The sequence below is a fragment of the Paramisgurnus dabryanus genome, chromosome 13, assembly GCF_030506205.2.
Source record: "Paramisgurnus dabryanus chromosome 13, PD_genome_1.1, whole genome shotgun sequence".
Lineage (NCBI taxonomy): Eukaryota > Metazoa > Chordata > Actinopteri > Cypriniformes > Cobitidae > Paramisgurnus > Paramisgurnus dabryanus.
In genome coordinates this window covers 34744039-34816127 of record NC_133349.1, presented here as the reverse complement: position 1 = coordinate 34816127, position 72089 = coordinate 34744039, and the positions used below count along the sequence as shown (strand labels likewise).

General features: G+C 38.7%; 1 protein-coding gene across 1 annotated transcript; it reads right to left on the bottom strand.

Annotated features, from left to right (window-relative positions):
* Positions 1-14128: 14128 nt before the first annotated feature.
* lyplal1 (lysophospholipase like 1) lies at positions 14129-29881 on the bottom strand. The gene is made up of 5 exons (XM_065246399.2): positions 29776-29881; positions 22498-22597; positions 22057-22226; positions 14735-14850; positions 14129-14653 (listed from the first exon to the last, which is right to left on the bottom strand). Exons 1-5 carry the CDS (start codon positions 29861-29863, stop codon positions 14432-14434), a joined length of 696 nt encoding a protein of 231 aa, XP_065102471.2. The 5' UTR covers positions 29864-29881; the 3' UTR covers positions 14129-14431.
* Positions 29882-72089: the final 42208 nt, after the last annotated feature.

Here is a 72089-nt window from a genome sequence, read left to right as displayed (position 1 = left end):
CAACAGCCGCCAAGAGCCGCCTCAGGAGGAGGGGGTACTGTCAGGATCATTAGTCCCCCCTCCCACTCGTTCCCTCTCACCTGAATTCTAATGACCTACACTTGTGTCCCATCACCATATCCCTTTATATATCTCTTTGCTCCCTTCACTCCTTGTCTGGTCTCATCACAAATGGACACCTAGACTCTGCTTCAGTGTGTGTTTCAATAAAGTACTATTATACTTAATTTCAGTCTACTTCCTGGATCTAAGTGTGACAGTCACAAAGCTCAAATCATCTTAGACTGGTTTCTTGAACATGACAATAAGTTCTCTGTACTCCAGTGGCCTCCAGTCACCAGATCTCAATCCAATAGAGCATCTTTGTGATGTGGTGGAACTGGAGATTCGCCAACAAACAAAAGTAATTTTTTTTTCATGTTATAAATAAAAGTTTAAGTTTTGTATATTGAAGGCTTTGTTTTTAATCTGTAATTTACAGCAATAATCACAAATTACACATTTTTTTGTTATTTTCATTGTCATTACAACTTTGATGTTCTATTTCTCATAAAACAGGTGGGGTCACATACACTCACTTAAAGGATTATTATGAACACCTGTTCAATTTCTCATTAATGCAATTATCTAATCAACCAATCACATGGCAGTTGCTTCAATGCATTTAGGGGTGTGGTCCTGGTCAAGTCAATCTCCTGAACCAGAATGGGAAAGAAAGGTGATTTAAGCAATTTTGAGCATGGCATGGTTGTTGGTGCCAGACGGGCCGGTCTGAGTATTTCACAATCTGCTCAGTTACTGGGATTTTCACGCACAACCATTTCTAGGGTTTACAAAGAATGGTGTGAAACGGGAAAACATCCAGTATGCGGCAATCCTGTGGGCGAAAATGCCTAGAGGTCAGAGGAGAATAGGTCGACTGATTCAAGCTGATAGAAGAGCAGCTTTGACTGAAATAACCACTCGTTACAACCGAGGTATGCAGCAAAGCATTTGTGAAGCCAAACCTTGAGGTGGATGGGCTACAACAGCAGAAGGCCCCTTAGTGCCAATTGGGCATCGTTTAAATGCCACAGCCTACCTGAGCATTGTTTTGGCCATGTCCATCCCTTTATGACCACCATGTAGCCATTCTCTGATGGCTACTTCCAGCAGGATAATGCACCATGTCACAAAGCTTGAATCATTTCAAATTGGTTCCTTGAACATGACAATGAGCTCACTGTACTAAAATGGCCCCCACAGTCTCCAGATCTCAACCCAAGAGAGCATCTTTGGGATGCGGTGGAATGAGAGCTTCGTGTCCTGGATGTGCATCCCTACAAATCTCCATCAACTGCAAGATGCTATCCTATCAATATGGGCCAACATTTTTAAGGAATGCTTTCAGCACCTTGTTGAATCAATGCCCGTAGAATTAAGGCAGTTCTGAAGGTAAAAGGGGGTCAAACACATTATTAGTATGGTGTTTCTAATAATCCTTTAGGTGAGTGTATATCTTATGCTTATATTTCTTACATAGTTTATTTGTAACCAAATCATTTAATGTGCCAGTAACTTAATTTAAAAGTTATTTCACCCTTGTGTAATTTTAATGTATTTAGCAACTTAGCAAATTGTAACTACTTTCTCTAAAGGGTTTTCCAATTGATCTATTTTGAATTTAAATTACAAGTGGCTTGTAGTTTCTTAAGATATGGTTTTAGAGACGCTTTCTTAAGACTGATCATTAAACTGATCACACATGACTTATTGGCAGCTTAGACAAATAACCACACTGTTGGACGACTACGTCCACATAATCTAACATGAGTCATCTGGTAATTCCCTCGACTTTGACAGCTGATGATGACATGTGCATTCATGTTCATACTTTCATTATTCAAAGGATTATATTCACAGTCTCCCAGTAAAATTCAGAAGCTCTTACACAGTGAGTGATTCACAAAACAGCAATGACATCATTGAGTCTGAAAATGCCAGTATGACTAATCTCTATGGACCCCAGTGCCATTGCCTGTGACATCATCATCGTAAGAGCAGTCTGATGTGTTGCAAGGTATTCACATCTTAATTCCAAAATTGTATACCATGTGGTGGCTGTCTCAAAGAGGGATGAGTGTTCTCTTGGCAAGTGCTAATATTTTCCAGATAAAACTTGCAGAAATACAGTGAAAAAGGATGAGCTAAAGAAAAACAGATAGACAGACAGACAGAACATGAGTCATTTTGTCGTGACATTACCACATATGAAATATATGTGCTGTGACTGGTAAAAAGAATGGCCTCAAGGTAAATTTAGGTGTGACATCATCATGTAAAGAACGTCTGCTATATCGCTGAAACGTTCCTAAGCTGTTTGGTCACCCAGAATCCATCCAGTAATAGCAGGAAACAGATCACATTATCTAGCAGTAAATGCTGCAAGTGAATTTTAATGATGTTTTTTATATTACTTTAAAGGTATTTAAACAATTCTGTTATATCACATTTTGGTCATTTGAAACTCTTTCAATTTTTCTTCTTTTCAAAAGGAAAAGCAAAATGTTGTTACTGTAGGTTAGATTATGTTGAAGCACACATGAGATAGCTTAAATATATCCCAACAAACATATGGACTACTTTTATGATACTTTATGGCATGTGTGTAGTTTCCAGGTGGGATTGGGGGAGGTTACTAAAAAATAATTAAAACTTTGTATTTATACAATCATTTATTCCATTTCCAATAGTGAAGTACACTTCAAACCTTATATCCACCCTTGCTTTATAGCGCTTTGCTTTTAAAATAAACTTTGGTAATGGTTAACATTTTTTGGTTGAACTTATTTTTTGAAGAGCTCCGATTCACGGTTTTACATTTGCTTTGGTGTGTTGGTGTGTATTAGTACATGTTAACAATATGCAAAAGGTACTTTCCCCCAAAGTAAACAATGACGCATGTTATCGTCTCCAAAGTAAATCTCTTTTCTTAGACTACAACAAATACAGATTGTCATTATCGTAATTCCTCCCGCTTTGACTCACAGCCTGTAAATGAACTCCTGTCAGCATTGCATTGTGAGCAAATCTTTTAAACATGGTAAGGAGCATCACATTTCCGGCTGACTTCAGAGGTATTCAGACCAATTACAACGTACAGATTAGCTGGCCAATTAAGGACACAGAGCTTTTCAAATATATGCGTTTTTAGGAAGATAGTATATGTGGAGCTACAAAAATATACAGTATGTGGAAAATAATGTGTTTTTTAACCATAAACCACGCAAACACATTGTATTACACCAAATACACAAAATAACGTTTTTCAGCAATGAAATAGGTGCACTTTAAAATCCAATGATTTGAATACATAATGGCACTTCGTTTTTAAGGCCCTGCAGTATGACTGCTCTTTATTGTAAGGGTATTGGTGGAGGTGCCTGGGGCATTGTGATGGAGATAAGCCTGTGTAGAAGTGCACTTTAGTGATAGGGAACTGAGAGTTAATGTATGTTTTCAGCACGTGCATACCCCAACATACTTTAAACAGATGCAACAGTGACAAACTGAAGTTGACCATTTAAAGCTTTGAGCTCATGGGTGGCCTTCTCGTTCCAGCTACAACTACATCACACAGCCTCCAATATGGGAAGTCCCATACTCCCAAAAAACGTCATACACTCGCTGTGTTGGCACTCAAGACTGTAATAGCGTGAAAATGGAAAAGCCATAATACATAGGAGGGCAAAGTCAGCAGTGGGGGTTTGGAGTGGATGGGATCATGGCAAGAGTAATTTGGGGTATGGGAACAGAATATCAGGTTACAGTCGAAGTGTGGTGGTACTAGAGTTTTTCTTTGATGTTTGCCTTCATGTCTGCCATTGTCAATAAGAACATTAAAGCATATTATATATTAGGGGAAAAGACATTTTTGGATACGGATGAGTTAGAATGGTTTTATACTAAACTATTACACATACAGTATACACAGTATAGGCACATCAAACAGATTTATAAACTGCAAAATTCCAAAGAGATATTGTCTTAGAGAAACATTTTGAAAAATAAAACGTAATTTTGCTCTGTTTTGGCAGATCAGTGGCATCATTTATAAAACTGTGCGTAGGATCCTTACTAAAAGTCTACATACGCACAAAAGCCAAAAATGGCCAAAAAATATTAAGACTTATAAAACAAAGCAATGTTCCTTTTCTAAATCACAGATCACCTGCAAGTGTGCGTACATGAATCAGATCCCACCCTGCAAGCCCATTTTCCAATTAAGTTTGTGTTTTTATAGATCACAACCTTTGCGTGGGAAGTGGCGTTCACACGTTTCCGGCCCCGTTTTGTGCGTACGCACAGTTTATAAAGGAGACCCCTGGACTAGTAATCAATTCTACTACATAAATGTTAATTTAAAGTCCCTTTATTGTAAGTAAACTCCCTTTTAAAATACCAGCCTGGTCTTACTGTTAATATGTAGTATTAATACACTTTTCAAAAACATATTTGCAACCTTTAATCGTAGCATTGTAATGTTTTGACAGCTACAAAACGTAAAACATTTACACATCTTTCATACCATAAAAAATTTCAAAAGCATTACCAAAAGTAATTAAAATGTTGATGTGCTGCAGCCGCGGTCCTCGCTGGAGTATATGACATACAGAGAAATATTAAAGTTATTTATCCACGAGAACATGAATCTAGCTTCTCTCTGTCAAAGCATGCTTTTCAAATAGCAAACATATAGACTGAAATATGCAAATGTCGCAAATCTGTGACATAGCACGCAAGAGTCAAGGAGCGTTTGATATCACTGCCGTAAAGCAATGTGTCGTAAAACTTTTTGAGGTGCAATAATTGGATTCAATACATAATGAATGCGAGATCAAGATTGTTGGATAAAGGGATGAATTTGCATCGGAATTTTTATCAGTGTAATTATGGAGAAAACACTTTTTTTTGCAAACAATCTAAATATTACAAAATAGGTAAAAGATTACCGAAATCTTATTAATTTTAAGGTTTTAAAGTGTAGTCTTGTTTAATATTGTGTAATATGTTAATACTAGGGCCGGGACTCGATTAAAAAAATTAATCTAATTAATTAGAGGCTTTGTAATTAATTAATCGAAATTAATATAAATATTTGACCTGAGAACATTGAGAAGTTATTTTTTCACATGGATTTTTAGTATACCATGAATAATGACTGAATACAAAAGCTTAAGCAACAAAATATTGTTTATTTTTGTTCAACCAAGTCGCTGTACCCGGAGTCGGGCTAACGTCCACGCTAGCTGCTATATGTTTTGCATTGAGATGATACTTGAGGCTCGATGTGCTGCGGGTGATATGTGAATTCCTTGTTGCATAGCTTACACACAATCATGCTCTTATCGACGCTTCCATCTGTTCGTTTTTTATAAAAAAAAATCCCATCCACGGGGCCAACCAAAGCGATCTCATCAGCTTCTTCGTTCATGTTTACTGTGGTTTGTTGTTGTCTGAAGTCATGAACACTAGTTGGTGCTCCAGTATAATCGGTCCGCCGAAACTCATCCAATGAGAAATGTTTGCGGTGCAAAAATAAGTGCGATTAAAATGCGTTAAAAATGTTTAACGCGTTATTTTTTGTGTAATTAATTCATCTTAATTAACGTGTTAAAGTCCCGGCCCTAGTTAATACATAAATAATTTAAATATTATTCCTGTCAATACATCAATGTTATATGTTTCCGTGTGTATCAAAAGGTAAGTAAATGTATGTGTGGTACAATCACACTTTATGTAAAAATACACACTTATTCTCATGAGATAACTTTGAAAATACATACTCCATTCTGTGCATTCTACTTAAAGGACAAGTTCGGTATTTTACACTTAAAGGAGCGGTGAATCAAATACTCAATTTTAACTTGATAATTTGTTATATAAGAGGTCATCATAGTTAAATGAACATCCTGCAAGTTTCAGAACTGAAAACGTCCGTGCTACTGAAATATAACAGTTTTTGGCACCAAGCCAGTAAAACAAGCCAGTGTGGAATTCGGAAATCTATGACGTCAAAGTAGAATTGAAGCACCGCCCCATAGCCAAATACAAGGATCACTTTTGTAGCCCCGCCCACAGCTTCGCGTGACACATGTGTACACACCCGAATATTCTCGGGCCAGCATCATATGTCAAAATTTCTGTCAAAACCGTTCTATTTCATCATAAACAATCTGAAAACAGGTGTAAAATACCGAACTTGTCCTTAAATAGGCCTGAATTTATATGACAATGATATATAGACTACAACCTTATTGTAAACAGTTATTGTTATAACTTTATGTAGTCCTACTTTGAGCATTACAATACACTTGTGAAAACCAGGCTAAACTCTCAAAATCAAATTCTTAGATAAGGAGAATCAAAGTTTGATTTCACTCATTAATTTCACACTGATTTCATTCTTTGCCATGACCTTACTCAGTCAATATTAAAGATATCAAAATCATATTTTCAAAGAATGGTCTTTACATTATGTAGGATGAGTTTATGTAGAAAACATTAAAGCTAAAAAAATGACTTTGGTTGGGTTTTCACAGGCAGGACTCTACAACAGTTTTTAAATAAATGAAGTGAATCAAGGAGATTAAAATAAATGTGTGTTAAATGAGCTTTATCTCTAATGGCAGCTCAGCTCCAGTAACCTTTCATTATGAATATACAGTGGGTTTTTGACAAATACTAATAAAATGTATAACCTGTAAGTAGTTTAAAGGCGAAATGCATGTACTGTATGTGGGTGCTTGTATATGGAGTTCACTACAGTGCAGATGTGGATGTTTGTTTTGTGTACATGTGTGAAGTTTCCATCCGTGAAGTGATTCACTAGAATCAGTTTGACTTTCCATCTCAACATATGAAAGGACCGTTTATAAATGTGTGTGTTAGTTTCTCACTTGCCTGTGAAGTATGTACAGTAAAATACAGCTTTGCATTTAGAAAGTAGATAGTATCAGGCTGCAACAAAATTGATAAGAAGTGAAGAGAGTCTGAATTAGAGGCCTTTACGAGTCCACTTAAATCCGAAAAGCTGAGGACCCGAGTCTTTATTTAAATCCATATCTTAAAACGTATCTTTTTCTTTGGCGTTTAACACCTGATGCTGACATTTTATTTATTTTATATTTTCTAACTATGTATTGATTTTATTCTTTGTTAAGCACTTTGGTCATCTTTGGTTGTTTTAAAGTGCTCTAGAAAGTTTGAGTTGATTTTGAGACCCGAGCTGGAAACTTTTTTGTTTCTAAAAGTTCAACGTGTGCCTCTGACACCGGTCGGGCATAATATTAGCAGCCTTGGGTCTCGGGTAATTTAAAATCAATGTGTTTTTGCCAAACTGATCCGCGAAGACCCGAAATATCTTGTGTGTAAATCAAGTCCTATTCCATTGTGTTGGGTCTTTCTTTAAAATATATATTTATGCATGTCAGATCTGGGTGAAAAAAGATTTAGGTCATTTTGGGTCGGGTAAAGTTTTTTTTGACCCGAGAAGACCTTTAGTCTGAATATTTGTTGAATACATTGTATGTGAATGTACTGTACATTTGCACTGGAAAACCTATTCTATTTTAACAGCTCAACTACTGAGAAACCGTAACAGGAGGTAAACTATATAATTATACAAATATAATTTTTTGATCATTACTATTTTTCACCTATCACATCAGGGCATTCATTTATGTAGCCAAATCTGTTTACATAAAAAAGAAATAGAAATAAGGCCCAAATGGTCAATAGATTAACATAAGCTTGTAAAGAAAACTGTTCACATGTGTTGGTTGCTTTGGTTACACCATAAATCCTTGACAAATTCCATCAGATTAGACAATTTACAGGCTTTATTATTCGTTTTATTCCGAGTTACAGGGAGGGACGGATTTTCCTCTCAATGCCGGAATTTCTGGCCCCGGTCATGGGTGAAAGTCTACATAACAAGACTCATCACATGAACCAAAACAAAGAGTTTTCCAGTGTGAAGATATGTAAACCTAGGTCTCGCACAGTGGGCATCTTCATTCACAAACTGAGATCCTAAAGTACGCTCTAGGTTGATGAACGAGAGACTCGATTATAAACAGCCTGACAGATGATTCGAATGAAATATAGTTTGGGTTTCAAAGCTCAGCCCAAGGTTACGGACAACACACTGTGTGCTTGTATTTCTTGTTAATGTGAGCTAGAGATCACGTAATGTACTCTTGGAAACTGTACAGGTATTGCTGGTTAAGGTGAAGCTAAGGTCAGTTGTCCAGCAGTGTCTTAACCCTTGCTGCGGGCGTGTTTAGAGAGGCGATCTGGGATCCGTCAACACCTCTGTTCCCAAAACTAACTTCTCCTGCCCGGAGCCTCTGGAGCGACACCACATGGAAAGTGCATAGTGGAAACTGGCTGCCAAAAACTCCAAGCTCCGTACCTCTTCCAGATTAGCATTCCTTCCATCTGACACATGTGCTGTGAAGCAGATTATCATCTAAGTGGACAAAGCACAGTTTTAAAGAAGGTGGATACCTCAAAGACCGGCTAAGGAGGTACCTTATAACAACATCATTCACGGTCGGTAATCGCACCATGGGAAAATGAGGCGGTTATGCGATTTGGGAAACGGTGACTGGGAGTTCGTGGAATGTAAATATTACACGTCATCCTAGCTGACACTGAGGTTAGGAACCAAGAACTGATTCTTATTCAGAACCGGTTCCCTTTTCAAAACGATTGATCGTCATGACATTTAGTGCTGTTAGTGGGTTTGGAATGTCCACACTGTTTTCGCCAATGTGTACAGAATGGCTTTCGAAAATATGACCCGCCTCATCCCTCTAGTTAGTATAAGAGATAACTCGTGACTATGTGTAAATAAATGTATTACTTTAAATTCCACTGTTGTCATGAGAATCAACCATTAATACCATGAGATATACATGTGCTATATTTTATATATTTGTTTCTGGTTCTGATCTGAGAGGGATACGAACTTGCAATCAAGTTGGCATGGGATTTAAGCCTACGAGCCCTACCATCTGTTACTAGTCATCAGGGAGTGAGGTTTACACACTGCACAGCTTTATCATACTAGCTGGCTTCTATTACACAATAAGACTATAAACCAATAATAATAGATACAGCAAAATAAGACATACATCACCATTCTAGCTCTAATCAAATGATCATGGTTTAGCTGGTTAGCATATGCTGGTTGGCTTCTGCTGGTGGATGAGAGCCAGCCATGATAGAGACCAAAAGATGCCTACAAAAACTGCCAATAGCTGTCATTGGCAGTAAATGCAGGAACGGTTTTCTGAATCGTTAATAAAGAGAATCATTAAAAAAATCAAAACCAGATTCAATAAACCTCTGTAGTTGGGACGGTGGGAATTTTTATTCCTGGTGATAAAAATTCTGATAATCCTCTGGCAAATAAGGGTCTTTAAGAAGGAATATTGCCATTTGTTCGTGTCTTCACCTGATGTTACCCCGTGAGGAGTAGACAGTGAGGAGCCGTCTTCATTACCATCATCTATCCCCGTAGTTAAATCATTAAATGCCTGAGCTGAGGTCTGATGAGGAGGATTGTGGGGGAGAGTGAGAGATGAGGTGAGGCGGGTGGTTGGGCGATGCTGCTGGACGCCCCACAGCATCATTATTATACACTGCTGGAAGTGAAAGAGACAGAAATAGTAAAAGAGAAAAAGTTCAAAAGAAAAGTATACTGAACGTGTGTAAAGCTAGATGACTAAGGAGACATTATCCTTACAGAAATCGTATGACCGTTTATCATTGAATATGGGAATATACTGTATTGAAAGACTTGGGTCCATATCTGATATTGTCAGAAGATGTCAAAAAAGTTTTGATGTATTTTCGTTATGATACTGGACAAAACCGTGCTTTGGAGGTATGAAAGCAGATTTCTTCATCATATGTTTTCTTCGATTTCTCAGTTTGTAAGTCACCACTTTATATGGTCTCACTGTTACATAGTATTAATACGTAACTTTAAAAAAAACAAAACATACTTTTTTGTATTTTTAAATAGATGCTGAAGCGTACAATGTACACTTATTTGCAACATTAAATCGTAGCACTGTTTTAAACAGTACGGGACCAACAGCAATCCTGCAAGTATCTGATTTCTTTTTAATGTTTGATGTGCTGATAAAGGTTTAGGGTGCAGTCTGGACTTCAACACAGCTGGATACCTTTAAAAAACTTCACGCATGCCACTAACAACCAAGTTTTCACAACATCAAGTCAAACTACAGATCCCGAGAGGATTTCTATTGCTATCACCAAAACAGTGCATGTCTGGTAATTGAAGTATTTTCTCTGTTATTTTAGTCCTGCTGTGTCTGTACAGGTTTTTCAGTATTAATACTCAACTTTGAAAAACACAAAACATACTTTTTTTGTATTTTGTTTAAATAAATGATGAAGCGTACAATGTAGACGTATTTGCGACATTTAATCCTAGCATTATTATGTTTTTACAACTGCGAAACGTAAAAGATTTACAAATATTTCCACCATAAAGATTGCTGTATAATTTCATTTTAACCATTTTATCAATGTTACCACCCTAAACCCAAATCATTTTAATACAATTTTTTTTTTTAAATACGCAATGTATTCTTTTTATATTACAGTATGCAACATGAGTGATAGAAATGTGTAGGAACATTTTTGTACGAATGTGAGATTTGCTGTTTTTGATGATGAAAATTTGGGTCTGTTCCTCACAAATGTGGATTACAGTGAATGAATAAAATGAACATATTTGTGAATTTATCTTGTGTTTTGGTTTAATTAGAATAGGAGACTGTAATGATTTTGAGGAAATAATAGAAATTCAATTACAGTCAAATGTAGTTAATCCAGCCTTACTTGATGGTAACTAAATGCAGATTTATTTGAGTGCAAATATTTATTAAATGGTCAAGCAAAGGGAAAACGAAAATCTTTGAAGCCTTCTGCAACATTCTCCATCTGTTTGGGACCAATAATGAATTTCCAACGAGATGCTGTCAAATTTTGTCGTCAGCTTATGTTGTGTTGCCAAATTAAAACAAATATGTTTGACACATTAGGTTGTTTTGGAGAGGACTGACTGTGCATAATCCGGCTGACAACTGCAAGCACAGAAATATCTTTGTAATGGTTCATGAATGCAAAGTCAGCATACTATAGTTTGGTCTTCCATCAGCATTGGCAGAATGACTGCAATCTACATTCATCGACGAAGACATAAAGTATATTTAGTAGCTTATTATTTGCTGAACTGTTCTGAATAAGAACCATTACATCATTTCAACCCCTTTACATGATATTTAATTGCAATAATGAGTCAGGATGTTTGATTGATTACTTTATATTTACATTTGTGCAACTGGCAGAATGCTTTTATCTGAAGCAACTTATAGTGCATTCAAGCTGTACATTTTATTAGTAAGTCTGTAATGAACCCTTTTGTGCTACTAATGCAATGTTCTGCCAGTTAGTCTCCATGTTTTTGTCTTTTATTTTTTTTAAGTTTGTCAGGTGTATCAGCATGTTTTGCACATCCCAAATGAATTGTTTGTTACCCAGTCACAATACAATCGAGGGCTTTGCAGATAAACTTATGGATGTTCATAGTTTATCGACAGCAAACCTGGAAGTATCTGATTTCTTTCTAATGTTTTATGTGCTGATAAAGGTTTAGGGTGCAGTCTGGACTTCAACACAGCTGGATACCTTTAAAAAACTTCATGCATGCCACTAATAATAACCATGTTTTCACAACATCAAGTCAAACTACTGATCCTGAGAGGATTTTTTTATTGCTCTCACCAAAACAGTAGATGTATTTTCTCTGTTATTTTAGTCCTGCTGTGTGTTTACTGGTTGAGATGTGTGTAGTGCTCATGCAGAATAATGTTGTGTTTTTGGTTATGAAGCTGATTCAGGAGCTGTGTCTCGTTTCACAGGTTGCTACCTCTAGAGGTCGTATTTAGCACAAAAATTGGTAAATTGGGTTATAGCAGGTAAATTTTAATAGTTGTAAATACTGCAGTTAGTGCATTTGTTGAGACGATATTTTTATAGGTGTTTTATTTGTATTTTGTACTGTGAGTGGACTTATTGGTAGAAATGTTTATTGTACACTGTATTAACTTGTTGTCACTTTGCCGCTGTCCAGGGACTACAGATGAAAATTAGCTTGAAGCTATTTCTGGTCTGTGCAACACATTTGTTGTGCAACGTCCCTGTCAAATAAACAATAAATAAATAAAAAAAGTATTCTACGTTTGCATACATCATTGAGGCTGTCTCATTTCAGAAATGTAAGTAGGACTTTTTGAAGGCGGCCTTCGAATGCGCTCTTCTTTCACAGGAATTCGGAGGATACATGAGGTGTATCCTTTGCTGCTGCAGATAGCCCACAATTCTTTGCGTTGACGTCAACATCTGTTGCAGATGTACATACAAACGAAGATGTGGTGTTTAAATGTAAGTAGTTCAAGCTTGCTTTTTTTAAAAAGTTGTATTTGCCTTAACTCCACAAGCATTACCCCAAGTACAAGCAAACACATTTTAGTGTGACATTTCTTTCCAAATTTATAAAAAAAAAAATTATTCACTCATTCATTTACAATGTAACGATGCTGCCGTGAACGTGTTGGCATAGCAACGTGATACTTCATGTTTCCTTTCCTGCCCGTGTGTCCTATGAAGGACGTCTTGTGTAATTCTGATAAAGGACTCTCTGTAGACCACATCCTTCAGAGGATGAGTCCTCGTGAGGATACAAACTTCGAATTTAAATGAAATGAGACACAGCTAGTATCACGTGTCTCTGTTATAAACATAATGCTGTACAGTATTTGCAGCTGCTATTAACTATACAGAGCTTTAGTGTTGATACTTGTTCATATGCAAATGTATTTTTATATGCCTATCCTGGAATTTACACTGAAGTCTTAAAAAAGCCACACAAAAACCAAGCATTTCATTTAGGTGGGCAGAAAATGTGGAAAGTAGTCATTTATTACTAATGAAAAATCTTTACTGATATTATTGACTGACTGCCTGCTGTATGCAAATAGTGGGAAATTTCAACCCGACTCTTAAAAATACTTGTGTCTGTTTCTGAGGTCAGCGGAATGTGGAATCTGGGAATTTTTTGTGTACTAAAAAACGTTTTCTTTCCGTTAAGCAGATGTGAATTTACTCATTGCCTGACTGCGGCTCACAACGATACTGCATGTGCCTATTCCAGAAGCATAGGTAAACCTGCGTTTATTAGATTCCAGAATTCTTGGAAAAGAATCAAATTCCAGGACATAACATCCCTGAGTGAAAACAATTCCAGTGCCTGAGCATCAAAGAACTGATTTTTTTACTGTATCTTTGATGTCTTTTTAAGGACTTTAGCACTGTTAGTAAATCCAACTTAATGCCCAGATGGTGCATATTGGTCTTGGCTGTAGCCCCAAAACGCAAACCAAGCAGAACATCTACACAACTGTGAACACAACACATCGAACTTACTAACCACTTCCTCCCAATAACCATTAATGAAGCGATTTGTGTTTCTCTTCGAGACTACCGAGCAAACCTCCAAACACATGTTCAGCAGATTTCACTACAGAACGCTAGTGATGCGGGGAGAGGGAGGGTAGAACGGGAGCGACTTTGCTCTATAGGAAAGGGGAGGGTGCCAAACAAACCGGATTCCGACTCCAGACCACAGAGCTGAGTGGCATTCCTTCTCTCCGGTGTGATAGCTCTACCTGCCGTTTTAGCCTGACCACAGGCAGTACGGGCCAAACCAGACTCCATGGAACAGTCATCACAGCCTGCAGAATGTGCCTCACTTAAGACTTTAAAGTGGTTAGCGCTACAGGCTATAAAATGTGCACATTAAGAGTCTTTGAGTTAAGAGTTAAACACATGCAAGGATTATACAGCTTACGCACATGAACGACAGCAAACAAAAAAAACCTGACTTTGCACAGTAAACAAACTGATACCAGCAGTACATACAATAATCAAACAAAGAACAAAGTATGAATCCAACACAATTATAGAAACAATACTAATAGTTTATTCGAAAACCATACAGTAGACAATGTATCAACATTGTGAGCATTTTCTATTTAATGAAATACTTTATTAGCACAAAAGCACTAATAAAGTAGTCTATATGTCTCCTTCACTTCAAGTCTTATTAAGCCACACAATAGCTTCACATAGAATATCTTTAGGGATATTCCTCAAAATTCATTTGTTCCCAAAAAACATATTATCAGTATGGGTTTTGGTATGACATTTGAGTACACAAGAAGTCATTTATGAGTCAACTACTCCGTTGGATGTTAGAAAGTAATGGTCATTGTCCAGCATTAATGAGGCTTTAAAGAGGAAGTTTCTTCAGGATCCAGGATCGTAGTAACTCCAGTTCCTGCTGACACAACTGATGGTTGAGGTCTGGGATGGAATGGAATTGCGTATTGAGGCCAGCTTTCTTCAACAGGGAGTTTGTCTCTTTACCCCAGCTATGGAAAACAAGCTCATCTGCTGTGCCGTGGCATTGGAAAAGCTCAGGTAGAGGTCGCTGTGCTACGCTCTCTACTGCCTTTAAAGGGTAAGATATACTTTACAGGCATGGGTTTTACCTTGATATTATATACTAGTACTAATAATACATAAAAACTACCTGATATACAACTGAGTCCGTGTTGAGAAAGCTGGACAGAGCGAAGACACCGGCAACATCCTGATGGTATCTGTAGACCAGATTTAGTGCCATGGCTCCACCCATAGAGAACCCACCTTGCAAAAAAGATATAGATAACAGACAAGGTTTCATTCACACTTAAATATAGACACATTTCTTCTGTCTATTAGGAATATACCACTGGGGTTAAAATTGATGCACAAACATGGAGACAGACAGATAACCTACAAGTGATCAAAGAAGTAGACATGATGTGGACAAAGGGATGACCATCAGAGGAATGTAGGAATATTACAGAATCCACTGAGAAGGCTTTACAAGGGCTGTAGATCAAGCAAAGTAACAAATTAGACATCATTTAAAGGATAACTCCACTTTCATAAAAAAATCCTGATAGTTTACTCACTCCAATGTCATCCAAAATGTTGATGTCTTTCTTTCTTCAGCCGAAAAGAAATTACGTTTTTTGAGTAAAACATTCCAGGATTTTTCTCCATATAGTGGACTTTAGTGGACCCCAGTAGTTTGCGGTTTCAATACAGCTTCAAAGAGCTCTAAACAATCCCAACTGAGGCATAAGAGTCTTATCTAGCGAAACGATTGCCATTTTTACCAAAGAAATAATTACTTTTTAATAAGAAATTTTTAACCACAACCTCTCATCTTGCACTAGCCATGTGACCCGCCAAACGCAACCTTACGTATTACATATGTGAAACGCACACTTGTGGATCATTTTAAACAATAAACTGACAAAAAGGCATTAATTAGCATCATTCAACATACAACAACGTTTGAACGCTCCTCTTTCTCCACACTTGTAAACACTGGTAGTTTTGCTTATGTCATGTGTGACCTTTTCGACATGATTACGCAATATGTAAAGAAGAAGAAGTTTCATTTTATATAGCACCTTCGAATGGCTCAAGGCCGCTTCACATAGTATTATACAATACATTAACACTTCCAACTACACAATACAACATATAAGACCATATACACAATACAAACACATTAGGACAGATTTAACAACATTATCCATAATAAGTATTGAAGAGATACATTTTAAGTTGGGCCTTAAAGGTAGACAAAGTTAGTATTGTACGAAGTGAAAGGGGTAGGGAATTCCATAATTTAGGAGCATTAACCTACCACCTACGGTGGACAAATGAAAACGAGGAATGGACAAAAGACCAAGGTCAGATGATCTGAGGGACCGGGCAGGAGAATAGGGGCAGAGAAGGTCAGACAGGTATGGATGTGCAAGACCATGTAATGCCTTAAATGTGAGAAGCAATATCTTAAAGTGAATGCGTGACGCCACAGGTAGCCAGTGAAGATCATGCAGTAGTGGTCATGAGCTGGCGCGTCACACGGCTGGTCCAGGCCAAGAAGTTGTGGTTAAAAAATTATTATTAAAAAGTACTTTTTTGGTGAAAATGAAGATTGTTTTGTTAAAAAAAGACCCTTATGCTTCGTGCCTTTAAAGCTGCATTAAAACTGTGAACTGTTGAGGTCCACTTAAGTACACTATATGGAGAAAAATCCTGGAATGTTTTCCTCACAATACTTAATTTCTTCTTGACTGAACAAAAAAAGACATCAACATCCTAAATGACATGGGGTTGAGTTAATTATAAGAGTTTTTTTTATGAAAGTGGAATATTACTTTAAGGTCTTACCAACCCTGGCTGGGGCACAGGGCAAGGTTGAATGACGTTCGAAAGACCCAAAACACACTTAGACCCCAGGTAACATCACAGATGATATGTTAGAGCTCATCTAAAGATGTGTCTTGAACTAGAAGGCAGTGTACTGTCATATCAAATGAAGTCCATGCCATCATTAATCACGTGGTTAACAAAGGCATCAACAGATAAAGTTATGTTTTTAAACTAACTTATCCAGGTCACCTGCTAGCTCAGGGCTCCAGATGGTGGCATTTTGGCACCAAAATTTGAGAGTGTGCCACTGAATTTTACATCCAGTAGCACATGTGCGACCAGTAAATTTGACCTTTTTTGTGATGTGACACTGAATTTGAAACAGCACGTTGTACTTTCTGCATCTATCATCAAAGTATTTATTAGTAATACAGTGGAAATTATTAGAAATGTGAATATTTGGTTAGCATGTTGATTTACTGTGTGTGCCCCTACATTTTCTGGTTGCGCCCCTAAAATTTTCAGTTGGGGGCCACTGTGCTCCTAGTGAAAAAAGTTAGTCTGGAGCCCTGTAGCTCCAATGAATAAAACAATTATAAGCATTGATGTATATAGTTTATAACAAAATGTCACAATTTTCTGTCATTTTTAGTAGTAAAATATTGACAGCATACACTTAGAATTGATGGGAGACAACCTAAACCCCATTCACACAGACCTCTGGTCCCAGAAAATACCCATAAAATTGCCAGACAAGCGTCTGTGTGAACACAAACTCGTCCCGTTAATCTTTTGGGATCGTTGCCGGAAAGAGGACCTAGTCAGATACACGGATAACCCTCTGTGTGAACAAAAAGCCGAAAGAATGCCGTAATGGGCGTGTCGTAGTGAGGACGCGCGTGTCATCAAAACATAAGTTATGGTTCAGCTCCTTACAACGAGAGATAACATGCATATAAACATTCACCACGAGAAATGTTCCAAACTAGATTGAAGCAGTTATCAGGAAATGATAAATGAGACGCATAAACAATGACGCACGTGCCGTAGTGAGGACACGGGTGACATGGCAACATGAAGTTGGTTCAACTCTTTAAAATGAGGGATTTACAACATTCACGACGAGAAATGTCAGCAAACTGGACTGAAGCAGATATCAGGTAAGTTAGCTCGTCACTTACTGCGTTGAAATGGAGATCATTCAGCAGCATAAAAGAATATCGCGTCACATGCTCATTTGAGCTATAATAAACGAAAATACCCGCACGTCATCCCAACAAGATATATCGTTCAGCCTCTCAAATTGCAGGTTTTTAATGCATATAAACAATCACGATGAGAAATGTCTGAAAACTGTATCAAAGCAGAGATCAGGGAGCTCGTCAAATATCCATTCTGAACCGGAGATCATTCACCAGCATAGAACTGTGCGTGTCACACGCTCCTTTATAGTCTTATCATAAACAAAAATGCATGTGAGTGGTTCTAGGAGAGAGAAATAATATATAATATGCAAACTTCATACGCTGTGTAGAAGAGAGGGCGGGACTTTCAACAGGTCACGTGTCTTTCCAGGACCATCAATCATGTCAGTGTGAATGAATAAAAAATCAAACGGTCCCAGAAAATTTCCAGGATGCCTTACCCTTGTATTTTACGGAATGTCTGTGTGAAAAGGGCTCTAGTGGTGGTTGCTCACATGTTCTCACTGACCAGCAGGAGTTGGCTGTGGTGGAAATGGTTAGGGAAAGGAATGACAGACAGATCTGCTGTCTGAAATGAAAGTTAGTGATAGCACCTTTACCAATGTCTTTCAACTATTGCCCAACTTTTGAAGAAGCGCCGGGTTTCTATAAAACAAATTTACCTGGTTCCACTTCAGAGGTACCATCTTTAGGTGAAACGACTGAGTGCAAAAAAAATTTCAGGTAAAGCACTGCTTCTCAAACTTTTTTGGCGTGCGTTTCAATCTGGCAAAAATCAGATGCTGTAGAAGATCATACTGTTGTGTTTTGATGAATAATGTTTTCATTACATATCACAATGATCTTACTTTTTAAACAAGAACTAGAACGAAAGCATCAAACCAGGTTTTGAGAGAATGACTAGCTGCAATACAAGCATGATCAGAGTTTTATATAAAAAAAGCAGTCCCATATCTCCAGTCGGCTCAAGTTAAGTGAATTTAAGTTTTCTATGTGAATCACAAAAAACTGGAGGAAAGCTCGACTTTAGTTCCACATCATGAAATCTCTTCTTTCAAGCCTGTGCTTAATCTCACACATCTGGGCAAATCTGGGCACAACATCTGGGAAAGTGAAGAAGTACACATCAGTCTGTCAGAGCAGATGGTATGAGCCATGTTAAGATAAAGGATAGAGTTCACATTTTATATAACAGAGGTGATGCGTTTATTTGTAGCTTCAGGACTAACAAACTAACAATTGAACAAAGCAAAAAGCTACGTGTGCACTTTTCCTTTAAGACGCACTGCAAAGTGCCGCCTCCATCCTAACATGAAACTCCACATAGTTCCTACACCCTAGTATCGTGTGGCTTTGACACCTATCACTTCAGGTCTTTCCCATTAATTCCAACACCTAAAAAAACTGAAATACACAGAACTATCCTACAGCCAGTCTTTTGAAAATGTTTCCATGGAAAGTTCTGCTGCTTGTCAGTCCATCAGCCTGGGAAGTGGACTCAGCGTACAGACCACTTCGTTTCTCCAGCGTGCCGAGTGACTCCAATGAGTATTTATAGTTAATGACAAAATGTTATGATTTAGGAAGATAATATTTCAGCAGTCTCACAGGAACATGTGTTTTTTGAATCAGTGTCTTTGGAACCGAGTTAAGGGGCTTTTCTGTCCTTCCACACAGAGCCTTTTCACACAAAGACCTTTTTTGTAAATTTTCACGTTTTCTTCGCAACTATTCCGAGGTATGTTATTGGCTGGTCAGTTAACCCTTCGCCAATCATTTCCGTTAGAACTAGTTCCCCCCAGAATGAAAACTCTATCATCATTTTCTCACCCTCTGTTATTTTTATTTTTATTTAATAGGGACCATGCATATTCATGAACAGTGTTGTAAAGACAGACAACATGTAAATATGCCAGAATTAGTAAAGAAATACTACTTTTCATCTGTAGTCCCTAGGCCGGTAACAAACACTAACCAACAACATACCACATTAATTCACTATGACAGCTACAAAGAATAATGAAAAATACAAACAGACACATTTAAATAGACAGAATAAAATACAACAACAAAGATGACATTTTAGTATCAGTAAAACAAGTGCAGTATATGTGTTGTTCCACACACGTAGTCCTCTTCCTTACTTTCATGAAGAGATGGGTCACATGGGTTTAGAATGACATTATTCATTTTATGATACTAACATTTAGAGCTTAAAGGTCTTAAAGGAGGAGTTCAGACCCCCCCCAAAAAGAAAAGTGGCATTAATATACAAACAGGGATCATTTAATTGAATTCAATATAGTGTTTGCACAATACTGTAGAACTCAATTCAACTTCTAATAATTCATTAAACATAAATTGTGTGACACTCATAATCATTTCCCAAAACCTCATAGAGTAATTATTTTAAACTCTTTATAGTAAAACAGCAACCAAGACACCTCAAGCACCTCTAACACTGCTAGCAAGATTGTACTCCGTAATATTGGATTTTAGTATTTTTAGAAGAAAGCAAGACTTTGGGGAATGTAGATGGGGGTAGAATGGAAAGGAGGAAAATTAAAAAGAGGATACACTCTAAAATACAGTACTGCTGCTGTTTGCCAGTAACTTATTGTAGATTTAAATGTATGTTATTTACTGGCAACAGTTTGTTCAAGTCAGTTTGACAAGTCTTTCTGAGAACCAAAATCTGAAGGAAAAAACAAAAAAAGGTTGATGAGGATTTCTGGTTCCCAAAATGCTTTGCATGATGCTGTTATTTTATAGTTTTATTCTGTAAAGACAAAGGGCCCTATTTTAACAATCTAAGCGCATTGTCTAAAGTGCACAGCTCACGGTCTAAATGGGCGTGTCCGAATCCACTTTTGCTAATTTAACGAGGGTTAAATTGGTTTGTGCGCCGAGCGCACCGTCAAAAAGGGTTGTTCATATCTTTAAATGAGTAATGGGTGTGTTTTGGGCGTAACGTGCAATAAACCAATGAGAGTCTCAGCTCTCATCCCCTTTAAAAGCCAGTTGCGCTGGCACTATGTCTAATCCCTATTTAGATGATGGACTTTGTAAACTGAAAAACTAAGCGGAGAAAGAAGACCCCCAGTTTAAGATTAATGTTAAATAATTGTGTTGTTTTTCAATTGTATTGAAATTGTTATTTTTTAATTAAAACCTTTAAAACACGTTTTCTTTTAGTCACGGAAGTAAAAATAGCAGGCTTTTTATTGCTGTAAATGTATGGTATCCAATATAATCAAATAATAATTTACAAGTATGTAAGAAAGGGTTTGTACTCTAAAAGACTTTATTTGTAACAAACAGGAGATAAAGAATTTACAAACGTGCAGAGAGCCGAAGCGTTTCAGCACCGGGACAGCACCATGAGTTTTTTTTAAAGGTGACATAGAATGATTGAACGGGGTATTGTTCTCTGATATGTAGACAAAAATGTTTTTGTTTGGGTCTGTAATGCCTTAGAAGCTTCCTAAAAACCTCTCTCAGATAGCTCTATTAGGGTGGGGGATTTTAAACAAGTGGTTTTGCACCTATTTGGCTCCCCCTACTGGCTTAACTTGCAATCTCATTACTGATTGGCTGACTTTGCTGCCACTCAAAAAATGTAGCCAATTATTTTAAAGTGGAGGGGCAGTGAGATGCCTGTGATGTCATAAGCATCAGTTTTTCAGATTGGGCCATTTTCTGGCTGACATTTCTAAAAGAGGAATTTCTATAAGACCGAGATGTTTAGCATGTGCAGAACTTTTTGTATGTTTGTGAATGCGGGTAGACTACCATTATTCAACAAAGACAAGGTAAAAATGGTTTTTCATTCTCTGTCCCCTTTAAGCATTACTTAAAAATGTTTCTCATCTCACCATATCCACAGGTACAGTGTCATCATATACAATAAATCTGTGGGGTAGCATTTAAAAAAACATTTAAAAACAGATGCATTTGTTTAAAGCACAGCACTTATTTACTTACCAGGCGACAGGTGAAGCAGCTCTTTGTGCCTTCTAACGTCTCATAATCTGTCCTCATTTATGTCCAAGAGACTCAATAATAATCTTTTACATTTTACGGTCGAGAATTTGACTTTTTGTTGGTCAATGGCGTAGTCTAGCCTCAAAATAGCAACGCGCCAACAATGCGCCTGAACACACCTCATTTTCAGACCAGAACGCCCATGGGCACAAAAATGGGTGCAAATGTATTTGCTATTTAAACAACGTGGCGCTAAACGTGAAAATTATCATTTTGCCGTGTTGAAACTAGCAAATGACACTTGCGTTGCGCATTGCGCTGCATTGCGCCGGGTGTAAGATAGAGCCCAATGACTTGTTAATGTCCGTTTAACTTTGAACAAACTGTTGCCAGTAAATAACATCAATTAAAAACCAGCTAGTGTAGAGATGTAAAGCAGTAGTCATACCAATAATCATCCTGTGTTTGGGTATTCCTGCTTGAATCTCATCCTGGACAATGGCACTTAAACGATTGCACATGGAATCTATTGACTCCAAATGTTCTGGACAGTCCTGAGAAATCTTATGACGATCAAACCACACGTGAGACTGAGCCCCTCGCATGGGTGTGTAGGGCCTAAAAAACAACACATTTTAAAATTAAGCGGGCAGCATGCTCGTCTGAATGAAGAGACTTGGAAAGACCGCAAACTAAAGCTTGTTCATGACTGTATTGCTATAAGATATAAAAATTTCTTTATCTGGAATTATCAGGGCGTCTATATGAATAGCATCTAAAACGTGATATTATTCAGTGAATGAAGTTACAAAGGTCAAAGAAGACATTTAATGAATGCACAACATTATAAACCACAGACAGATAACAGTAACAGTAAATAAACGTTTACCTGGCTGGTGCTGTGGGGTAAATCATCCGAATATTTTCAAATGCCAGGTTTTGTCCCAACACATCGCAAACCCACCTGAGTAATCCCGGCCCTGTGTCTCCTGAACGTAATGAGAGCAAAGAAAAATACATAACATGAACATGACTCTACTACCATCAGACTAAATTAGTCTAATTGTAAGCGTGGGCCCAGTGGTCAAAAATAATAATCTCAAACGAGCTGGACAGCAGTTCAGTGGATCCCAAAAAGGTGATTTATTATGATGAAAAAGGAAAATTATTTACATAATCTCATACTGACATACAAACAAACTGAACAAAACAAAATTGCAATGATGTGCAATGAAAGGCTACACCAAATAATTTGGTCCAACTTGCAACAGGGTCTCACTTTTGGCCTCTACAAAATCAAGACTGACCTGATAAGCTCTATAGCACCTTATTTATAAGGGCTAACTCCTCCCTCGGCCTGTACCAAATGAACAAGCAGGGATCAAACATAAAAACATTATACACAAAAATAAAAGAACACTAACAATCACAAATAACATTGTGTAAACCCATGGGTACTTAACCATACACACACAAAACAAAAAAGAAATGAAAAGACAAGAAAAGAAAAGGAAATAATTGTTTAGCTGCTATTCCCCCTCCCCCAGACAAAACTACAAATGGTTCAGTCCAATTAGGGGTATGCTACAAATACCTGTTTGAATCAGATGGACTGTTTGATAGTGCAGCATAAGACTGGAAGGCCTACAGCCACAACAAAGTTTTGGTGGAAATACTTACAAGAATAAAAGGTAATTCTGACTGCAAATAAACTGAGTTGTGAAGTTATTTTGTCTAATAACAAAAGGTATAGTTGAATTGAACAACCAAAAACAAACAAACCAATATATATACAAGACTCATTTCAAATAGGAAAAACAATTACACAACTCCATTCTGATTTAAAAGATGGAAAATGCCGGCATAATCAGGTAGTGATGTGTGCATGTGTGTCAAGTCCATGTTTCATTTTCTGTCATCAAGCTTAGCTTGTGACATTTCCCCCCCTTTCTCCAGACACCTCATGAGGTGTCCGTGAGAGGTAGTCCGCAGTACAATTTTGGGTGCCTGATCTATAAAGGACGTCAAAATCAAACGGTTGAATTGCTAAAAACCATCTGGTAATTCTAGAATTAGTGTCTCTCATTTGACCCAACCAGGACAAAGCCCGATGATCAGTTTCTAGTCTAAATTTCCGGCCCAGCAAATAATAACGTAGGGAGTCCAGGGCCCATTTGATAGCCAAACACTCCTTCTCCACCGTAGAGTACCTAGACTCACGGGGAAGGAGTTTCCTACTAATGTAAGCCACCGGTCTTAGTTGTCCTGACTTCCCCTGTAACAAAACAGCTCCAATGCCATGCTCGGAAGCATCGGTTTGGACAGTAAAAGTCTGTTCAAAATCAGGACTCTGCAGTATTGGCTCCTTGCAGAGTGAGTCTTTTAAGCCCTGAAAAGCAAGTTCACATTCATCAGTCCACACTACCTTGTTTGGTTTGTCCTTTTTGGTGAGAGTGGTCAGTGCAGCAGCTTGTGCAGAAAAATTTGGTATAAACCTTCTATACCACCCACTAAGGCCAAGGAAGGACCGCACTTGTTTCTTGGTCTTTGGCCTTTCAGCAGACTTAATAGCCTCAATTTTGCTGACTTGGGGTCGAATCACTCCATGTCCCAGAACAAATCCCAGATACTGTGTTTCTCGCTTGGCCAAAAAACACTTGTCAGAGCGAAGGGTGAGGCCTGCACTTTTTATCCTCTCTAGAACATCCTTTAAGTGAAACAGATGTTCTTCCCATGATTGGCTATAGACGACAATGTCATCTAGATAGGCAGCTGCGTACCCCTCGGTACCTCGAAGGAGTTGATCCATCATTCGTTGGAAGGTGGAAGGTGCCCCATGGATTCCAAAAGGTAGGACCCGGAAGTGGAAGTGTCCAAACGGTGTTCGGAAGGCTGTCACTTCCTGACTCTCTGGGGTCAACGGAACCTGCCAATAGCCCTTACATAGGTCTAGGGTGCTGATGTACTTAGCTCGTCCCAGTCGTTCCACAAGGTCATCTACCCTGGGCATGGGGTAGGAGTCAAACTTACTGACGCTGTTTACCTTCCGAAAGTCCAAGCAAAAACGAAGGCTGCCATCCTTCTTGGGCACCAAGATGACTGGACTACTCCACTCACTGGCAGATGGCTCTATGACCCCCATACTCTGCATGGTTTCCAACTCCTCTTTAAAGGTAGACAGGAGTCGTTCTGGTATTCTGTAAACAGGTTGGCGAATTGGTTTAGAACTGTGTAGGGTAATGTGGTGTGATACCATGTTGGTTAGACCAGGTGTCTCTTTAAACAGACCAGATGGTATCAGGTCCAGTAATTGCTGTTTCTTATATTCTGGCAGATGGCTGAAATCCAATTGAGCAAATTGGCGAGGAACTGGGAAGTATTGTTCCTCTACTTCCTCTTCGTCTTCGACCGCTCGGATAAACAAGGTTTGCTCTGGACTTGGTTTACTGGTAACAGTTGGAGAAACAGTAGATGGAGGCTGTGCATACCATTTTTTTAGTAAATTAACATGAAATGTCTGCAATGGCTTGTTTCTAGATGGGATGTAAATTTCATAGGTGACCTGGCTTAACTTCCTTTGAACTCGGTAAGGGCCCTGCCACTTGGCCAGTAGCTTGTTTTCTGTAGTAGGCAAAAGTAACAATACCTCATCTCCTTCTTCAAAGCTGCGGGTTCTGGCTGTTTGATCATACCATTCTTTTTGACGTGCTTGGTTCTGAAGGAGGTTTTTCCGTGCCATAGCTGTCGTTTTTTCCAGCTGCTCCCTCATCTTCAGGACATAAGACACAATGTTTATTTGACCTGGCTTTTCTGATGCTTCCCAGACCTCCCGTAAAACATCAAGAGGACCTCTGACTGGGTGAGCGTACAGTAGTTCAAAAGGAGAAAATCCTGTTGATGCTTGAGGTACCTCTCGATATGCAAATAGCAGGTATGGCAACCACTTGTCCCAATCCTTTCCAGTCTCTGAAACAAACTTTTTCAGCATATTTTTCAGGGTTTTGTTGAACCTTTCAACCAAGCCATCTGTTTGAGGATGATAAGGGGTGGTTCTTACTCTCTTAATTCCCAATAGTTGATAAACTTGGTGTAGGGTGCGGCTCATGAAATTTGGCCCTTGATCTGTTATGACTTCCTTGGGTATGCCTACTTGAGTGAAGAATCTAAGAAGTGCAGTTGCTACCTGCTTAGCAGTGATTTCTCTGAGAGGATAAGCCTCAGGGTACCTAGTGGCATAGTCACAGATAACAAGAATGAATCTGTTCCCTGACTGGCTTCTTTCTAGTGGACCTACCACATCTACTCCAATACGCTCAAAAGGCATATCAATGACAGGTAATGGGTGCAGTGGTGCATATGCCGGTTTATAACTAGTTGTAAGTTGACACTCAGGGCAAGACTTGCAGTACTCTTTCACTTCAGTATACATCTTAGGCCAATAAAACCTCTTCGATATTCGCATTAGGGTCTTCATGAAACCTAAATGACCAGACCAAGGAATCGTATGTCCAAGCTCAAGCACCTCCTTCCTGTATGCTTTAGGTACAACCAACTGGGTTCCTTCTTCCTTACTCTTTCTATAGAGAAGGCCTTTCTTGAGAACATATGTTTCTCCAAAACCTTGCAAAAGGCCACCTTCTTTCTCAGCTTGCTTAAAACACTCCACTAGAGAGGTATCTTCCTTTTGTAGCTTAGCTAGGTTGTTAGGTATGGTAACATCTGCCTCGGTTAGTTCAGGTTCCCCCAGTTCTAACTCAACATGGTCAGTGTTGCCAACAAGTCCCTTCACTTCCTCCCTACGCCGCTCTAACCTCTCTTCGTCAGTGGGCTTATGCTCTACCTCTATGTCAGCAGTTGAAAAGGGCATTTCATCCAAAGCATTAATTTCTGTATCCTGCCTTATACGCTGGGTTTGGGCTCTTGTAACTACACCACACAAAGTGCTGCTCTGCACTAGATCTGACAAAATAGGGACATCAGTACCCAACAATATGGGGTAGGGGAGATTGGTGGCTACCCCCACTCTCATCAGATAAGGCTGGCTGTGTATCTCAATATATACATCTGCTGTGGCTAACTCGGTTTTATCTCCATGTACACAGACAATGGAGATGGTTTCATCCTCATTCCATATATCTCTAGGGATGTACTGAGACTGTACCAGAGTACGGGAGCAACCTGTGTCTATCAGGGCAGTGAGTGGTTTGCCATTAAGCAAGATGGTTATAGTGGGTTCTGGGTTATGGGGATGGGAGGGGGAATGATTTGGGCGGGGCACCCAGCATAGACTGGTGGTTTTGGGCTTTTTTAAGGGGCAAAAAGGGCTAGTGTGACCACGTTCTCCACAATTAAAACACACAACATCTGGCCTGTCAGAATGTTGCCCTAATGGTGGTGCCTTAGAAATACAAGTCTTATTGTGAATGGGCTTCAGGATCTTAGCTTGGGTAGTGCTATGAGAGTTTGAACCAACCCCAGTCCCCTCAAACTTACCCCTGCCAGGATGTAGGATGCCTGCATAACGGTAGTTGCCAGGGCCCTTTCTTGCAGCAATGTAGGCCTCAACAAGCATAGCAGCTTCTTCAGCAGTGGAGGGATTCCTTTCTTTAACCCAAGTCCTTATTTCTGGGTAGAGAACTCGCAAGTATTGCTCCAACACCAGAGTCTCCATAATGTCCTCCTTGTTGCAACTGTCAAACTTTACCCATTTGCAGAACAGATCCTTGAGGCGGACGTAAAGTTCTTGTGGAGTTTCCTCTAATGCCGTCTCACGACTTCGGAATCTCAGTCTATAGGTTTCAGGGTTTATTGCATATTTAGACAAGATTGCCTGTTTGACCGCATTATAGTCCTTTGTTAGCATAGGGTCCATAGAGACAAAAGCACTCCGTGCTTTCCCAGTCAACAACGGAATAAGGCGTATAGCCCAATCTTCCTTTGGCCATTTGAAAACTTCTGCCAGTCTTTCAAAGGTCGTGAGGTAATGCTCAATGTCGTCGTTGTCTTCCAGCCTTGCAATACGTAGTTCTTGGTCCATTCCTCGGGCAGGCTTCCCTGCAGTGGAAACCTCAGCTCTGGTGTGTTCAAAGTCCAGCTGTATCTGGCTGACCTGATGCTGAAGAACTTTGTATTGTTGTTCCCGACGGGCCGTCTCTCTCTCTTGCCTTTCATCACGGCTTCGCTGATATTCCATAAAACTCTCGAACATACGGGCAAGACTGGTGATGGCCCCATCTCCTCCAGATGAAGTAACTTCAGCAGTGGGCAAACCTCCAGTTGCACCTTGTCTCTGCTCTTGCTCAGTGCCCTCCTCAGGCTGACTCCGCAGTTTTGGTGGCATCTCTTTGAGCAAAAAAAAAAATCCAGCTTATTTATGACCAGGGCTATCCCACTTCTGACACCATCTGTAAGCGTGGGCCCAGTGGTCAAAAATAATAATCTCAAACGAGCTGGACAGCAGTTCAGTGGATCCCAAAAAGGTGATTTATTATGATGAAAAAGGAAAATTATTTACATAATCTCATACTGACATACAAACAAACTGAACAAAACAAAATTGCAATGATGTGCAATGAAAGGCTACACCAAATAATTTGGTCCAACTTGCAACAGGGTCTCACTTTTGGCCTCTACAAAATCAAGACTGACCTGATAAGCTCTATAGCACCTTATTTATAAGGGCTAACTCCTCCCTCGGCCTGTACCAAATGAACAAGCAGGGATCAAACATAAAAACATTATACACAAAAATAAAAGAACACTAACAATCACAAATAACATTGTGTAAACCCATGGGTACTTAACCATACACACACAAAACAAAAAAGAAATGAAAAGACAAGAAAAGAAAAGGAAATAATTGTTTAGCTGCTATTCCCCCTCCCCCAGACAAAACTACAAATGGTTCAGTCCAATTAGGGGTATGCTACAAATACCTGTTTGAATCAGATGGACTGTTTGATAGTGCAGCATAAGACTGGAAGGCCTACAGCCACAACAAAGTTTTGGTGGAAATACTTACAAGAATAAAAGGTAATTCTGACTGCAAATAAACTGAGTTGTGAAGTTATTTTGTCTAATAACAAAAGGTATAGTTGAATTGAACAACCAAAAACAAACAAACCAATATATATACAAGACTCATTTCAAATAGGAAAAACAATTACACAACTCCATTCTGATTTAAAAGATGGAAAATGCCGGCATAATCAGGTAGTGATGTGTGCATGTGTGTCAAGTCCATGTTTCATTTTCTGTCATCAAGCTTAGCTTGTGACACTAATGTTTATTAAAGAAACCGAAAACTTTGATTTGCTTGAATAATAATTGGTGTTTTGTGGTGGGTTTTTATCTTTGAACACAAAAGTGCATACTAGACATTTATAATGTACAGGATTGTTGTTCCCACCCTATATTAGGTGTATTTAAATGCTGTGTACTTGAATATTCATACATTGTACTTTTTGTGCACATACTGTGCGTTCACATATTCATTCTGGGTTAATTTAGGGGTGGTTGGAGTGTTGAGTGTATATATATATATATATATATATATATATATATATATATATATATATATATATATCTATATATATATATATATATATATATATATCCTTGTACATTTAATATACAATAATATTAAATAAGTTGTTATGGGAACTGTATCCTTTATTCTGGACAGTAACTATAAGTATGATCGACCAAAAAATGTATTTATCAAATGTTTGCTGGAATGCAAAGTGTCTCTGTCTTGTATTAAATCTAAAAGCACAATAAAGTTAACTGGCAAAGGCTACAGTAAGTCGGCGTCAACAAAAACGGGTGGTTGTGTGTATTTCTGTGCATTATTTGTTGTGTCCATCTATGAACATGTGAAACGGACGCATGTATCAGAAGCGTCTCGCGCTCTTTTAGAATTGTGTTTCTAAATAAGGCATGATGGGAAAAAGCATGGTGTGGTACTAAAAACACAGTCACTTAAAGGTTTTTTTAAATCGTGTACGGTATTTAAACTCCCACTGGACTTCGGTCTGTCAAACTCTTCTAAAAGCATGGACGCAATCATGTGTGAAAGCCCGCTTAAATAAAGTCTGACTGCTCTCTTGACCATAAGAAACGCGACATTACGTTTACACTACAATGACTTTAATAGCATAAAAAGCACCTGAGCCATGAAGAAAGATAACAGACGCAGTATGTTTTCCAGTCTGACTCACAACACTCCTCTGTAGCGTAACTGCGGCCATTTTCATCTCGCGTTGTCTCGCGATATTCACCGTATAACTAAACCGCGCATTGGCCGCTTTTGTCCGCTCCTGTGATACGTCAGCGGCGCCGCCATGTTAGATGTGGCAAGCTAGCCTGTAAAACGCGAGTAAACGGGGGAGCTACGATTTTTATATAAAGCAAAATATGTTTTACATTAGGCTACATGATTTTTGATAATCATTATATTAATAATAATTCATTTTATTTCTAGCGTGCTTTTCTTAAACTCAAAGTGCTACAGCATACAGAGAGAATAAACAACAATGGAATACATTAAAATAGTAACATTCAATTACAAAACCAGTTCTTAAAAGGTATGTTTTTACTATATACACTTCTTAAAACAATCCAATGTTGGAGAGTCTCTATTTTCCGGTGGTAGAGCATTCCATAGACGTGATGCTGCGATCAAGAATGCTCGACCACCCATAGACTTTAATTTATATCGAGGCTGCTGGAGGATGCATGACCTGGAAGAGCCCAGAGAGTGAGCTGGAGTAAGATCAATGACCAAACTGCAAAGATAAGCAGGGGCCATCCCTTGAATAGCCTTATATGTCAGAACCAATGTTTTGAATTCGATATGTGCTTGTACGGGCAGCCAATGTAAATCAAAGAGTACTGGAGTAATATGTCGACGAGTAGTTTTATGTGTCAATAACTGGGTGGCTGAATTTTGTTGTAATTTTTTGATGGATCGATTTGGGAGATCAGAATAGAGCGCATTGCAATAATCCAGCCTCAATGTAATAAAGGTGTGAATGAGCCTCTCTGCATCTGACAAAATATTGATCTGTGTGGAGTACATAAATATTTAATATAGCCTACAGTTGATTAGAATCTTGATTATTAGTGTAATGAATTATTATTATTAATATTATTACAGATGTAGGTCTTTATAGGGAATAGCTAATTCAAAATGTAAAGTCATTTGGATAACTTTATTAATGAATGAATGTGCTTTCAAGAGCTTTAGCTAAAGGTATGAAAACATAAAATGGAGATATTTTTTACTGTAATATAAAATTATTAATTAATTGAAGAATTAGTTTAAAGGATTTCATAAGTTTAACAGCGTTTTATTACCCTATAGAAATATAGTCATAATTTTCACTTTATTCTTGCATTTTTTACATCATTCTCATCCCTCATTGGTTCCTGCATGCCTCATGACATTGCGTGTACCAACATGGTGCCGACTTACTGTCATTTTTATCTATGTCTTTATATTAAAATGTTTTAATAGTTAAATACACTCAAAATAGCAACTGTTTACGCTCACAAATGTATCATTTTGCTTCATAAGGCATGGATTTACATACATAATCATTCCTTTTTCTGATAATAGATGGGCTTCAAAAAAAGTCCACTATTCAATGCCATTCAAAGGCTAAGAGGAGTGTATAAGGTGAGTAAATTATGGGTAAGTTTCTTTTTTGGTGAACTATTCCTTTAAGCCCCATTAAATGAAGCAGAATTCAGTAATAAAAATACACACTGCATTAAAATAAACATCATTATTTGCTCATAAAGATTTAGGGGATGTCTAAGTCAATTTAAACACATGCTTGAGGCTTATCTTTCATAAACTAAGTGCTGTTTAACAGTGATTCTGGTACGTTTCAGTTGCTCTGACTGCTCAGACCACACAATATGAGTCCTAAATCTCACTTCTTCACTATGTGGGAGGGATGCTCTACATTTGTGTATATGTGGGTGTCTCTCTCAAATACTTACAAAAGACCAGAGTCATATTACTTGAGATCTCTCCTGCATGTTAAATCAATCCCGTATCACAATGTCTGTTTGGTCTGCCCTCTATAGGCAGCTTAGTAATTGATCTTTTACATTGTGAGATAGTTTGAGACTAATGTTATGTATTTTTATTTAACGTTAACATTTTTACACAATAGGTAAAATATTGTAACTGTTTGTTGTACAGTATTAAAACAACAATAATTTGCTAATCAAGTATTTTTTTCAGTACTATCTGTAATAATTATTTTACACATCAGAAATCTGACCCGCTCCCCCACCCCTGTTTTAAAATTGCTTGCATCATTGTAAGATGCTTAGTTGTGCCTCTGAAAGATTTTCTGAAAGATATTGCATCTGATGATCTAGTTTGATGACCTTCCTTAACAGCTTTCAGCACCACTAGTGGTTAGTTATTGGTGAAAAGCTTTTTGGTCTGCCTGGGGTTTAGTTTACAGTTGGGACAAATATAATACTCAGACCCGACCGTCAGTTTACCATGGCCTACCAAGAACATTTTCTCTCAGAATACTGGGACAGCATCCTTGATCTTTCCAAAAGGTCCTGGATGAGCTTCAAAGGGCTGAACTAAATCCAAAACCTATTATTCCTGGCTTATTGATGTATGATACCTGAAAAGAGAAGTGAAGTACTGAAAAAATATTATCAGTCACTAGTGGAATGGCAGGGATGTACTTTCCTTGGATTTTCCGGCGCAACTATAGTTTTTCAAAAACTGCTGTGTTGGCCCCCAAGAATTCTTCATTCGGTCAATAGGAGTATTTATCTCAGAACAAACTGTGCTCCCGCTAGACTTTACAATTCCTTTCCATTCCATTTCCAGTTTTTGCTTTGAATGGCATAGAGTAAAGACGAAGGCTTAAGGTCATACTGTAGCGTCTTCTTGTGTTTCAAGACTTCATAAACTGTGATGCGTATAGACTCTCCATTTAAATCTGTCATGTTGTGAGAGTTTCTTAAAGACTCATGTTGACTCGTATTACCACATGTTGGTTGAGGTACTGTAAGCAGCTGGTTTATGTCTTTGTGAAGGGATTAGTGAGATTACATAATTTTATTATTCAAATTTGCATGTTACATTAGTACAGTGAGTGTTTGTTCTTGCTGTGTCAGTGTAATGTTCCTCTTGGTACTCTTGGTTTCCACTACAATCGCCCTTTGGTGTGTGAGTGGCCTGGACTGGCAATTAGGGATGCAGCCGTTTTTCAACCAAGGCTGAAAATCCTGCAACGACTCAGTCCACAGCTCAACCCTCCCTTTTGAAACGCAAAGTGAAGCTATGTCGCTGCTACAGGACAAACACATCATTTTCTGAGACAACATGTTGACAAAACATCCTCTGTAGAGCGGTTTCGTCCATTTAGGGCTACTGTAGAAACATGGCGGTGCAACATGGCGACTTTCATGTAAGGGGACCCGGGGTGTATGAAGATAAAAACGGCTCATTCTAAGGTAATAAACAATAAAGTTCATTTTGTAAGGTCTTTATCCCACGGCAAAAAATAATAATAATTCTTTGCCCAAAAATATTATTTTAAATATATGCTAAACACATTTTGTAGAAAATAAAGCTTAATTAAATATATTTTTGAATAATAATAAAAGAAAAATGTATATAGTTTTAATCCTCATATATTAACAGATATTTCAAAATTTATCACAGGTGTAACAAATACATTTCTACTTTTACCACCCAAAAAAATATATATATATTTTCCTGGCCAAAATATAAAAGTTTGTATAAAATGTATAAAGTATAAGATGTATAAATGTTATATTAGTATGTGCAAAATATATAATTATATTTAATTTTAATCTTTTCAAACCTCTTATGTTTACAGGTTTGTAACACAAAGTTTTTCTACCAATGCGAGGTAAATATAAATCTGTACCAGGGTGTCTACAGGTAACATCACTGATGATGTGCCCTAACTTTGCATAAGAAGATTTATCTTACAAAGGTTTCAATATACACTCACCGGCCACTTTATTAGGTACACCATTCCAACTGCACGTTAACGCAAATTTCTAATCAGCCAATCACATGGCAGCAACTCAACTCATTTAGGCATGTAGACATGGTCAAGACGATCTGCTGCAGTTCAAACCAAGCGTCAGAATGGGGAAGAAAGGTGATTTAAGTGACTTGAATGTGGCATGGTTGTTGGTGCCAGACGAGCCGGTCTGAGTATTTCAGAAACTGCTGATCTACTGGGATTTTCACGCACAACCATCTCTAGGGTTCACAGAGAATGGTCAGAAAAAGAAAAATATCCAGTGAGTGGCAGTTCTGTGAGTGCAAATGCCTTGTTGATGCCAGAGGTCAGAGGAGAATGGCCAGACTGCCTCGAGCTGATAGAAAGGCAACAGTAACTCAACCACTCGTTACAACCGAGGTATGCAGAAGAGCATCTCTGAACGCACAACATGTTGAACCTTGAAACGGATGGGTTACAGCAGCAGAAGACCACACTGGGTGTCATTCCTGACAGCAAAGAATAGGAAAATGAGGCCACAGTTTGCACAAGCTCACCAAAATTTGACAATAGAAGATTGGAAAAACGTTGCCTGGTCTGATGAGTCTTGATTTCGGATGGTAGGCTCAGAATTTGGCGTCAACAACATGAAAACATGGATACATCCTGCCTTGTATCAATGATTCAAGCTGCTGGTGGTGGTGAAATGGTTAGGGATATTTTCTTGGCACACTTTGGGCCCATTAGTACCAATTGAGCATCGTGTCAACGCCACAGCCTACCTGAGCATTGTTTCTGACCATGTCCATCCCTTTATGACGACAGTGTACCCATCTTCTGATGGCAACTTCCAGCAGGATAAATAATCTCAGACTGGTTTCCTGAACATGGCAATGAGTTTACTGTACTCAAATGGCCTCCACAGTCACCAGATCTCAACCCAATAGAGCACCTTTGGGATGTGGTGGAACAGGAGCTTCATGCCCTGGATGTGCAGCCGAAAAATCTGCAGCAACTGCGTGATGCTATCATGTCAATATGGACCAAAATCTCTGAGGAATGTTTCCAGTACCTTGTTGAATCAAGGCCACGAAGGATTAAGGCAGTTCTGAAGGCAAAAGGGGGTAGTAGTAAGATGTACCTAATAAAGTGGCCGGTGAGTGTATATTTCAATATAAAGAAAATATCCAGTGAGCGTCAGTTCTGTGGGCACAAATGTCTTGTTGATGCCAGAGGTCAGAGGAAAATGGCCAGACTGTTTCGAGCTAATAGAAAGGCAACAGTAACTTAAATAGCCACTCGTTACAACCGAGGTATGCAGAAGAGCATCTCTGAATGCACAACACGTCGAACCTCAAGGCAAATGGGCTACAGCAGCAGAAGACAACACCGGGTGCTACTCCTGACAGCTAAGAACAGGAAACTGAGGCTAAAATTTGCACAGGCTCACCAGAATTGGACAATAGAAGATTGAAAAAAACGTTGCCTGGTCTGATGAGTCTCGATTTCTGCGACATTTGGATGATAGGGTCAGAATTTGGCGTCAACAACATGAAAGCATGGATTCATCCTGCCTTGTATCAACGGTTCAGGCTGCTGGTGGTGTAATGGTGTGGGGGATATTTTCTTTGCACACTTTGGGCCCATTAGTACCATTAGAACAGTGTACCCATATTCTGATGGCTACTTCCAGCAGGATAATGACCAATGTCATAAAGTGTGAATCATCTTAGACCGGTTTCTTGAACATGACAATGACTTCACTGTACTCAAATGGCCTCCAAAGTCACCAGATCTCAACCCAATAGAGCACCTTTGGGATGTGGTGGAACTGGAGATTAGCATTATGGATATGCAGGAACTGCGTGAGGCTATCATGTCAAAATGGACCAAAATCTCTGAGGAATTTTTCCAGTACCTTGTTGAATCTATGCAACGAAGGATTAAGGCAGTTCTAAAGGCAAAAGGGGGTCCAACCCGGTACTAGTAAGGTGTACCTAATAAAGTGGCCGGTATATATTTTAAATCTTTTAAATATAGTTTGTATATTTTGAAATATATTTACCTTTGTAAGATACATCTTCTGATGCAAAGCTAGGGCACATTATCAGTAATGTTACCTGTAGACATCCACATACAGGCGACCCAGCTAAGGTTGATCAGACCTTTGCTTTTGCCATAGCAGTGCTCAACCACAAACCTGCCCTCTTTAACCAGAGCCACCTAGAGGCTTTTTCTGCCGGCTATGTGCTATTATAGATTGTCCTTCTCCTCTGCTCTTCAGTGATGCAGAGTGCAGTATAAGCTCTGCAGAGAGATTTTTCTGCAAAGCCTCTGCATTCAACTTCCACTGGCAAGCACATTTCCTTCCAGCCTTTCCTGTGCCAGTTGCTGACTAAACTGCTGTACTTTTCCTTTTCCTGCTCAAAGGCCTCCACCATGCGCTCTTCCCACAGAGGCACTGTAAGCTCCAGCATGACGAAACTCTTTCTTGCCTCTGACACCAGTACACTATGAGGCCTGATATTAGTTTCAGCAACATGCTGCGGGAACTTGAGTAGATTGCCCACACCCACTAACACAGAGGTGGGCAATTTTGGTCCTGGAGGGCCACAGTCCTGCAGAATTTAGCTCCAACCCTAATCAAGCACACCTGAATCTAATCAAAATCTAATCTAAAATCCTCTGCAGGACTGTGGCACTCCAAGACCAGAATTGCCCAACCCTGGGGTAACAGCTGTCAGACCTGTGTACTAAAACCCTGAAATTGCTCTAGATGCTGGTTTCAGTTTCTCCTCCATTTTAATGAAGTAGGTGGTTGGCTTCTGGGGTGTAGAGCTTCAACAGCTCATGATGGCACAGATATGTTCTCTGCAATGGTGCCTTGAGCACCTAATCATGTCATTTTCGGTATTGGCCTTCCCCCAGAGCTTTCGAACAGGGACTCAAGATATGCTCAAGGATCCCTTTCGTCTCGCAGAGTGGGCATACCTGTAAATTATCTAAACCCCAGCAGTGCAGATTGGATGGGCTGGAAAGGACATTGTAGACTGCCTGGACTAGGAACTTAAAACGGTATGGCTCTGCCAGGCCAGAGGTCATTCTATGTTATCTTCCTTTCCACAACTGCCCATCTCGTCAAGGCATCTTGCTGTATTAATCCCACCTTTCTACTGGTCCTCTCCTCCTCCACGGTTGCTCTCACCTTGTGGTGGACCAATTGCATTGCTCCTTCCCTTGAGCCTTGTCAAAATGTGGTGGTGGTGCAGCCCTTCCTCTAGCAACTGCTCCCATCAGGACATCATGATGTAGCCGTGATTCTGCATGATCCACTGCATCACTGGCCCTCCACTTTCTGCTTTGGGATGCATACAGGTGAGTACATTGGGCTCTTAGCTTTGGGCGTACAAGGACGCATACAGGTGAGTAAATGGGCGGGAAAACAAACTGGGCATAGGCTGGCACTCTCCACAGCCACGACGCCACACCAGGTGCGAAGGAGCTTAACAGGTCTCGGGCGTGTATGGGTAAAAGGCAGCCGTCCAACGCCACCACTCCGCTCTCCGGACACAGGGCTCTTTCTTTAGCCTAGGAGGTGACCACTGACAACACTGACAACAGTTCAGCACAACAATTGTCCAAGTGTACACACTTCAGAGGAAACACCCAACGCACTCCACACACTCACAGTGATATAGGGTCAAGGTCACATCGTTTAGCTTGGTTTTTAGTCCTGAATAGTCGAATGACTGCGGCAGAGGACAACCATAAGTGAACGTCGAGGCCATGATCCTTGAGCTCCTCCTTCCTCTTCTCAGCCGGTTCCAGCACTCCCACAGATCCTCAACACCAATGGGGCGGCCCACACACTGATTCAATAAACAGAGATAAACTGGGGTAACAGTATTAGCAATTATGCAGATAGCAAGGCAACAACAGGACAAATTCCATGTAACACACTGTCCCTTTAACTACTAAGTACTTTGTTGCTTCCGTTGCTAATTTCTCCCCTTAGATCGGTTTTCCTGTGTCCTTCCGACGTACACGATCTCTTCAAGATACACAGTCACAGCAGTAACAATTACTTCAGAATGAAAGATTGAACACTTAGCTTCGTCTCTGTTTCAGCCCAATTCTCCGTCTTGATTTCGCCCAGCCTGCAAATCCACACGGGAACATATCTCCATATGCACCGGAAACCTCCGCCTCACTCACAGCGCCTGCCGGAAAAACTCTCTCCCCAGACTCGTCTCTTTAGCCCCCGTACTCTCTCCGCTTCGCTTCTCCGCAGACACCGGATCAACGTGGCTTTTTCACCCTTTCCGTTCTGCCCATAAAAGTCACTCTGTGACAGCTTGACTTGTCAACATCCTTGAGCTATCCTTCCAGCTCCTCACAAGTGTTCTTGATGGAGGATGTGTCCCTGAGGCTGCTATCAAACAACTTCCCCAAGCTCCTGATGGGCTTCTCGCAGATGGTAGGAATTGGTGTTCCTTCGATGGAGAATCTGAACTTGTCCATCACTCTTTTTCACTTTAACCAGGCACTGACTCTGTGGTCACTGTTAAATCTTCCATGAAGGCACGGATTGGTGGTTGGCGGATTCCAGAGTTAGACTTGGGAGCTCTACATTCTGGTTCAGCCGCTTTCACCAACATATTCATTGCCAGCGCAAAAAGGATCACTGAGGTGGTACAGCCTCTGATGATTCCCACCTCCAACCTGTGCCAGTCTGATGTTTTTGATCCTGAGGAGGCTCTCAAGCTGAAATGGCTGTAATAGTCCAGGATGAGTTATCTTACAACGGCTGGGACTTGGTGCTTCTTCAGGGTTTTAAGGACCAGTTTGTGGGGCATTGAGCCGTAGGCATTGGCCAGATCTAGCTACAGCAACACCTTGGTCTCCCTTGCATTATTTTATTTATTAATATTATATTTTTTGCCATATGGTATACACTACTGATAATATAGTTGTGTATATTACTTTGCATTTCTGTCAAGATAAATGCACCTTTAAATTTTTATGTGTTACCAATTAAAGTAAGCTTTTTCACCTTAGAAAGTGAAAAAATTAAGGTGAAAAAATAAAAATGTAACTTTCACTTTTTACATTGTGTGTCTGTGTGCGCATATCAGGTGCAAGTAAAGTAAAAAAAAAACATTTAAAATGTCAAACCTTTAAAACGCATGCAATAAGAAACTTCCGGCATGAACATGCAATGGCCGCAATAGACATATATTGTATACACTCTTTGATGGGGATGTGAAGACTTGTCACTCGACATGTGAGGACTGGTGCATGCAACGATAGAATATACACATTTACTGTAGAATTTTATGATATTGCTGTAAGCCAGAGAGAGACATCAAAATTTGCAAGTTGCACATGAGCGACTGGTTTAAAAAAAAATGCACCCATATTCTGGAGCCCTATCATAACAAAATTACATAGTAAGATTGGTTCGTGAGTTCGGCCAAATTTAGTGAGTACCGATTGAGTCATTTAATTTGATTATGGCCCGTTGATCTATGGCCGATCGATCGGAGCATCCCTACTGGTCATCTATTCAGGGTGTTTGCTGGATAAGCCCAAGGCCTTCTGTGACCCTGCAGAGTACAAGTGGGCTTGAAGAATGGATGGAGGAATTGTCATTACCTAATAACACTGAAAAATGTTTTTCAATTAAGATGAAATCACTTGAGAAAAAGTTAAAACATCCAAGTAATGTTTTTCACTTGAAAAAGTTCATGGAGTTTTAATGCTCAGCTCAGTATTCTGAAGAAAAATGTTTGACTTGAATTCCTTGATTGATGTTTCAGCATACTTTGTTAATGTATGTGTCCATTTTATTTTAAAAAATAAGTATTTTTAAAGACTTATTTTTTGTTATATAAGACACGATGGACATGTAACAAAGAAAGACATGTCAACAAGCTTAATAACTTCTGCTGCTTTTATCATAACAGACAGTTTGAGAGGGGAGGAACAGCAGTCTGACGGCTGTGATTTTTCACCATGCTGTTTTCCTTTGAGTTTTCTTTTCATGTTGTTCTTTTCTAAACATGATCTCACTAGTTCATCCCTTAGGAGACGTTCATGGCACACTACTTAGTACTCATCAGTCAGTGTTGATGAAAGACTTGCCACATTCATTCTAAGCTTAGCAATGACTAAAACAACTAACCATTCTGAGTCAGCCCATTCTGTGGTGATTTAAATTTTCTCGGCGAATACAGAAGATGGCCTCCAGATGAATTCTCAAAGTTAATCTGCCTCAGGTCAGCCTCTGGTCATTCACACATAAAAAGTCTATCTTCAAACGAAGCACACGTAATTCCCTTGTATTATAACTTTCTGAGGAAATTCATATTGTTGGGTCCGAGTCAGCCTTTGTCGAATTTGAGTCAAGACCAAGTCCTTAACTCTTTCCCCGCCAGCGTTTTTTAAAAAAGTTGCCAGCCAGCGCCAGCATTTTTCATGATTTTCACAAAAGTTTAATGCCTTCCAGAAAATGTTCTTCTTTAAATATATAAACAAACAATATATCAGATGAAAGAACAGACCCTCTGATTTCAAACAAAAAAACTGTTTCATCCTACCTTCATTAGTTCTCTTGTAATCACCTCTCAATTATGGGTAGATTTCTTCAAAAACACCCAATTTTGAGCAAAAAGCTGAGATAATTCCATTTTTGCGAAGGACTTTTAATAGAGATCAGATGCAGAGCGATCTTTAAAAGCATACACAGAGTTCTTTCTCTTTCACATGAGGTGCTACTTTCGGGTTGTATAAGTTGAGGAAGTGCGCCACCTGGTGGATATTGCAGAAAGCCAGAAAATCTCGTCATTGGCGGGGAAGCGTTTTCTCTTAATTGACGAGATATCTCGTCAATGGTGGCGAAAGAGTTAACCAATCAAGTATGAGTTCAAAAGAGGCCAAGCTGCAGTGCAAGATATATATCTATATATTGGTAATAATAATATGGGACCATGCCAAATCCTGGCAAGTATTACAGATTTCGCACGAGACTAATATTATTACAGGAACTCGTTGTTTGCCGAAATATGGTAGGTCAAATTTTAGACATGGCCAATTAAGATCACAGACAACCAATCATTAGAAATAACTAGAGGTCGCCAGGTTATACTAATCCTGTGCAAATAGGGCTCAGGCCATGCCTTGCGTTGTAGCGTGTGATTGTCTATAAGGATATTATACTGCTGCCTGCCGGTGAGTTGATGAAAATAACTACTCACAGGAGGCATTAAAGCACCACCATGTAACATTGGCTCATGGCTGTCCCATGTAGTTGATAAGTGCCATTGTCTGTTACCATTGTTGTATACACCTCTCCCAACATGTAACGTGTCAATGCTATGCGGACTGCAAGCGCTGTGATTGGTCTGCTAGAATCTCTCCCGTCATGTCAAAATTATCTGCGTCGCATTTCCTCTTACGGATTTCTGCTTACGACAGTAAAAACAAAGATGGGCCAAGTTAATATGTGATGATATTTCATTTAAATTGCAACAATATCAACAGGTGTGGATACTGCCTACTAGCGGTCTGCACTTCTTAATTGCATGTTGACACGAACAACAGCGCAGAAGTATGAATAAAAACCGACGCGTAGCCTACAGTGTAGGACCTATGCAGAAGTATAATGAGCTCTTTGGCCTACTCAATGACTGAACTGCTCAACAGTTATAGTATGTGGATTACATGCATGAACTAAAGAATCTGCAACTTTTGACCATAAAACATTTATTGTGGTTTGGTAGTAAGCGTTTACAAGCATTACTCTACATTTGTGACGAGACAAGACATGCTAGCTAACTTACTGAAAGATGGTAACGTGCAAGCTATTGAGACAAGCAACATTGCCCTATCTCTCGGCTAACTTAAGGTTATACATTTTGAACTAGTGTGCACCAATGCACAACCCGAACACAGACTAATAACAAATACGCTCAAAAGTACAAGACTGTAACAGAAAAATGTACATACTGTATAAGACTTACAAATCCAGTAGCAGGAAGGCTAGGTCTCCATCTGTGTGCAACACGTTGCCTCTTTCAGCTCGTGCCACCAAGTGTAAGCCCGTCTGATATTCATTCGTATTTGGGGTCATGTCTGATCACTCTATATCAGGGGTCTACAACCTTTTTGTGAGCAAGGGCTACCACAATGGATAAAATCTGGAGGGCTACTTTTTATATTTATCTACTCAAAACAAAAAATCTACTTCTTTTATTATTATTTTATTTTATTTTATATTTTTGTCATTGCTTAAAATGTTAACATACATAAAAGAAGCCAAGCTAGCTAATATAAAAATATACAACAGACTCTGTGCGGGCACCATGTTGAAGACCACTGCTCTGTATCTTTCTTTTCTTTATTACCTTCGACTAAACCCTCTTTGGTTTCTTGGCTGGCTCTGGCATGGTGTTGGTTTTGAGACTTGCATATTAGATTATTTTAGCTGTTGGCTAACCCACTCAGGCTGAGTAAATATATGACGTATGTCGTGAAGCAGGTCGCACTCTTCTGCTGGCAGGGGGGGGCAGAGCTGAGTGTCCCTACCTGAACACGAAACTTTCAGAGTGTGATTGTAGCCGCTAGGAGGCTGCTTAAGTGGCAGCGGCAGTAGAATGCGTCCAGTAAAGAGTTATACTACCAGTGAAATGATTTTAGAGACATGAGAATGCTTTAATTCATTTCTTATTTTTATGTTGTTATTTATTTAAAATCATTAATATTATGTTACACAGGACGTGGACTCAACTATATTCAGAAAATTTAAGTTGAAGTACCCTAACTCTAGAAATTTACAAGGAATACACTGTTTACATACTTTAGCTATTTACAATTATATAAAGTAAATAATAATGAATAATGAATTGGCAAGCGAACAATTGACTAGTGACCAAAATGGTTGATCATCACACAAGGCATTCTGCTTTGTGTGTTACAAATTAGACTCAGAAGCGCTGTAATTATACCACCTGTCTTTCATTTTGATATTCCATGGTCCAGATCAAACTTTTTCACGGAACACTCTGCTGCACTCCTTGACCGGTATTTTGGCGAGGCTAAAAAGTACGGCACACTTTCATCTCTCATGTGGTCTGCAACAGCCTGGAGTTCAACTGGTGATATCAGAAATGCTTTAACACTCCTCCACCCCCTACTGACTACTCAATCCCGTGTCCTGCCTCCACCTCTACAGCAGCATGCAATGTTGGCTGCACACTCGCTGCATTTATGGCTTCACTTCAAAGCTCCGTACTGTAACTCTGCCAGAGATCACCACATAACTCAGCCAACATGAAAGTACGGCCTGTCGTAAATTTTGCGAAACATTGAAACAAACATACCAAAGCCAAACAGGATTAAAAAGTAGTTAAACAATGCCACTGTCTTGTGAGCTTGTTTGTTTGGTGCGCAGCGTCAGCTGTTGCAGGTTTCACTTACTGCGTTTAACAACACTTTCCATATAGACTCCAGTCATAAATTCATTCAACCTTACAGCTATGACGAGATATTAGGTTTGTAGGAATGTGCATGGAGGGGCCAAGGATTTTTTTGCCAGTGTGATTTTATTTTCTAGTTTGACTTTGATGTCAGTCAGTGTTTTCCCTTTTCTGTCTTTTATAGGGGAAAATTGGAAGAATGCCTGTCAACACAAGGGTCAAAGATAACAGTGAACATACTACAACGTTACATTTAAAAGGGATCCTTTACCTACAGTATCAGACAACAACTACTTAAGAAATTTAACTCTCTTTTGCCTACCTAGGGGAGAACCAGGGTGAAAGTAACGTCAGATTAAAGTAACAAAGTGATTTTTTCCAAACCCTGATTACATTATTTGCATTCCAAAACTTTTGAAACATCTGATGAAACACCTGTCTTGTCCTCGACCCCGAGGACAATGAGACAAACAGACCCAGTTCCTGCTGCTGTGAAGATCATCACACCACTGATCTACCGGCTGTCCTTCAACGTGATGCCCAGCCGATGCCTGATCAACGACCACAGGCTGAACCAGTTTAATTCGCTTAGCCTTTTCATATCCCTATCGTGTATATATATATAAATATATATGTATCTCTCTCAAGGGTTTTTCTCCTCCTAAGAGTTTTCCCACAGAATGTTTCTCCTAGGGGGTTTTTCATCCCCTGGAGAGTCAGCCTACATTGGCTTAACTTAGCACTTTCGTGTATACGTTACATTATTACTACGCTCGCTTGTACGGTTTATTCTAAGCCGCTGTATTCTGCTTCTTATATTATATATCGATTTTTCTGTGTTCTCCCCTACATCTGTACATCATGTAAAGCTGCTTTGAAACAAGTAACAATTCTGAAAAGCGCTATATAAATAAGACTGAATTGAAACTTAAATGTAAAATAAAAAAGTAATTTAATTTTTTTAAAGATAAATTAAATAATGTGTTTGCAGTTACATATTAACAAGGTCATAGTCATGTGTATTTACTAAAAACAAGTGTAACACAGAAATCTGTGTTGTTCTGTTTTGTTTATTTTTTTGTAAAAATAAATTGCGCTCATGTTCAAAGTGAAATGATACTGAAGTAGTTTTACATTTCAAGTACATTTCATAATTCCACCTGGTATTGATAGACCACACTTGTGAGTTATTGACAACAGCAAAACTATATCTTTGTGTAAAACATTAGCTTTTAAAAGTGAGTTTTTCTGAAAACAAAATGGTACTTTCGCCCCTGCTCTCTCCTATCATAACCACACTTTGGAGAAGTAAGACATTGCATACATGTTAATAGAATAGTCATCCAATTACATGCATAGCAAAACTGAATAAAACAATTTCTTAACATGTAACTAAAGTGTATTAGTAATGCTATCAATAATAGTACACTGTAAAAAATCCAATTAATGAAATGTTGGACGGGCAAAAATATATAAGTTAAACCAATTTTTTTGTTCGAGCTAGTTGAGAAGACATATTATTTTAAGTCTAGATAAATCTGTGTTTAAAACATTAAAAGAATGGTTATTTTCAAATCCAGTCAACATTCAGAATGGCTAGTGTTGACTGAACTAATTAAGACAAATCAGGTAAATATGTGGAGTTATGACACCTTTGTTTCCTGACAACAAAATGATCCTAATATTAGTGTTATTTGGTCACAAAATGTAATTGTAAGAGTTGTTCAGGCGTGAATGTATGTGCTTAAAGTTTAAATATGCGGTCAGTTAATAAAGATAGCGTCTATTTAAAAGTGTGCTCGGACACTTTCGGACGGAGATTAGCTCCATATGAGCTCTATATGAGCTCCAGAAAATCACCGGCGCTTAAGCGCTCACACCCCGCCCAGCGCAGCCTCGCCTCGGCAAGCGCATCAGAAATCGACTGCTGGTTCTGATATCTCTGTGGTGTTTAAACGTGATTTAATTCATTTTAATTTCTCATACTTAACAATGAAAGGGTTATGTTTTAAATCATATTTTAGAATTGCACTTAATTGATATCGCTGTTGAGTGATGTTTCATATCTTTTACATTTGTTATAACCCGACTGCATGCGAATTTGAACTTCAGAGCTGAAGGAGGAGCGGGTGGAGAAATAGTCCCAATATCATAACAATCTTAAATAAAACCTCTAAATATACCCGTGTGTGTACCCATGTCGACCCGCTCGCGCGCGTGTGTGTATGTACAGTACAGTATGTGCGTGAGTTTTTAATTAAAATGTCTTAACTCGGAAGGATCTGGATCACAGGTCATTTCATCTAAGATCAATCCGCACCTAACAGCCTGAATCACTTACTGATTCACATGACACAAGTCATCAGCCGTTTCCTCAAGTTCACGTCAGGTAAGTGTTTGTAAATAAATGTTAATTTTAGACTATATTAATTGGCAAAGATGCAAATACTCGACATTTTTGTAAAGATATAAGTTATATAAAGGTGTGTTATGTTATGTGTCCGAGTTAAAGTGGAGCTATTTTAGTTAAGATTACCGGACAGGGTTTATTACTCCGTCTTAATTATAATTGGGACATTTTTACAAACAAACCTTATAAAATACAATACTGGCGTGCATTTTGAGACAAAACAATAGCACTCATATGTTAAGAGATGTCAGTATTTTAGTCAGTGATAAGTCCTGTCCGAGAAAACCGCCCAATAGTGTTTAATTCAATTACGTGTGATGTCTGAGGGAAATTTGTCAATTTTAGGGTATAAAGTCTTTCACCGTCAAGCTTTATTATATTAAACATCTATTTATGTATGTGTGTGTGTATTTATATTTCTCTGTTTATCAAACCAGAGTGGTGATGATAGGCAGACCAGAGGGATATATGGCAAAAGAAGTTCTCCTAAATGGCCCTTCAGATGTTGTGAGTGACTTTGGAGTGCTTTTTTTTATAAATTTTAAAAAGTTTATAAAAAATTCCCAAATAATAAATATTAATTGAAGTAACACATAAAACATTGAGTAAATACTTAAATTTTAATTGACAGAGTCTTTGCTGTAATTTTTTAAAGATTCAACTGATTAAAACATTTTAGTTGAATGAACTATAAAGCTAGTTGAGCAAACATACTTTTTTATATTTGAGTCAAGTTTGGGCCAACTAAAAAACATCAATCCAGGTAACACTTTGGATTCAGAAATTGAGTGAACGTAAAATTTCTGTGGAACTAGTTACTAAAAAATAATTCATTGAGCCAACAATTTATTTTTTACAGTGTAAATCTATGGCTCTGTAGACTTTCTTCGCTCACATTTGCTAATGTAACTGTATGTGGAAGAAGAGGTTAAAACCATTTACAGAACTGTTTGTTGGATGAAGTCTTGGATTGTAGAGTTGACTTTGGAGTGCCATGGTGTTCTGGATTTAATCTTACTTTGTTTTGATAAAGCTGCTATTGAGGATAAGAAGAAAGTAAGAAGAGCAGTGGAAGGCAAGAGAAAGACAGTAAATGATCAAATATGTAAAAAGTTGCTTTTGTAAGATTATAGTCAATTATACACGGCTTTCTGAAATACTTGCTTTTGATTGTTGAATGACTCAATATGTCAAGACCATTTATTTATTTATTTCATATGTAGCAGGATATTGAAGGTAAAAAGCAGCAGATTTAGAAAACCAAGCATATAAAAAAGCAGAAAATCAAGTTCTTGCTACTAGTTATGCCTTTCAGAAGCACACTTTCAACTTCCAGACAGACCTCAGACAGGATTTCATGGCAGTATGATTGCTGTTGCGTCTGCCATTGTTAAACAATCAGGTAGTCTTGTTTTTACATATTTATGTTTTTTTCAGGTATTAACTGCGGTTTTATTGGGATTTGTTATGTGGGTTCTGTGTTGTGTTTGAGGTATTAACATGTTTGATGACAGCAAAGCCACTGGTGTGTTACATGATGGACCTCTGATAGGATATATCTATATATGGCAAATATGGCTGATGAAATTCAGCTTTTTTGTGCCTTGAGCACGAATGTCTTTTTTTGTGACACTTGCACGAATTTCTATAAATAGTTTCTTGTATCCGTGGCACGACTTTCTTTTTCGTTTCACTTTATGTATTTTTCCTATTTTCTTACCATTGTCGCTTTGGGTTGGGGTTTGAATCACTTTTTGTTACATTTTTAGACATCCTAACCCAAACCCCAACTCTAACCCCAACTCCAGGTGAGAATAGTTTTAATAGCAGAAGAAAAACATGTAGAACCAATACATACATGTACATCCTTACCCAAACCCCAAATCTAACCCCAGGCGACAATGATTTAAAAATAGGAAAAAAGAGAGAAAACTATACATAAGATGACATGAAAAAGAAAGTCGTGCCACGGACACGAGAAACTATTTATAGAAATTGGGTCACGAAAAAGACATTTGTGCTCAATGCATGAAAAAGCTGAATTTAATTTAATAAATTAATAAAAAAATTTTGCATGAGTATAACACTCAATCCTTTATATGTTTCTCGTCTTCTATTCAGTTGTCCTGACCTGGGCACCTCATGTCCAAGACCTTTATTCTTATCTCTCTCTTTTTCTTATCTCTGCAATTTCTAATGTCACTGCATCTTTTCAAGGTTCTGCGTTAAGTTGCATCCTACCTTACGTGAGGTGCATAATTGGTAGATTAACAAAGCACATGGTGCGAATGAGCGGTAAAAACCTGGTCACGCATTCCGTTTTTGTCGTGGGAGCCCCACACTCACGAGCGTAAAGCCTACCTTCCATAGAAATGAATAAAAACACGTTATTCACTTTGCGTCAGTGCACACGCACCAACAGCAGGCAAACTGGAGCGTAGCAAAGCGAGACCAATTTAAACTCTGGATATTACCCTGGCTTACTCATAGACAATAATTAAACACATCACCTTTAAAATACCACAAATAGTTGATCAGTTTTATGTTTTATATTAAAAAAGTGAGATGATTCATCGTCCCTCCTCTTACAAGTCTTACATGCAGTCTACACTGCCCATATAGCCCAGAATGCAAGCTGATTTGTCCTTGGCTGAATCGCTATAGTCGCCAAGAGAAGGCTGGGTGGCTCCAGATCCCATTCCACCCCATCCTCATTTAGATGGCTCTCACCAGGGGTCCTTCATCGTACACTGACCCTGTCTTTTACCTCCCTTTGAAATCAGACACTGGAAAGATGAAGTTTTTTATTATACTCAATTCTCCCCACTCATTCACCTCTAGAGGAAACAGAGAGGGGGAGTGAGAGTAAAATGAAAAGAGGCTTCTGGTGGAAAAGGGAGTTATTGAAATCTCCTCTTCTCTCACTCCCTGTCAACATGATCTTCGTTCTTCCCCTCGATATGTGTCCAAGCTCGGCTACCGAATACACAGTGGCCAGATCTCCACTTGGCTGCCAAGCAAAGTAAAAGCATGAACCGAGCACAGAGACCTAGTTATTCCCACAGAAGTAGACCTTGATGTCAAGCCTGTGTTATTTTAAACATCCGTACTCTCAACAACAATGTCGCCTATCCAGACCACTTTAAGGCCATCCGATTTCCGGTCCCACGTGACTTGAAACTTTGAGAGTTTCAAGAGCACGTCAAGCCAGGTTTGTTTAATTTCATCTTATGTTTCAGGGATTTCTGTGATTGCCTTCCCAATGGAAAAGCAATGCACTAATGAGATTTCTTAATCTTTTTAGCTGTTCTGTAGAAACGACTGAGATATTGAAATGGAAAACAAAAAAACTTTCCTGCTTCTTAGATATTTCTATTGAGAAAACGGCTCCAAAAAAATCACATACTGTATGTCATCTCTTCAGTTTCAAAAGAAATCTCAATGTCTTTGTTTAGATTTGCACTACCAAAAGACACACATCTGCGAGTCAGAGGTTTCGGTTTGGACTTGAACTTAAATTCTTTCAAGACCAAATGTACTGGGTTATGCTAATCGCATTAATTTTATAACACTATACTCTTATAGTATGCAGTGAATTGTCTTGTCTTTATTTCTAAAGAATCACGAAGGAGATCATTGAGATAAAGATGATAATTACACTATTTAGTATGCACTACAGCTATTAACTATTAAATGTAATGAGCTGTAATTCTGTCTTTCATGTTACAATGTTATTCATCCTACTGGTGAACATGGTCTGGACTTCACTCATTTTTAGCTTTTTGAAAGTCGCTTTGTCTGTTAAATGCATAAATGTAAATGTAACTGCATATAAATTGTGTTGTTTTCTCTTGTTGATGGATGGCGGATAAGCAATTATGGTCCCTAGCGTTTGACATTGGTTTCAGTAATGTCCATAAAGCCAGTGAATGTCATAGCGGTGCACATGGATCTCCTAGTAACTCAAATCATAGCTTCTCCTTATCTTGCACCATAACCCTTTAACTATTTCTCCACCAGCGTATCTAAAAAAGTTTGCTAGCCAATTTTGATCATATTCACAAAACTCTGACGGCCCTTAGGATATTTTATTGTATGAATATGTAAACATTCAGTAAGGAATAATTGATGACGGACCACTGAATTATTAAAAAAAAATGCACGCCCAAGGTGGTATTGCGGCATGGTGCGAAGTGTTACACCACGGTTACCACGGACATTGATCTGGGCTGCGTTTTCCAAAACCTTCTTAGCTCTACGTCATTATTAAATTCTGCCTCAAATTGTACCTTATCGTTAATACGTGTTTCCCGAAATGTTCTTAGTTGAGTATACTTTCTGTCATACGTTCAGAAGGTTGGTCTGGAGAACTCTTAGCTATCCCTCTTGACTCCGCTTGGGGCCAACACTGTGATAAAAGCTTGCGTACATAGCAGTAATAAAATATCTGTAAGAAAAGCAAAACACTCTGTGTTCAATTAGGCAATTTTTTTTCTTTGAAGAATAAAACATTTACATCATTAGACATCATTACATTTATGGTTGTTAGCATTTTAATTATATTTTCCAAATGTACATCAGCTGCAAACTATTAGATGCTACAGATGCTAACTATTAGATGCTACAGGCATAAAAGAGGAGTTTGGTATCATGGCAGCTGTACAGTAAATAGTCTTGCTAATTCAAAAGACAGCGCTGTTCACAGGCCTATTTAGTGTATGTCTATTTCATCCGTTAAATCTTTAGTCTCCTGCATAGTTTTTAAACTGTAAAAAAATAAATAAAGTAAAAACCGCATGCCATGGCAGCAAATTCAGCAATTTTTATCTTGTTGATTCGACCGCATAATAGCTGAAAATATGTTTGGTGTGTTGTGCCTTTATAGACTAAATCCAACCTGGTTGTGGAGTAAATGAAGACACTATGACAAATAACCTTTTCAATCTGGGACCCACCTTGACAGGTATAGCCTATATATCATAAAAGCTGTAATAATTGCATTTTTGTAAAGCACCTTTCTTAGAGATCAGATTCAGAATGAAGATCAAAACATACACATAGTTTAAAATGTTGTAGAATTAGCTGATGCTTCAGTTTTTTTATAAATTAGGTAAGAGCGCCATCTGGTGGATAATAGCGGAATTAAAGATTACCGTAAAACTCGTCAGGGAAGAATCATTGGCAGGGAAATGCACAGCCAAGCACGGTGCCTTGCACGACCTACCTTTTATTCCTGTGCGACGCACTTGGAAACCCCTGATTTAAGTTATCCTTTTTAAAAGCAAGTGAATGCATACTGCGGATGAATTTAATTACTAATTTAATAACTAATACATTTAATTTTAACTATTTCTGAAGTGCTTTTTTAATAAAAAAACACCACTATTTCATATAACGCAGCAAAGTATATTCTGCATAGAGTGAAAAATTGATTGTGGAGCGATCAATATCAACCAATTCAGCACCATCGCCAGGGACAGCACCTGTTAACCTCGCACTTAAGAAAGTATTCCTTAAAAACCTGCTAAGTTACAGTTTAGGAAACACGCCTACAAAGGTATACCTGTAGTTAAGGTTTACCTTAAAAGGACACTCCACTTTTTTAAAATATGCTTATTTTCCAGCTCTCCTAGAGTTAAACATTTGATTTTTACCGTTTTAAAAAGGTAAAATCAAATGTTTAACTCTTGGGGAGCTGAAAAATGAGCATATTTTCAAAAAAGTGTCCTTTTAGGAGTCTTCGTAGCACTAAGAGACTACATTTTCGGGAAACGTGGCCCTGGTGGATATTTTATGGTGCATTTTACAGAAAAATAATCAACACCTGTGGAACATTTCTCAACCAATCAGAATAAAGCATTCAACATACCCGTGGTTTAAATTAAAAGAACAGAGCCCAAAAAAGCTAAGATGTTTTCCTTCTTTAAGACACTGAGTTTGGGTAAGTTTCCCAACAAAACAAAATTTTGAGCAAAAAGCTGAGAAAATTGCATTATCAATGGCAGACAGAGTTACTTACAGTAATGTTACAGACTGTTTGTTTGCATTTTAGTAATTCAACAAAATCTGAAGTTGGGGGATGATAAAGATTAGAATGTTTCCATCTCGGTCCAAGTAAATAAACACGTTAAGATATAATCTAGATGGGCAAATCAATATGATATAGATGATACGAGCAAAGCATTGCATTTTTTTTTTTGTTGAAGAATGCTCTATTTAGATTAAATGACACTCAGAATAGAGTCATTTAGAGGAACCAGCTCTCAACAAGATCAGACTTCTTTATGTTTAAACAGAGGGTTGTGCTCTTACTTAACCATCTCACCAGTGACATGTAGTACTTCAGCTTAAGACAAGAGACTTAAGTAAAGCCAGATCTCATTTACCCTCAGGCACTTTAATAGCATAGGGGTTAAAAGTGAGTTCACAGTGTATTTTCAGGTGTTAAAGAGATTCACACAAGTCTTCATTTTGAAAATGAAATAAAAAATTAATGTGTGTATGTCACAGGTAGGGGTGGACCCAGGTGTAAATAAGGTCACGCCCCTTTCTCCACCTCGAGGAGATTCCCAAAGCCACCCCAATGACCAGACACACAAGGTAAGCATAAAATTAAAATATCCTTTATTAAATTAGTTAAAATTATTAAATAGGGAAGGGAAAACGGGGGGCTTAAAACAATGGCCACTCTAGGCTCTCCTCCACCACCACTGTATCTTCACACAGTCCATTTTCCTCATGTTCCTTCTCGTTTTCCGTTCTCTCCACAGGAGGCCACGGCTCTGCTGTTTACAGCTTTCTGGGTAGGTATCACGTTCACAGTCTGCTCTTCAATGTTTCACTTTCGTTCTGCTCTCTCTCCACAGGTGGCCGCTAGGACACAAAGACACTGTTACTGAGGCTTCGAGTATTTCTCACCGGCTCTGCTGTTTACAGCTTTCTGGGTAGGTATCACGTTCACAGTCTGCTCCTCAATGATTCACTTTCGTTCTCTCTCTCTCCACAGGTGGCCGCTAGGACACAAAGACACTGTTACTGAGACTTCGAGTATTTCTCACCGGCTCTGCTGTTTACAGCTTTTCAGGTAGGTATCACGTTCACAGTCTGCTCTTCAATGGTTCACTTTCGTTCTGCTCTCTCTCCACAGGTGGCCGCCAGGACACAAAGACACTGTTACTGAGACTTCGAGTATTTCTCACCGGCTTTGCTGTTTACAACTTTCTGGGTAGGTATCACGTTCTCCTCCGTAGGTCAGCAGAGGGGCGAAGGTCACACACCACCTCACCCGGTCGAGCGCTGCCCTATCTCCAATGCCCATAGGCCGATCGATTCCTCGACGGGGGCGCCCTTTTCGTAGAGACCACGGGGCGGCGGACCCTTTCGCCTCTGACTCTGCGACACAACAGACACAGGTAAGTTCACACCACGAATGTTTCCATTGGTTTACTCACGGTCACGGACGGCTCTTAGTCTGCGTCCCTTCGTCCTCCAAACAGCACACTACATATGGTAACAGTAATTTCTGTAGTCGTTGGCCTTTCCGTCCTCTGCCCAGTGGAAGAATATGGATGATGCGGGGCTTCGTCTACAAGACACACAGCAACCCACAGCAAATACACAGCACCACTCCAAACGTGAAAAGATTTATTACACAGTCTCACTCACCACACTATAAGTGCACCACAACAAGGGAAGCGCCCGGTGTCCTCCACTGCGCTTGGGCTACGATAAGGTGATGGGAAATACGACCACAATAAGTCTCGTTGCGGTGGCTGTTTGAAGTTATACTTCTAACGGCTCGCCCACCACACTCTTATAGGGGTAGGGCCGCCCTCCTTCTCCTGGAGGTTTCCAATAGTTACACAAGTTAACTTTTGCCAGTTACTCCACACAAAAAGGGTATACTCACGGCGAATAGCCTTTGTTTACGTTGTACCAGAAGGTCAATTTTCTTCCTGCTTTACTCCTTCAATATTGGTTAGAACAAGTTCCTTTTTACCCATAGGATTTTCCTGTTTACTCCAGCAGATCCACAATCAAAACTGCAACGAGAGAGAGAGAGAACCACAGACAGCCACCACGTCCAACAATGAGCACAGCTCCGTTTCCCAGCACACACTAAGCACAGGCTTGACAGCACAATGCTCTCTTCGGGGTGCTCCTTTTCTCCACTCACGTATCGCCTTTCTTTCACCCCAGGCAGCTCCTGTCTTCTTTCCGCGCGCTTCTAGCGCAGCCCGGATCAACAGAGCCTGCGGGCTCTTCAAAAGGTACGTATTTACCTCTCCTGCCCTAAGCAGAGGAGCTCTCCCCGTGTCAATCTCCCTCTCGTGCCCGAACTGCTGAACTGTCATTTAACTGTGCTTTAAATACTCCTTTCTGTGCTTCAGTTATCCAATTGCCTGGCGATCTCTTTTAACTAGGCACAGCTGTGCCCAATCGGCTGATTACAGCCTCCGCAAATCTGCCGGATGTCCGGTGTTTCCGTTCTTCGGTCTGGACGGAAACATCCGGGCGGAACCAAAGTTTCCCGACTTTTGGTTCCGCCCAAAAGATCGTCACCTTGTGACATCCTCCCCCGCCAATCCGTTCTCGTCCCGAGAACGCGTTGTTTGGGGACTGATGGAGTGTTGATGGGAGCTGTTCTTTAAAAGAAATGTGGTAGGCCATTGGGGGACTTTGGTCTCAACCCGAGGTGGACTGCCGACTACGCCAAATCTGTCACAGGTAGGGGTGGACCCAGGTGTAAATAAGGTCACGCCCCTTTCTCCACCTCGAGGAGATTCCCAAAGCCACCCCAATGACCAGACACACAAGGTAAGCATAAAATTAAAATATCCTTTATTAAATTAGTTAAAATTATTAAATAGGGAAGGGAAAACGGGGGGCTTAAAACAATGGCCACTCTAGGCTCTCCTCCACCACCACTGTATCTTCACACAGTCCATTTTCCTCATGTTCCTTCTCGTTTTCCGTTCTCTCCACAGGAGGCCACGGCTCTGCTGTTTACAGCTTTCTGGGTAGGTATCACGTTCACAGTCTGCTCTTCAATGTTTCACTTTCGTTCTGCTCTCTCTCCACAGGTGGCCGCTAGGACACAAAGACACTGTTACTGAGGCTTCGAGTATTTCTCACCGGCTCTGCTGTTTACAGCTTTCTGGGTAGGTATCACGTTCACAGTCTGCTCCTCAATGATTCACTTTCGTTCTCTCTCTCTCCACAGGTGGCCGCTAGGACACAAAGACACTGTTACTGAGACTTCGAGTATTTCTCACCGGCTCTGCTGTTTACAGCTTTTCAGGTAGGTATCACGTTCACAGTCTGCTCTTCAATGGTTCACTTTCGTTCTGCTCTCTCTCCACAGGTGGCCGCCAGGACACAAAGACACTGTTACTGAGACTTCGAGTATTTCTCACCGGCTTTGCTGTTTACAACTTTCTGGGTAGGTATCACGTTCTCCTCCGTAGGTCAGCAGAGGGGCGAAGGTCACACACCACCTCACCCGGTCGAGCGCTGCCCTATCTCCAATGCCCATAGGCCGATCGATTCCTCGACGGGGGCGCCCTTTTCGTAGAGACCACGGGGCGGCGGACCCTTTCGCCTCTGACTCTGCGACACAACAGACACAGGTAAGTTCACACCACGAATGTTTCCATTGGTTTACTCACGGTCACGGACGGCTCTTAGTCTGCGTCCCTTCGTCCTCCAAACAGCACACTACATATGGTAACAGTAATTTCTGTAGTCGTTGGCCTTTCCGTCCTCTGCCCAGTGGAAGAATATGGATGATGCGGGGCTTCGTCTACAAGACACACAGCAACCCACAGCAAATACACAGCACCACTCCAAACGTGAAAAGATTTATTACACAGTCTCACTCACCACACTATAAGTGCACCACAACAAGGGAAGCGCCCGGTGTCCTCCACTGCGCTTGGGCTACGATAAGGTGATGGGAAATACGACCACAATAAGTCTCGTTGCGGTGGCTGTTTGAAGTTATACTTCTAACGGCTCGCCCACCACACTCTTATAGGGGTAGGGCCGCCCTCCTTCTCCTGGAGGTTTCCAATAGTTACACAAGTTAACTTTTGCCAGTTACTCCACACAAAAAGGGTATACTCACGGCGAATAGCCTTTGTTTACGTTGTACCAGAAGGTCAATTTTCTTCCTGCTTTACTCCTTCAATATTGGTTAGAACAAGTTCCTTTTTACCCATAGGATTTTCCTGTTTACTCCAGCAGATCCACAATCAAAACTGCAACGAGAGAGAGAGAGAACCACAGACAGCCACCACGTCCAACAATGAGCACAGCTCCGTTTCCCAGCACACACTAAGCACAGGCTTGACAGCACAATGCTCTCTTCGGGGTGCTCCTTTTCTCCACTCACGTATCGCCTTTCTTTCACCCCAGGCAGCTCCTGTCTTCTTTCCGCGCGCTTCTAGCGCAGCCCGGATCAACAGAGCCTGCGGGCTCTTCAAAAGGTACGTATTTACCTCTCCTGCCCTAAGCAGAGGAGCTCTCCCCGTGTCAATCTCCCTCTCGTGCCCGAACTGCTGAACTGTCATTTAACTGTGCTTTAAATACTCCTTTCTGTGCTTCAGTTATCCAATTGCCTGGCGATCTCTTTTAACTAGGCACAGCTGTGCCCAATCGGCTGATTACAGCCTCCGCAAATCTGCCGGATGTCCGGTGTTTCCGTTCTTCGGTCTGGACGGAAACATCCGGGCGGAACCAAAGTTTCCCGACTTTTGGTTCCGCCCAAAAGATCGTCACCTTGTGACATGTATGTGTTACAACTTTCACTTCATACCTGCACTGTAAATTCTGCCTCAATATTTTTTAGTAAAGTTGATGGCTGAAGGGGTGGCTGGTTCTTGCCACAGGTGTACCAGGTTATAAATGTATTTCCTGCTTCACGGGTGACTGGAGAGGAAAGGGGGCTTAGGGGTGTGTGGTCATAAATCTGCGTCACTGACATATGAGATCCCTGGGGAAGACAATTCTCATATATTCAAGCTCAAGTTCAGCACATTTCTTCATGGGGCGTAAAGCAGGGGTCAAGTGTCAAAGAGCTTGTCAGGAAAGACTGGTCAAGGTCATTCAACCAAACAGATTTAAGACAGTGTGCTCTGTAAGTTTGCTTCAATATTCAGCTGTCATTTAAGATCTTATAACGGTTTAATGAGATTGAGATAACTGCTCTAATTTTAGAAGTAACATTAATTTATTTAGATGTGGTTAGAACATTGGGTGGTTTTTATGTGTCCATATGTTTGTGTTAAGCTCTATATAAACATTGGGGGAGGGTTGTAATGGTTTTGATTATTGGGGGGTTTCATCCCAATCCCAAAAGGAAAACTATTACAGTACATGAAACTCTATAGATGAGATGTGGATTTCCTCTTGGCTAACACTGCCTTGCTTAAATACTAAAAGGTAATTTTAAGCAAAATAACAGAAATAAATTATTGAAACAACATAATGGAGAGCAGAATTTTAATTTTGGGGTGTTTACGGTATACTGAAAAATCCAGCTAAGACCAGCATAAGCTGGTGATCTGGTTTTAGCTGGTCTCCCAGCTTGGTTTTAGCTGGTTTTGCTGGTGTAGCAAGCTGGTTTTGCTGGTGTAGCAAGCTGGTTTTGCTGGTGTAGCAAGCTGGTCTAGCTGTGTTTTGGTCCCTTTTTAAGCTGGTCTAGCTGGACTTAGCTTGTCAGGCTGGAACACCAGCTGACCCACCAGCATGACCAGCTTTGTCAGGCTGGGAGGACCAGCGTAAACCAGCTAGTGCCACCTTAAACCAGCTAAAACCAGCTACCAGCTTATGCTGGTCTTAGCTGGATTTTTCAGTAGGGTAGTCTTTCTTAAAAATAGTACATAGAGAAGAAAGAGAATACATTTCAGGGTAGGAGCATTATTTTGTCTTCTCGTATTATGTTATTTTGTATCTCATATCAAGTAGCTGTGAATATTACACTCTCAGAATGTTAGGACTTCAAAGGTACATATTGTTAGTTCAATGATACGTATTTGTACCTAAACGGTGCATATTAGGACGTTTTTGAAAGGGAACAGCCCCAGTGACAGCTTTGCACCTTTATTTTTCACAGTGCAGCTGCAAATGAGGATCCTGTGTGTGATTTTACACATTGCAGAGCAAAAAAAACCCGGAAGGCACTTATTCAATAATGGCTTAATAGGAATTCCAAGGCAAAGCATTTCCTAAGATTATTGCTTCTTCAGAAAAGGCACTCACAGCTTTCACGGTTGTCATGACGTGGATTTAAGATGAGATCAAACGCAAAGAGAAAACAAATCTTGATCAGATTATTCCAGGGTCTGGGCCTGGACAAGGAAAAGTGATAGGTATTATAGTGTGATGAATGGTGATACTGTACTTCCTGGCTAACAAACAACATATGCTTTCACTTTACATTGGAGAGAAACATGATTTGGCAAAGATGGGAAAAGGTTTTTGGTGGTAATGAATATTCCTGTGTGAACAAGGAACTGACTGACTTCAATTTCAGCTCATTTCAGATTATTTTCCAGCTTTTAGGAATCAGTGAATGTGTAAAAGCCATTTTGAGCGTGTGGAAAAAGTGTGCGCTAAGTGAAGAAACAGGCGTTGGTGCCGTTCCAGAGTCATATAGAACATGATCTTAAATAAAGGATGTGAGGGGCTCCTCGAGTCTGCGTTTTTCAGTTTGCTCACGTGTGTGTGATGAGGATGACTACGGTACGCAGTGCACGTTTTGCTGATGTTCACAGCTAACGGCCATCATTTAAAGCACACTGCATTCTGATGCCGGCATCTGTCATAACTATCGGATCTGCTGTGTTCCCAGGAAAAGTCCCTGCGGGTCACTGCCGATCGCTTGTGTTTTAAGCCTGTTAGGCTGACCCAGAGTCAAGGTCTTCTTATTGATCCCTGTGGTCACACAGAACTGATGGCGATGGGCTATAAAGGGCCTCAGGTGAGAAGATGACTTTTCTATACGGCCCCCCATGTGCACTCACAAAAAACACTTTTATATTGTTGGTTTGGAAACTTCCGTATCATAAAATCACATAACCACACACTGTAGTGAGTTCTGTAGAAATGACAGTATTACTGGATATTACTGGCAACTAGCTGCCAGTAACTTACTGTAGATTTTACATTTATGTTATTTACTGGCAACAGTGTGTTCAAAGATAAATAAACATGAAACATTATCTTATATAGTAAGTTACTAGCAACCAGCTGCATAATAACAGCTATTTTTTTACAATGTACAGTCACATATCATGTTCTGAATATCTTTATATTTCTGTGGCTCATTCTGTTAAAGACGCACAGTTTTGCAGTTTGATACAGGTAAATTCAAAGTATATGATTTATTATGTAAAAACTAAAAGTCTGTTTTGATTGCATTTTACAAAAGTAATTAATTGTAGGCTAATACATGCTAAAGCATAATTATGCCAAATGATAACATGACATTAACAAAGCAAGTTATGTGCTCAAGGTTGTGTGCTGCTTAGAAAAGCATCATTTAAATGTTGGTATTTGCAAAAGTTTCCTTTTTTTTATTTTAAATTTTTTTAAAATTATGGTATCAGGGCTAAGTAAAAAAATTGCAAAAAGATGCAAGCTGTATCTCAAGGCTTCACTGTTAAAAATGTCTCTAGAAATTACAGTATTACTGGCAGCTGTTTGCCAGTAACTTACTGTAGATTTAAATGCAGGGTATTTACTGTTAACAGTGTTAAAAAAACATAAACATTAAACATTAACAAGTTTTTTTTTTACAGAATTAAACTAAAATAACAGCCTGAGGAAATCTGAAGGAAAAACAAAAAAAGGTTGATGAAGATATCTGGTTATAAATAACAAATTGAAATCTACAGTAAGTTACTGGTAAACAGAAGATGACTATGACAAATTTTACAGTGTTCAGACAAAATTATTTAAAAATGCGGTGATTATCCTCGTTAACATAGTTTGTTGTGTGAATGTGAACAATTCAGAAAAACGTGCATGTGTAACAATACATTGAATCCGTACATTACATTAGGTTTTAAAGTGACAGCACACCAAATAAATTCCATGTCTGCAATACATTTTTAAAAAAAATTTTTATGAAATTGACAACTAATCTATTGAACTAAATCAAATTTAAATGAAACCCTATAAAAAAGAATCAAATAACAAAAATTGGTTACAGGGCCTAGTTACAGGGTTTACAGTTAAAATGTCCTACTGCCAGAAAACATAAAGTGATATTTAGGAGAAGATTTTCAACTTGATGGAAAAGATGATGTCATATATTATATATATATATATTTTTTTTTTTGAAAAATAATTGATACTACGCTATGTATTAACAAATGTAAAAGTTTTGAAAAGTGTTGCCAGATTCTTTAGTAGTGGATGAATGCACTGCAAAAAAATGCCTTTCTTACTTAGTATTTTTGTCTTGATTTCAATAAAAATATCTTAAAATTCTTAAATTAAGATGTATGTTCTTGATGAGCAAACAATAAGTCTATAGTTTTTACTCTATTCTATAGTTTATATAAACTTTAAGTAAATTAGTGCTTAAAACAAACAAATAATAATAATCTGACAATGGAATAAGATTTTTTTTTCTTGAAGTAAGTTTACTTTTTTATATACACTTAGCTCAAGAAAATTTATCTTATTCCATTAGCAGATTTTTTGTTTGTTTTAAGCACAAATTCGCTTACTTTTTTTGTTTTTTTGACTTATTTTTCTAGGTCATTTTGCTCATCAAGAAAATACCTCTTAATTTAAGAATTTAAGATATTTTTACTGAAAACAAGACAAAATACTAAGTAAGAAAGTTATTTTTTGCAGTGTGTGATCACGCCTTTGTAGCATCAGTTGGAAAATGGCCTTTTGTGTTTTCTGAACATACAGAAGTGACTTTCATTCCTAATGCTTTTCCACAGGACACCTGCTTGCTGTGTAAACTAAGACTCACACTGATGACCTTTTGCACAGGAAGAAGTTCAAGTTGCAGTTTATTTAAACACAGTTCAAAAGGTCCACATAATCAGCGTGGGACAATCAATCCTGAGACGGCCGAAATCTTTTTCAGGCTCAGTTTCTTTTACGGCTTTACTGCTCGTCTTTAAAGTTCATCTTTCTTTGTTTCACCGTGATTGTAATCCTCTCTGCAGATAAACAGGATTTAAGTAAAGTGATATTTCAATAGAAAGTGTGCTATCCATTTGGTATATATGTGTGTGCGCGCTTGTGCTGATATAAATTTGAGTGAAAGGAATCTTGTTGTGGAAGACTGCATTTACACAGTCATGCTATTCCATAATGTGGATGTGATGTGTTTTCACAGCCGCTCTGAGGCACAGGAGGATATCCTGGTATATGTGCATGAAGCTTCCTATGCCTGATTCAACTGGGTTGATCCAGACCGATCTTGATGTGGTCTAAAGGCATATCCACTAGACTTCAGAACATGTTGTATTTGTTAAAGCGCATACAAAATCTTTGGGTGTTTGACATTCTGTGCTGATTTTCAGAATCAATATTTTGGTGTTCTTTGTATTTTGGTGGGGGGGGGGTGGTATATGTCAGGGGTCTCCAACCTTTTTTCAATGGAGAGCTACTTTCTAAAAAATAAAAGTGGTCGAGAGCTACTTGTGTCACGTAATACCTAAATTTAGTTAATAGATAACGATCTATTAACTCACTGTGATTTGAACTCTTTTCCCCTTTTTTTTTTTTAAGAAGTTACCAGCCAGTTCCAGCATTTTTTTATTTTTATATTTTTCACAAAATTTTAATACCTTCCAGAAAATGCTTTTCTTTAAACATAAACACACCATCATCAAATGAAAGAACAGATCATTTTAAACAACAACAAAAAAAAAACTTTCTTGTTGTTTATTTATACTTTTTATCACCTCTCAATGTTTCCCACAGGATTTTGAGGAGACTGTGGTGGTGATGACGTCACCCGCTTATTAGCATATATGTGACGTCATCATGTTGTGTTTGAGTTTGATCTAGTGTTGGCACCTGAAATATGTTTCACTTCTACTCTTTGATCTGTATCTGTATTTGATCTGTATTATATATTAAATTATATTTTAAGCCAAATTAAGCTGTTTTAAATGGTGCAATAAAAATGTAAATGGGAATCATGAAAATTCTATTTGTGGGGGCCAGTGTTGATTCTGTGGTGGGCCACCACAAATAAATCAATGTATGGGAAACACTGCCTCTTATGTATGGGTAGGATTATTCCCAAAAAACCCAAATTTTGAATAAAACAAATCATTTATTAATGATCAGATTTAGAAAGATGATCCAAACATACATAGAGTATTTACTGCTTTTGGATTCATATTAGGGAAGTGCATGTATGTCATTTTTTCATTTCGATTAATCCATAGGTCTGAAAAACGATGACTGGATTAATTGAGGGTGGGCAATGGAAAGGGCGTCATTGTGGAAATTAAAATATTTTTATTAAAAACACTCAAATAAAACTTCATTTTGAAGAAACTATGATAGAAAAATGAACACATACTAGATTATTAATGAAATAGATGTTTTTTAACAGAAACCAACAGGAAAAGCTGCGTGATGAAGTGAAACTAAAGGGTTAATAAACACAAACTGATGCGCTTTATATACTGTATGACGCACTCTGCATAATATTAAGCCTTGATACAACAAAAATGTATTATATAACGTGCATCTGCACAAAATGCAAAACTTAAACTAAGTTACTGGACAGAAAGTTTAACTCCTGTCGTGGATGCGCATCATCAGCATGCTTTTAAACACGTCCAGTCAAAGCACAAGCTTCATAATATTAAGCAGCTTTAAGTTTTTTGCTATCATTTTAGCGATTAACGTTAGCTGTGTCATGCCGTCCTCTCACCTGTTCTCAGTCAAGATGTAATGCTCGTATGAGTCTTTGGTTTTTTTTTTGACATTTGATGTTTAAAAATGAGATAATTACCCATTGAACTTGTGACGACGACTGTATTTTCGTTTTACCAAAAGTGAATCCGAAAATCACGGCATCCTTTTTAACCATAGTGCCTTGACTCGAGGTGTGTTCGGCTTCAAAGCGTCGCGCGGATCGGCCGGTTGCCATGGCGCGGGCTTCACAGCGTTGCGCGCATCGGCTGGTTGCCGCGGCACGGATCCGTTTGTTTTTGGATCATACATGTTAAATTACTGATGTCATATGATACGCCGGTCTACAACGCGACGTCCAACAAGCACCCAGTTTTAGTACCACAGGCGCTTGTAACACTAACCAGACATCCAAATGCGCCATAACCACAGAAAATAAAAAAATAAATAAATAAACCCACCAGCGAGCTACCTGCAATTAAGACACGAGCTACCAGTAGCTCGCGAGCGACGTGTTGGAGACCCCTGCTTTATATAGTACCTCAAGTTGTTCATCTGATGTTGACTCACACTTCACGTTTGGCTCAATAAATGGCAACGTTATTGCCTTTTTACAGGCCTGTGAATTTTATTAGCATTTCCGACTGTTCTCACAACTCCAGTCCTTTATGTCCACCTAATGTGTTCTGGTCATCAAAAAAATCTGGACAAACATATGCTTTAAAAAACAATGATTGTTCCAAACACTCCCCCGGTCTGCCATTAATCAAACAAACAGGGCGTCCCTGCACAAACTCATGTCTATAGTTGAGCCAGTATTGCTCTGTTGGGCTGGTCAGAATGCTCAAAGAGAGTAATGTTGTGATAACACCACAGTGTTTACGCTTCTTGGAATCAATCTTGAAATTGCTTACTTCCAGTTGTCAGTCCATCTCACGCTGGATTTTACTGTACGGTTACACACAGCACCTTTAAGAACCATCATCTAAAATATAGTTTTTTTTGTTTCTGTCAAAGCTGAACCTTCTGCCCTACAACATCCACCTGTTTGAAGGCTCAGGTACAGCTGCGTGTTTCTCCTCAAAACAATCGGTTACGATGAGATCACTTCTCAGAATTCTGCCCTCCATCTACATGACATCATTCTGTCCCATGGTTTCAAATGCTGGTGCTCCCCACCCAGTCGGTCCCCATGGGTCCAGGGTAATCATGCATGCTGGAGCTGACCTTGGATATAGTGATTGAAATCTTTCCCAATTTTATGATATAATGGCCTGTGCCATGGTCCAAACCTTCTGTGCATGGAGAGAAGGGCCTTCATCCAAGTTATTACAGGAATGTTGAACTTGTGTACCAAAGCAATGAAAAGCAGTGCCAAGCTCATATCAGTAGAAGATCAAAGAAAGAGACCATAAACTTGTTTACCCTAAAGAAACTGCAAACATGATAGAAGATATGCAGGAACTTACTGTATTGTTAAATTACAGTGTGTATGCTGCATGTAATCCTGTTAAAGTAAATGAGCTACGTGGCAGAACATAAAGGCATAACCAAGTTAACAACACACATGTAACAAAACACAACATTGATTTTATCAGTGCTTTATTTATATGGACAAAATAAGGCCATTGTAGTGTCCGGATTATTTTTTATATAATCAAATAAACATTTTTAAGTGTCTTTGCAGGTTTCCCTTATGAAAATTAACCATGGTTTTATTGTGGTAAAAGTGTAGTAACCATGGTTTTTTGGTGTATTGATTACTATCAGCAAAACCATGGTTTTACTACACTAACTATGGTTTCACTATGGTTTTTGAAAACCATGATTGTCAAAACTATGGTTATTTTGTAGTTACTATTGTTTTACTACAGTAACCATGGTTTTTTGGTTTTAACTGTAGTAAAACCATGGTTAATTTATTGCTTGTGCTTCCGTGTTAGATTTCCTTTCTAAAAATGATTTTTAATTATATCTCCATTTAAATATTATATATATATTTTTAAGGGTACTACTTTTATTATATCTAGTAAGATGCCACTCTAATTAGGTCTGAAATGGCTGCATGTTTTCTTAAAAGGAGCTTTACACAACTTTAATAGAGCTTAATATATGAATCATATTGACCTGTAACGCTATAGAGTGTATATTGTTAATTTACAGTGCCAGTCTGGTCCAATTAGGTCTAATTTGTTATAATTTCACAAGTATATCTTATACAAACCATCGTTTTACTACAGAAAAAGTAGTTTTGTCTCACATTCCTGCCTAAAAGGCTCATCATGCGGCTCATTATACAAGTTTTTTGTTTCCTCAGCTGTCAATCACAGGTTATCCAGGAGCTTTCACACCTTCTCGCATATGACCTTTCTAAGCAGAAGTGTCTTAGAAATTGTAAATCAATATATTGTTTTATGTGAATGAGTTAGCAGAATGATTTTCACATTATTTTAAAGAAAAAAAACTCTAGACTACTAGATCCTGTTTTGAAGTGTCTGGGGAAATCATGTTTAGTATGGGTTTTCAGCCTGATCTCACAAGAAATCATACATATTTTACGAGTTGGCTAATTCGTATCAATTCATATAAAGTTAATTGTGCAATATCGTACGATTCTCATGAAAAAACAACAACAAAACTGAACATGTGGTCATATGAATTAATACGAATTAGTCAATTCGTAAAATATGTATGAATTCTCGTAAGACAGTGTTGGCGTTTTGTGGACTTATATCAGTGACTTAAAAATTTAGCTTTTTCAAAAACCACGCATAAACATTTTTCTTTCCGAACTACAAACATGTACATACATATTGCTCATATGATATTGTAGCCCAGTTTGTGCTGAACACATTTTTATTAGACTTTTGCCATTAATATGTTTTTAAGCAACTGAAAAAAAAAACCCCACAAATGTCAGTTATGGTCAAAACTGCTCAAGGATGCAAAAATCGCCCAAGGACCTCAGAGGGTTAAGAGTTTAAAAACTAAAATGAATACACATCATTTATCCAAGTAATAAACAGTAGTGTAACTGCAACGTGCATTAGTCGATTGCTAGCGCAACTTACGGGTAAGACATTACAGTAAACTAGAAATTCAGAACACATAACGTAATAATCATACTTACAGGTTCTGGTTACGAGACGCATGTTGGTCCAAATGAAAGGGTACTGAACCATCTTTCATGGTCAAACATTTAGCAAATAAAAGAAACCACTGAATCTTTACATCTTCATCCTTTGGAAGTCAAAACAATACAAACTTGCCTTTACAGCTGAAAACACAACAACTAGCAGAAGTGTCTGTGGACAGGTCAAAGATTTTGTTTCTCATGGGCAAGACTATAGGCGGAGTTTACTTTATAAAAGTGTGATCTGTGTAAGTCTACATGTCATACTAACATTAAACAATAGTTATAACCAAACTCGAGAGCTATAGTTCCAAACACAAAAGTTTGCGATGCAGTTTGCAAATGTTTGTTCGAACGAATGTTTCAGGAAACACGCGAATCGTTGAACTATACTGGTAACTACGGAACTTGTGACCATAGTTGGCTAAAAATGCTTTTGGGAAATGCACTTCTGGTCACTGTCTGTTGTCTATTGTGTAAACATTAGAGACTTGTGCATGAAAACACCAAGAGATCAGCATTTAGAGTAATCAAACTCATACCAGCCTGTCTGGCACCAACAATCATACCACAGTCAAACTCCATTGCATGAATAAATGTATACAGGTGTTCTTAATAAAGTGCTCAGTGAGTACATATATATGATTATTATAATACTTGAAAAGTGGATATATGATATAAAATATCAGTAGTTTGATGACCTTTAAACTGTCACCTCTAAAACATATAACCTTATTATAAACCTAATTGTGTTAATTTGGCTTAAGATGGCATAAGAAACTTTATAAGCACCTAGACACATAATTTGTATGATTGAATGTTTATGATCTTAAAAAAATCACCTTTTCAAACTTGAATGTTTCCCAGAATTACCAGATAAACGTCTACTTTTCTCCTGTCAATGTTTAGCTCAGGTAAGTGTGACTGGTTTAAGTATTTCATTCTTATTTTATTCCCAAAGTGCAGCACTCTGTTACCAGGCAGCTGTTGATATGACATCCTGAAGAAAAGGGGGAATAAAGTGATGCTCATCATTGCAACATGACATGATCAAATCCACAGAGTGCTGTGCACAGCTTTGGCAAAGCCCAAATTCTTCCATGCACAATCCTGCCTCACCCCGATTGCTTGCATCGAATTAATCGGCAATCAGGAACTCCATCAGGGAGCCTATTGTGAAAGTCTGGCACAGATCCACAGAGAAACCCGTTGGCTCTAAAGACCCACTGTCCACCCCTTACACAGCACAGAAAATAACTACCATCATCCTTTGAGAGTTGATATGCTCAGCGAGGGGGAAGAAAAACTCATGAGCCAAACTATAAAATCACTGCCCCACCTCCCCCCAGCAGAGATGTTTCACCAACCCTGAGGACATTACAGCGAGGACAGCCGCTTGGAACAGGAAGTCCTTTCGAAATCTGTACGGCAAAGAAACATTGTGAAATTATTTTGAAAATGCATTAAACACTTTATAGTTTTATTTGCATCTGTGAATAACTGTATTTAAACTATGCTGCCAAACGTTTAAAAAATAAAGAAAGAAAGAAATGTTGGACTTGTGGGAAAGAAAAAGAACACATACCTGTGATGATAATCCCTGGACCTAACACTGTGGCTATATAAGTAAACATTCACAAGATCACAAGACATTCACAAAACAACAAAAGACAGATTTATAACATTAAGATGTATTGCAGAAAGTACCACTTTGAGATTTGTAAATCGAGTCTTTTAACTGTCAATCAAGACATGTTTATCCCATTCTGCAGCCATTATCCTGTTTGCGATATCCCTGTTTGAATAAACAAAAGGAAAATTCATTCAAATGAAATGCGTAGAAGGGCTACACTTGTACTAAAGATATTTTCATTTTTATTCATTTTTCTTTCTTTTTTTTGTTGATGTCAAATCAATGAATTTAACTTTATACCCTAACCTAAATTAAATGCCAAGACCATGAACATGCATTAAAGGACAAGTTCGGTATTTTAGACTTAAAGCCCTGTTTTCAGATTGTTTATGGTGAAATAGAATAGTTTTGACTGAAATTTCGACATTTTCGGCTGCCCTGAGAATTTTCGCGTGTTTGTGTTTCAGCTCAGACCTCTACAATGGGTTTAATGGTGCACTGGAACAATCCTTCCTAAAATGCATTAAACTTTCGTTTACAAAGACGTGAAACTCACCGAGTGGTCAGGGGTGTTCACTGATATGCTCACACAAAAATCGCTCCAAAAGACGCATTCCAACAGGTTTTATCGTAGTTTTAACCAACTCCATTGACTGTATTAGACGTCCTGTGAGTTACGGTATTACTCCGTGCCGGGAACTTTGTTTCTATTCTTGCAATTGGCAAAGGCGGATTAGCGCCACCACCTGGGCTGGAGTGTTTATTATTTAAGCTCTAAGCGGAAGAATGTACGGGTGTGAGGCGTTTGGGAAAATAGGTCCACAAGTTTACAACGAATGCTAAAACAGCTGTTGGAAAGCATCTTTTGCAGCGATTTTTGTGTGAGCATATCAGTGAACACCCCTGACCACTCGGTGAGTTTCACGTCTTTGTAAATGAAAGTTTAATGCATTTTAGGAAGGATTGTTCCAGTGCACCATTAAATCCATTGTAGAGGTCTGAGCTGAAACACAAACACGCGAAAATTCTCAGGACAGCCGCAAATGTCGAAATTTCAGTCAAAACCGTTCTATTTCACCATAAACAATCTGAAAACAGGGCTTTAAGTCTAAAATATCGAACTTGTCCTTTAAGAAAATTTCATGTCGAATTTAAGTTTTCTGCTAAAAGACCCCACATAAAGTAGTTTTTTAATCCTGAAAATACTTTTAGAAACAACACCAGAATCATACCAAGCATGCTGTTATTGTGAATGGAGACTTTAAGAAGTACTGTAACACATAACAAATGCAACGCCTGTCCAACATTTGGTATTACCACATCCAGAAATATGCCTGTGTTTAAGGTATTACATGTGCTGTTATTTGTGCAATTATTCTTAGCAAATCACTCACAATAAGCCTGTTACTGTAAGTACACGCAAAATGCAAATTACTACCATTCGTGTTTATTTTTATTTCTAACAAAGAATTTTAGGAGAAACATCTGAAACAAAGTTGACACAGATCTATTCTAAATAGAGGGCACAGAAATCTATTCAAAGAACAAAGAGACTTTATTTGGAGTGGTCACATGTCCTTTGGGATTATATAAATACATGTGGTGTCATTTAAAGGATGACGGAAATATGTTTGCTGAAATACAATGTGTCATTTTTTATATGGTGAATATTTCCAGGGCAAGCACAAATCCAAATTAGTGGCCCAAAGAGGCGAGCAGAAAAAAGTCCCTTATTTTTAAGCCCTGAAACGTCTCGTTAACCAGTCGGAAAATTAGTGTACAAACTACTTTTCATGCCCTTGGTTTAATTGTACACGGCCACACTGACGCCATTCTTCCTGATCCACAGTATATCCTTCTCTCGTCTGGAGCAGAAACGGCTCTTAAATCTCTACGACCCAACCGAAACAGCCGCGTACTGTAGCTACCAACAATAACAAACATGTTATTTCCAAATCGACTTAATTATTAGTTCTTAAAAATTCCTTTCACACTAATGATCGGTTTAATGATTTATGGCCAACAGGAGCAGGCTGCGAGCGGAGATCCAACGGTTTTTCCTCTCTCTTTTTTCCAATCAGATTGCCTCAGCCTCATCTGATCTGATGTACGCTGTGAGGAATGAAGACTACACGGAGAGCAGAGTGATATCTTTACATCATTCCCTCATGTTTTTCTTCCCTCCCTCGTTTAGGATTTGGAGGAAAGGAGAACATTTGTGATGCAATGCGTATATAAACAAAGTGATTTAGCTGTGGAGATGGCAAAAGGGCACCTCTGCCAACACATTCACAATGTAACACTTTAGACAGCGTATGAAGTTATTTATGTGCGAATGGCCTAAATGTTTGTGCGAAACAACTTTCAATTTTACCCCAGATGTCCCAAGCGCAGGGTGAACGAGTGCCTGTGAAACACTCCTGATCTCTGTGTCACTGGCCAGTGATGTCATCTCTCTGTTTATGTTTGAGAGATATAGAGCAGCAATGCACAGGGAAAGCAGTGTCTTCTGTGAATGGTGCAGAACATTCTGGAAAGATCTTTCGGGAGTTGCTTCAAACAAAGGAATGGGACCTCGAAATCAACCGAGAAGAATTTTAAATGGCATGGCAGCTTGTCTAGATGAATCACTGTCATAAATCAATTTTGTTTGGAGGAGAGATGAAACAAGATAAGAATATAAACACTTGAAAGAACTTTAAGTGCATTGTAAGCTAGAGGTAACCTCAAATTTAAAATGCTTAAATATAAAAAAAAATGATGTTACACATTTAAATAAAGTTTTTTTGCATAATACTTTGCGCATCATATCCAGCTGCAACCTTGGGGAACAAAATGATTTTTTTTGTCAGATGCAGATTGAGTTTACCAGATTTTAGTATGAGCATATTGACTTTGACAGTGGAAGATGATGAAGCTGTGATACTGGCCTAAAGCAAGCGTTTACAAGGAAAACAACGGAGGACCCAGGACAGAGCCATGCGACATTCCATACTTTATTTGCTTTAAGTTTGACAGCTTCTTATTTACACCAGCAAAATGATAGCAATGTGACAGAAAAGATCTAAACCAGGCTAACGGCTGTACATGATAAAGGAAAAGTACATAAAAAGCAGATATCTGCTCCTGGTAGCTATTATATCTCTCTGTGTTTCTCTGTCTCTGTCTCTCTCTCTCTCTCTCTCTCTCTCTCTCTCTCTCTCTCTTTCTTTCTTTCTTTAAATGAACATCAGTACTGATAGTTTAAACTGTGTTTAGTCACTATAGATCTAAATCTTACCTCAAAACACTCTGGAATCAGCTGGAACCAGTGTAATTGAACTCCACAGGGACATAAATAATAATCCATCTTCCTGGCTTAAAGGCAAAATCTGTTTTTATACAGTAACATGAAAATCAGTGTCATCCTAAGAAACTTTTTTTTGTTTTGTGAGACATTTTTACATTTGGTAGTAACTTACATCTACAGTGACCACCTGAGATCAGAATTGATCAAGGAAGGATCTTTAGTTTTATGACATCGTACACTATTTGTGTGTTACACACATAAAGTCAGACATAACAAAGATGTTCCAGCCTCTTGGGCTTCTCAAATATTTAAATTTGATAGATGGGTCAATGAGGAGACGTTAATGATTTTGTGTCAGTATGGTTCAATTTATTGTAAAAGGGTTAACATTTCGAAATAAATTTGAACTTGCATACATTCTCTTGTCTAAAATTTCTGGTTTTATTTCATTTTGAAAGAATATTTGAGGGATAATTGCAAAAATGTCAATTGGTGTTACCAGTCTGTGTCAATTGGTGTAACTAGTATTTCTTTAAATGAAAATATAATGAAATATAATCATCTAGTTTAGTGTAATTTGATTTTACATATATTTTTGCATCATTTGTCAAAGATTATTTAATATACAGAGCTGTTTATAGCATGTGTCAGGAATATTACATTACAAAAACGTATTTACATTTACATTTAGAAATAACTAATACCATTATATATTTTTTTAACTATTTTTTTATTTTAATTTTTTGATGATGATTTTGCATGCCATCAATGTGGATAAAATATTTAATATTTTTCATTCTTTGACACAATTGCCGGTTACACCATTTGACATTTTCAAGTCCATTCAGCCTAAATGTAATTTTTTATTGCATGAAATTAATGAAAATACAATATTTGCATTGAAATAAACCTGATGCATGCAAGTTTTTTTTAAAGATTTTAGAATTTCTCATCTTGCCAAACCATTTTTGTCACTGACCCAGATATCTTCTTTAAATAAGACAACATCAAATTTTAGGAAGTTTCTTAGGTCAATGTGAAATCAAAACTGAATCTATTTTGTATAGTTCATAATTGCATTTTACTTATAATTGAAAAAAGGTCTTCATTTGATAAAATGATTATATGTTAGACAATAATTCACTGCTGTTCGAGCTGCCAGTGAATGCATTAGCAGCAGTAGCACACATTCATATTTATATTATATGTGACTACATGAACTAATTTTAAACTCTGTGAAGATGTTATTTATTTTACGTCTCACTCATTTCAAATATTTCCAGACTATAAACTCTATGACATGCACTGAAATTCAACTTTTAAAAGATTTTGCTACTAGCCAACTAATTTCTTTGCTCCAAATCCATTTAGATATTGCAGGAGTTAGTCTGTCAATGCTCTGTGGGAAAAATCTGGAAATATTCCGTTCCATTTTACATTGACGGTTGACAAAATAGGCCAAACAGGCCCAGAATAGAAACAGCAAAAGTGTCAAGGACAGGAAAGGGCCAACCAATTGCAAAAAAGGAAGTTACTCTTATCAAGAATGCATGGGAACAGAAAAGAGTAACTCAACAGATTTAAAAACTTGGAAACTCTATTTTGCCGCCAG

Excerpts from the sequence above, each read along its gene's own strand:
- lyplal1 (XM_065246399.2), bottom strand. The coding sequence starts at position 29,863 with ATGAAAATGGCCGCAGTTACGCTACAGAGGAGTGTTGTGAGTCAGACT. Across the intron at positions 22,598-29,775 it reads TATCTTTCTTCATGGCTCAG|GAGACACAGGGCCGGGATTA; the intron begins GTGCTTTTTATG and ends CATTACGTTCAG. Across the intron at positions 14,654-14,734 it reads CGGACTCAGTTGTATATCAG|GCAGTAGAGAGCGTAGCACA; the intron begins GTAGTTTTTATG and ends TACCCTTTAAAG.